At 34.6% G+C, this 72,089-nt stretch overlaps 1 long non-coding RNA gene across 1 annotated transcript; it reads right to left on the bottom strand.

The window, feature by feature from the left end:
* Window positions 45,769-47,108, bottom strand: LOC108663386. Its single transcript, XR_001929365.1, has 3 exons — window positions 46,979-47,108; window positions 46,690-46,764; window positions 45,769-45,805 (listed from the first exon to the last, which is right to left on the bottom strand). It is a non-coding gene; the product is annotated as an uncharacterized LOC108663386 (long non-coding RNA).

Genomic DNA, 72,089 nt, shown 5'->3' with positions numbered 1-72,089 from the left:
GATTATGTAACAATAGTAGGTGAGTATTCAGACGTGTTTCTAGATGAATTACTTAGATTGCCTTGAAAGAGGGAGATTGAATTTTGCATTGATTTAGCTTTAGAGATGAGGCTAATATCTATACCTCCATATCGAATGGCTTCGGCTGAGTTAAGGAAATTAATGAGCAATTAATGGATTTGTTGAACAAAGGCTTCATTCGCCCAAGTGTTTCACCTTGGAGAGTTTTAGTAATGTTTGTGAAAAAGAAAGATGGTACGCTTCAATTATGTATCGACTACCAGTAACTCAATAAAATGGTGATAAAGAATAAATATCCATTCTAGAGAATAGAAAATTTATTTGATCAATTGCAGGGTGTAGTGTGCTTTTCTAAGATAGACTTACGCTCTAGGTATCTTTAATTGAGAATCCGAGAGACTGATATACCTAGGACAACGCTCCACACATGCTATGGGTATTATGAGTATCTAGTGACGTTGTTTAGATTCACTAAAACTTTGCAACCCTCATGGACTTAATTAATAGAGTATTTCAGGCATATTTTGACAGATTTGTAGTCTTGTTTATGGACAACATATTGGTGTACTTAAGAGCCAGAAGAACTTGCATAACACTTAAGAATTGTGCTTCAAATGCTTAGAAAGCATAGATTATATGCAAAGTTTTCAAACTGTGAATTTCAGCAAAAAAACATTAGTTTCTTAGGACATGTTGTGTCTGAGTAAGGGCTGCAAGTTGATCCCAATAAGATAGAAGCTATGGAGAATTGGCCAACGCCAACATCTATGACAAAAGTTAGAAGTTTCTTAGGTTTAACTAGATATTAAAAACAATTTGTACAAGATTTCTCCATGATCGCATCCCCTTCGACAAGATTAACCTTAAAAGGAGTTGAATTTGATTGGTTTGATGCATGTGAGACTAGTTTTCTAAGGCTTAAAGCCTATCTCAATTTTGCACCAATATTATGCATATTGTGTGGATTAAGAGGCTATACCCTGTACTACGATGCGTCACAGGTTGGATTGGGTTATGTATTGATGCAACACAAGAGAGTCAAAGCATATGCCTCCTAACAACATGAGAGACATGAACAAAACTACCCTTCACATGATTTAAAGATGGTAGTAATCATATTTGCATTCAAATTTTAAAGACATTATTTATATAGGGAAACCTATGAAATGTATATTTTAGTAGATAGATTTGAATTTAAGGCAACGTAGGTGGTTAGAGTTATTGAAAGACTATGACTACACCATACTTTACCATCCTAGCAAGGCGAATTTTGTACCAGATGCCTTGAGTTGGAAATCGATGGAAAGTTTGGTACATGTGACAATGTAGAGTTTATATAATCATGGTAATATGGGTGTGCATTTTGAGGTTAATAATTCAGATGCATTAATGGTACACTTTAGAGTACAACCAATGATTATGGATTAGATCAAAGGCGCACAAGATTAGGAGACATGAGTGAAGATAAAGGCCCAAACTTTGTTTACAACACTGACAGTTTATGTCACGACCCAAATTTCGGGCCATGACTGACGCATGGGCCCAATGGATATAGTCCACTAAGCCCAAGCAAGCCTATCAATCTGACATGTTCATCATTCCATTATAAACTACTAAGTCACATTTCATAACTTAGGATCAAAGTAATATTAAACAATGCCAACTTACACTAACATACCAATTAAGTGTACATTGCCTACAACATGTATCTTAATAATTTACATCAAGTTTGTCTATACATCTCAAAAAGAAGACTCTATTTCCAACGGAGGGACTCTAACGAATGTACAGCTACTGAATGCCAAGACACCTACCAAAAGATGGATACAAGTCTACAAGGACACCTCGTCCTAGTTACCGGCTACCTCGTGAACTGAAAACATGAAGTTGAAAATGGTGAGTATAAACCCAGTGAGTGAACAAGGAAGGGAATAAGCAACAACAAGGGAGAATTTAAAATCATGATGCACTTGTTACAAAACAATACAATTTAGTTCCATTCATATTAAAAACCCTTCACCAAGCCCTTAAATGATTAATCATTTGAAAATCATGAACCCGTACATAACAAACCATTTGAAGAATGCCTTTTCGCTGCAGTGACGTTCGAATTAAATTAATAGCCGAACGAGGGTTTCTCAACTGGCCGAGGGTTTCTCACTAAACCTCCTCATTTTAAACTTAACACATCTAGTTCTTAATGTTGAAAGTCCATGCTCAGATATGGTAGCAAAGAAGTGAAAAATAGGGTAGCAATTGAACAAGATAGGAGATAAAACAAAAAGTTTTTCACTACAGTGAGATTCAATCTCGCTGCAGCGAAATTCTAACCCAGAAACAAAAAGTTTCTCGCTGCAATGAGAATGAATTTCACTGCAACGAGAAGCTACAGTGTCATTCTCGTTGCAACGAGTTTTTGGCCAGTCTACCCCTCCAAACTCGAGAGTTTCTTGCTGCAGCGAAAATGATTCTCGTTGCAGCGAGAAACAGGGCACCAATGAAAAATTTACCCTTCTTCCCAAAGAAAAACCACCCTACTGAAATGTCCAAACCAACATGAAACGCATGACAATTTTCCAAGGTTTAACATGTTAAGTTTTGCATGCATTACAACCATATACCATTACTCATTAATTTCCTATAACACACATATTTACATATGTATATATGTATACGTATACCCATCATCATCATGCACACCATCACATCATCATCATCACCAGCTCATGCACACTCCCTACTCGCACATGGCTGGGTCATCACCGGGTTATGCACATTCCCTACTAGCACATAATCGGGTCATCCTTGACTTATGCGAACTCCTTACTCACACATAGCCGAGTCAATATAATTACACGACACTATATTCAAACATATATGTATATCAACATAATGCTGCAGCATAGAGATTCATGATAACCACATGTCATAACATAAAATTGATTTATCAAAGGCTTGTTCCTAAGGCACTTAATTTAACAAAAGTTGTATAGAATCATTCAAATACTTTGTACAAAACGATCATATTCCTAAAACAATATTGATAGGTAGTCCATTCACTGGTATATTGTTGAGCCTTTAGATGACTCCAATTCCTCTAATTGTCCAAATGGGATAATGGGGCTTCCTTGAAACCTACCATCACATTAACATCACCATTATGTTAATTCACATACTATAAACCCTAAAAGCTATCTCTTAGCTAGCCTTCAATTGCCACTTTAAATGGCTATCTATGTTCACTATCTAAATCACTATAAAATGAATGAACATCCTCAACAATAAAACAGCTCATAATCTAAATTACTAGCCATTATCCACAGCTAAAAACCAAGCTTAGTGCATCACTCACCTTAAGGTTCCTTTGTAGTTGAATTCTCTTCCAATAGCTTCCAAACAAATGGTGTAATTCTCTCTTTCTCTCTCTAAAATGCCTAACTAGTGAGAGAAAGTATGGAAATAAGATTTATCAAGGGTTTTGAAGTGAGAGAGTGAAAGAACACAAGGGTTCTAGTCATAAGGGCACAAAGGTATGAAAACTAAAGCTAAAGAGAGAAAATCATGCAAGCTCCATATCAAGCTTCCATGGAAGTTGGAAGCAACTTGAGATGGAAGAAGAAGAAGAAGATAAGCTGCTAGAAGAAAGATATTTATAGCCAATCTTATCCATTCCCTAAAACTTACCAAATTACCCCTCCTCCAACCCTTTATGAAATCTTTTTACTCCTTTGACACTGGGACAACGTCCATAATGGTCTAGACATACTTGGGTTCATGAAAACTTAAGATTTTAACCCGAGGTGAAAATGACCATTTTGCCTTTATCGTGAAAATCATCAAAATTTTTGTTACCTTTTTATTTTACCCCTAATTTCATCATCCATTTATGCCTTAGGCCTACTTAGGCCATAATATTGTTTAAAATCTTACTTTTATGGGCTTACTAAAGAAATGATGAAATAACCCCTAATCAGGGATATCGCGTATACTTCTCTTTATGAGTCTATAAAAGTCAAGGTCTCACAGTTTACTTAGGTATCAATCATGAGTTTCCATGCTGAATTTGGATGGTTTGATAAATGAGATATGGGAAGAGGCTCATGTTGTAGCCTATGCTATACACTTAGGAGCCACTAAAATGTATCATGATTTGAAGTCTGTTTACTGGTGGCCAGGGTTAAAGAGAGACGTAGCGAAATATGTCTCTGAGTATTTGGTTTGTCAACAAGTGAAAGCCAAACATCAAAGACCTTTGGGACTATTACAACCATTATCGATACTCGATTACAAGTGGGAACATGTAGCCATGGACTTTGTGATGGATTTACCTTGAGTTAGGGGTGACTACAATGCCATTTGGGTGACAATTGATCAGTTAACAAAGTCATCTTATTTTTTACCAATTAAGACTAAGTATTGAGCAGCTCAGTATGCCCAAATTTACATTAATGAAATTGTGAGGCTACATGGTGCTTTGATAATGATAGTGTTTGATAGAGGACTGTAGTTCACTCGTCAGTTTTGGAGGTCTTCGCAAGAAGCCCTAGGCATAAGATTGGATTTTAATACAACCTTTCATGCATAAATATATGACCAATCATAGCACACAATTTAGATGCTCGAGGATATATTAAGAGCAATAGTGCTCAACTTTGGAGTCTTATGGAATCATTACTTGCCTTTAGCCGAGTTTGCTTATAACAACAACTATTAAACCACTATTTGTATGGTAGCATGTGAGGCTTTATGTAGGCAAAGATGTAGATCGCCTATTGGAAAGCTTGAAGTTAGGGAATGAAAGGTCTTAGGGTTAAAGATGGTTTAAGAAGCTGAGAGAGGTGTCGATATAATATGGGAAAAGATGTTAACAACTCAAAGTCGGTAGAAATCGTATGCCGATAATAGGTGAAAACCTTTAGAATTTGAGGTTTGAGATTGTATGTTTTTGAAGGTTTTGCCAATTAAGGGGGTTAAGAGATTTGGTAAGGAAGGGAAATTGAGCCTTAAATACATCGAACCCTTTGAGGTGCTAAAGTGCATAAGTGTTGTTGCTTGTCACTTGGCATTACTGCCAGGTTTGTCTAATGTTCATCTAGGCTTCCACATATCCATGCTTAGGAAATATGTTTTCGATCATTCACATGTGATTTAGTATGATCAAGTCTAATTACAAGATGGATTTACCTATGAGAAGCAACCTGGAGCCATATTGGATCGACAAGTAAAATGGTTTTGCTCCAAAGACATTGCTACGAAGCAACATGGGAACTTGAGGAAGAGATGCAAGAAAAATATTCCTATCTTTTTGAGGTTTAAGATATGTTTTAGCTTGTGGTGTTTGATTTGAATTCGTGGATGAATTTCTATAAGAAAGGGAGAATGTAATACCTCGACTTTGATGTTGAGCTGTGTAGTGTTGACTAAGCTATTTGATGAGCTATATCGAAATTTAATATGTATATCTATGATTATGTTATGGTTTATAGAGAATAAGTTTGAATTTTATTATGTTTAAGGATATTTAATGAATGTGATGTATATGTTAAGTCATTAAAAGTATGAACTATGATACTTAACAAAATTCTTAAAGAAATGATTGATAAACCATATAACTTAGAGTTAGATTGATGATTTGGACTAGTATGATTTGGAGTTTTGATAAATATTTGGCTACAACTTGAGCTTGTGAATTAAAATTATGAGTTATACAAGTTATTTTGAAGTGTGAATTAAATAGAAATGATTTGGGAGTTTGAAACTTGGATTTTTGAATGTTGGGAGTGTTGAAATATGCATTCTAGAGAAAATGTATCGATACATTGGTGAATGTATTAATGCATTCTTGGTAACAAGAACAAGAAGAGGCATTTTGTGGATTCTTTATTGATACATTTTTTAATGTATCGATACATTAAAGGTATTCAAGGCATTTGAAGAAGAGGGACATTATGTGGACTTTGTATCGATACATTTCCAAATATATCAATACATTTAAGCCAAAGAGCATTCTACTTGATTTCTAATGACACATGAGGCAATGAATTGATTGTTCGGGTGAGCCCTGCAACAAATTGGGATTGGTTAAGGCTTGATTCCAATCATGCAACAATATCTTTTATGTTGAATAATTAAAGGTTTTCCTTCATCAATAAGACATTAATTATAATGGGTTATAAGTCTAATTGGATGAAGTCCATGAGATTACTATGCCTTACAAAGGAACTGTAATGGGATGTAGTTTTGAGATCCTTGTGCATCAAAGCATAATCTCTAAATGTTCCTGAACCATGTATCATTGAGACTAGACATCAATAATACTTAGAGACCAGTACATTCTATGTTTCTTACTTGGAAAGTAAGCAACTGATCTCATAAGTTGAAGTACAGCATTACTTTAAACTAGAATGTAAGTGTTTGCCTAAAAGAGCAAGTTCACAAAACATGACCCGTCATGAGAAGTGCATTTGGCATTTCACTTAAATGTCTATGCAATACTTCTCATGTGTTAGTTGTGTAAATACTCTCTAGACTTAAGACACTAGGTTGTATTATGTGTGGAATGCTATGCTTTGATTTCATCCCTACGGGGTGCCTAACCAATGATGCCAAAACAGGACGCTTTTGGGTATAGCATGAATCATATGAAGGCAAATGAGTGGTCAAGATAGGAATCATTACCTCAAGTGATTTAAAGGGACATATCTTATTAGTTCTTGGTTAACATTAGCTTATTGAAGACCTTGGATAAGGTGACTCAAAGATTATGAAAAAAGTTTCATAAGTCTCTATAAAGCTAATGATCCAACTATAGGAATGAATATGGAGGTCAATAAAAGTAGACATTGTACCATGCTCTTATCGTCTCTAGGATATATGATGCGGGAATGAATTACACTGATAGATTGTACACTAAAAGGTTGTCAGAGATTCCTTTGACTCTCTTAACAATTGGGTGGCCATGATGCATTGCTAGATGCCAATATTGGTCTATGAAATTGAATTAATTGATTAATATTACAATTTAATTCCCTTGGCAACTTGTTAGGAACAAAATGGGCCACTCACGAAAGTTGTACTATGAATTAAATTTGGAGTGTGATGATTTAAGTTGGACTTAAATCATACTCTAGGTTTTAACTTATGAGGACTTAATTAAAATAGTTTAATTAAATGTATGGTCAATATTATAAATAGTTATAATATTAGAACTTTAATTGCAAACATGACTAAAGGAAACTAATTTGATTTTAATTTCCAGGGGCTAAATTAAAAGGGATTAATTAAGTGTTAGACCAATATTATAATGGATTATAATATTGGGCTCTTTGTTGCTATTATGAGAGTTGTTTAACCTAGGCATAAATATCACCTTTAACTATTTCCCATATATGACCATGAAAACTTAGTTGTCAAAAAGAACCAAAAAAAATTTTTTTTCCAGCCACAATTTGTTTTTAAGAGAAAATTCTTGTAATGAGTTTCTCTAGAGTGGTCTGACCTATAGTGTGTGTGAAGAAAAGGACAACTGTTGTCCACTCTGCTAGCATAGAAAGTAGTTAAAAGGTTTTACCTTACTGAAGGTTCAAGTGCAATTGTGTGGGTACCATCGAAGGCTAAACGTTTAGGTGGCTTGGGTTCTTCCTCCCTTTGTGGTGTACACGGGTTTGAGTAAAAACAAGAGTAGTGTCGTATCTTCTCTCGATCAAGAGGATTTACTGTCATGATTACGACTTCACTTGGCTAGATGATATTTTTGATTACTCTTGTTGAATTTTGTTTGTATTAAGACTACCAAGGTGATCTATGGGTAGTGGCATGGCATGGTACGTTAAAATTTTTTATTTTTTGTAGCATATGATAATTGTTATCTCTAAGTTTCATGCCATTCTAGTAGAGGTATCAGAGCCTCCCTTGGCTTGTTTTATTACAAACGATGTCTCATTGTTGTTGATTCAATGTTCATATTTGATATGAGGTGTTCGGGTAAAAGTAAGTACATATTTAAAATTTTTGAAATCTATTTTTGAGCAGTTTCAATTTTCTAGACAGATTTATAATAATATGTGTTTTAGTGTCATAAGTTGGCTAGATTAAGAAGTGCATAAGATGCACAAATTAAATTCACAAAATCATATTCAAGTTGATGATGTTTTAATGCAGTTTAAAGGGCAGAATTTGATTTTGTCCAACATATGTTGTGGTTCGATTTTTAGTATTAAAAAGGCATTTAATGGCCTTCAAAAGTTTTGAAAAAATCATGGAAGCAATGTACTGTAGAATAGTTCCAAGAGGAATCCCCGGCCAAAGGTGAATAGTGGTGCAATAGCCACAAAATCATGGCTGAAACCGTTATTACCACCAGCCACTTCAGGCCATGATTTTGACAAATTTTGGCAACTTAAAAGGAGCCTAAATTTGTGCAATTAGTTGCACTTATATGCTGAAATTTTAAGTTTTAAAAGAGTTCAATTATTGTCAAATTTAAAGTTAAAAAATCAAGGGATTTGATCCCTAAGATTTTGGAATTGTCAATGCCACCCGAGCAGTTGAAATCGTAACTGTGTCCAACAAACATAAGTCACTCTTTTTGAATTTTTGGGCAGCTTATTTGCATCAAAAACTTATGAAAAAAAATTAAGAATCAAATTCCTTGATTGGGAATGCTTTAAAACATAAAACTATAACTACACCATTGCTACTAGTAGCAACAAAGAGTCATGGTTTTGGGGTGATTTAACTAATCAATTTGCATCCAAAAATAGTGCAAATTTGATATGGAAAAGTTCCATATGTTAGCTAACCAGGAAAAAATTTTGGAATTAAAATTCCTCAATATGAGGCCTCGTAAAAACTGAAATTGTGACTGCACCAATGCTGCCTGCAGCTAACTAATGCCACTATTTTGGCATTGATTGCTTGCCTAAATTGCATCCTTAATTGGTGCAATTTGAATTACAAATTGGCTATTTGAATATTTATGGAAAGGTTTCATAAAGATAATTTTAACATAATAAAATTAAAAAGTTTGATTTCTTAAATAAAGGATGTCAAGATTTAATTTATGACACCCATAAATTATGAAATTTGCTTCCCAAAGTTATGAGAGTTAATAATATTCAAAAACTGATTGGATAATTATGGAAATAGTTCCACAAAGAAAACAAATTCAAATATTTTGAATTAAGGAATCTAGTTCCTTAAATTAAGGAATTTAATTCCTTAAATTAAGGATATCTAAAATTAGTTTAGGGTGAGTCTAAGTTTTAGGTGACTCATTAAAGTCGAAATGCAATAAAGATATAGTATATATATGTTAGAGTTATAAAGAATAATTAAGAAATAAGGATGCCTTTTAAGGATTGTGGTATTACATAAGATGCAATGATCCAATAAAGATAAACCTTTGAAAGATTAATGAGATTATAAAGCATATATGAATACCGGATTGCAATTTAATGCAAATGACATTTAGCAAGTGAGATGTGATTAATGACATTGTGATGCAAGGATATATATAGTACGATGAAACTCAAGCATATAAATGGGAAATGATATAAATGATATGAAGTTATACATAGGCATAACAAGAATGTTGACATGCACTATGAGGATTATTATATTGAATCTTGGATAGGGATGGGGATGAATAAAGGGAGATGTAGTTCAAGGCACGCAAACACATGGATCCCTATGCGTAACGAGGAATGTTGACATTTGGAAACACATGTACATACGTATATGTGAAATTGATGACTTGACCAACTGAGGTGAAGAATTGTTCTAAATAATTTAAGATTTGAACTCAATAAGTGATGAGTTGTATAGATAGTACAATGATAAAATATCCCATAAGAAGTTGAGCTATGTTGAAATAAGAAATTTTGTAGAAATAGTCAAAGAAATGATACGAAGGAAATGTAATCTATAACGTGGTTAAGCCATACAAGATGGACTAATACAATTAAGAAGATTGAAGTTGCAGAAATTGAAGGTAAACATGAGTATGTGGGAATAATTGAAGCCATTAACCTTCCCCAATGTTGAGAATACATACAAGAATGAATATGGCATGTTAATGATGTTGTAAGCTACATAATAGTGTATGAGGATAGGATGAATGAATGAACGTCGAGAAGTTTAACAAGGAAAGAAGTAATAAGATGGTGATTGGTATACATAAGTAAGTATAAAATGTGATTGAAATCGATATGATTAAGATGGAGTTATGGTTCAAATTTAATGATGGGGATAATGGCATACTCAACGTCTTAAAATAAGAGATAATGATCGTGAAGGCTACCATCGATTTGATTCTAAAGGATAATAATAGACAAAAGTGAAGCATTCTAGTCAAACTGGAGGTAAACGAGGTGAATGGATGACTAAAGGTTTGACAAGAATCGAAATAAACATATGTTTGAGGTTAGTGAGAGAATTAAAGGCATACTTGGGATCTTAGTGAAAAGAAAGAACAATTGAGAAGGGTACCGTGGTTTTGATTCAAAGATGATAATAGATATAAGACACGTACCCTGATCTTGTAAAGTGTTCTAGTCAAATTGAAGGTAATGAAGTGCGTAAATCAAAATTCACTATGAAGAAGGAAATGGAATAAGATCATTGAGGGATATTAACAACCCGATGTTGAGCAAAATTCAAGGACGAATTTTATTTAAGTGGGAGAGACTATAATGCCCTGCACTTTGATATGGTGACTAATAAAGCTTATCGGATGCCAATTGAGGTTAATTATAATGTTTAGAAGTGATGAAAGATGAAAGGAATAGTTTAGGATAAAATATTTCGCATGCGAGGAAAAAATAATAAAATAATAATATTTTATCGAGGAAGAATTTAAGAGATAAAAAGTGATACGGTAGTAAATTGAGGCATAATAAGGTATTTTGGGTACCAAGGAGACAAGAGAAAATATTTGTAATAAAATAATATTAAAATATTAATATTTTATTCAGTGTCGAAATTTTTCATGAAGGAGGAGTATATGTCAATCTAAGTGGCGAAGAAGAGGAATGAGAAAATTTTGGAGAAAAATGACGTTAATGGGATCGTGTGTCTTTATTAAGTAAAGATAGCACGGGTAAATAAATATTTTAAATATTATGGGGACACCGTGTTGGAGTACAAACTTTATACTTTATTTGTACATGTGTAAAAGAAGACAATAGAACGAAATTGGAGTTAAATGAGTGTTGGGAGGACTAAATGAAAAAGGAAAAAAAACTTAGACGGCAAAATTATAATTTTACACAAAGTTTGGTTTGGAAGCTTTGACTCTCATTCTTATCGGCCCAAAACCATTCTTATCTCCTCCAGTAAGATGTTTCTTCTTCATTCTTGAAGCTTCCAACGCCATTCTCTCATTCTCCCATGGAAAGTTGATTTTCTTTCATTTTCTTTCCTTGTTTTCTTTTCATTTCCTTTCTCTTATTGCTTATTTCTTCTCCTAACTCCTTGTGCACCAAAGTTACAACTTCTAACCCCAATTTTTAGTGCTTCCAAACCCAAGGAGAGAGAAAGAAAAATCTCTCTTTCTTTCCTTTATTTTTTATTTCCGCTTCACTTTCAACAACACTTGGATTTTGGCTTTAAATCTTCATTTTCAAGATTAAAAGGTATATATTTTCAACTTTTGGAATTTTTGAATTTATGGTTATATTTTTTAAATTGTAACAACCATTCCTCGGTCGTTACCGGCATTCGAGACCTCCAGGAGAAAGATCTGCCAAGTCCCAAACAAGCTTAAACAGAAATACCCTTTAATCATTATACAGGTTTACCAAACCATATACATTTGTGTCATAATTTGAATAATAAGCATAATAAATCAATTTGACCTTTGAGTCATACAATCATGAGTATATACATTGAAGTCCAAATCTCCAAATTTTCATTTATATCAAAACCAATTTCCATTTACATAGTAATAACAAAGGGTTACAACTCGACCTCTAACAATAGAGCAACTTAGAATGGAAGGCTAAGAGGTGCAATTACCTACACTGCAATAAGTGTCGGTGTGCTAAATAGTGTACTTGAGCAATTTACTTATCTGCATAAGGAAATAAGGGGGGTGAGTCTCACAAACTCAATGATCATAGACTCCATGAGTAGGGTGTAGACGGGAAACAAGCATAAAGCAGATAAGTTTGAACATTAAAGATGCGAGATTACATAAACAATTTAATTCAAAGGAAGTTTGTGCCTTATGTGAAAAATTGAGAAATTCTTATGCATTGTAATCATTTAAAGTAGTATACTAAATCCGGGTAAGTAAAAGTTTGCACATCGAAATAGGTAATTACCTTATCCAAATCAAAACATCTCAAGTATCACATTAAACCAATGTACGTAAAAGATTTGTACCACTGAAATCATATGACGTTTTACTTAAATCAAATAAATAGAATCGAGTAAGCTCCCACGAAATCAAATGTTATTAAAGCTTATACACAAATTACAAATTGCTTCATATGCGAAGAGTTAAATTCATACCATCGTATAAATAGGGGAGCTGCAGAAAATCTTATAGTTTTCACCATGCAAAGAAATACGAGTTTGAAAACCCAAAGAGATACCACTTTTGAGTAGGAAATAGAAATAAAAGTCATGGTCTCGCTACCACGTAATAACATCCGGGAGCATTGCTTCAACTGGATTCCCACATGCCATGGTAGTCTCAACGATGTTGGCCGACATCGAAGAAATCAAGCGGTTGCAACCGTGTATATCACTAGTGGCCAAGCCACGTGTAATATCACAAGTCGTGGCCCCCACCACACTTAACCGCCCGTCGATGACCCAAAGGTTCTCTAGTTAGAGCTCACTCGTGCACGAGGGTCACACTTAATAAAAGTGACAGTCGGCCTACTTTCGAATCTCTCAGTTTAGTAAAATCACTTAAAATCGAGTTACGTTCTCAACAACCATTTCAAAACCCTTATAAGCTTTGTAATGTAAAATCATGGCATGAGGTTAATACATAAATCCGCATGGTGAACACATATTTATCTCATGATTATACACTGCACAAACATCAAGGCACAATTGATAGAAAAACATGGCATAAAGGCTTGTTTCCCAATTTAAAAACACTTTACGTATCTAGCTTATATATATGTATATAATCAAAACATTCATAAACATTTAAGCAGTCACAAATTCCTAGGATTCTATCACCTAATGCTTTCCATAATTTTTGCATTTCAAATAAACCACCTATATATATATATATATATATACATAGTATANAAATAAACCACTATATATATATATATATATATACATAGTATAGGAATTTTGAAATGGACACCCCCTACTCACCTTACGATAGTGGGATACTACGTCGCTATTTCTACTTGCTAGTGACTTGTCACTTCCTCCGGCATGCCACCACCATATACAATCTTTACTTTTGCACTTCTTAGCAACAATCCAAACTCAATATAATTAGTGCATCAATTCCACTTCTCTTTCTCATTCAATCATGAATCCACATTCAACTAACTCACATCGTGATACATTTTTACTAAAATTACTTATATTCTTTTACTCGCGTAATTCTTTAGATTATAAACACTGGTAGCTTATTTATGATATTAAGTGCTTATTTCAACCTTTCCAAGCAACTTCCGTCCCAATCCATCTTATATTTTCATAGCATTAACCACATACATGGCAGCAACAATCATTCCAAATCTACTCAATTATTTCCAAGGTTACATGCATCATTATCTATCTAACTTCCAATGCTTCATTTTTCAATCTTCCGTCCACATACTCCTCCTTATTTCTTCCAAATAGCATACCACGCAACTTAACACTTCCAACTAACTTATGCAAATAGATTCTTTCGACAACCATAATTCCTTATAATGAACCATTTCAATATTTCAACCACAAAACAATAACCATTTCTCAAGATTTCTCAACTATACTTAAAACATTATTCATTTTTTTACCTTTATGGTTGCTTGATCCGCACATGCACTCTAAGGTTCCTCCACAACTTCAATCATCAAGCTTCTAAAATAATTCACAATTTATATCTTCAAAGATCTTACCAATCGTGGCTTAAAACACAATATTATGCTTACCACTTCTCTTCCACTTTGAATCCATCATGCATCTACGTTTTTGGTAGCTTTGCATGTCACTAATGTTGGGATGAGCCCTACAGCCAATTGGGATTGGTTGAGGCTTGATTCCAATCATGCAACAGTATCATTCATGTTGAATGATTAGAGGTTTTCCTTCATCAATAAGACATTAATTATAATGAGTTATAAGTCTAATTGGATGAAGTCCACGAGATTAATATGCCTTACAAGGAAACTGTAATGGGTTGCAGTTATGAGATTCCTATGCATCAAAGCATAATCTCAAAATGTTCCTAGTCAATGTATCATTGAGATCGGACATTAATGATGCTTAGAGACTAGTATATTATATGTTCCTTACTTTAGAAGTAAGCAATCGATCTCATAGATTGAAGTATAGAGATACTTGGAACTAAAATATAGGTGCTTACCTAGGAGAGCAAGTTCACTGAACATGATCCGCCATGAGAAGAGCATTTGGTAATACACTCTAGTGTCTATACAACACTTTTCATGTGTCAATTGTGTAAATACTCCCTAGACTTGAGACACCAGGTTATCTTATGTGTGGAGTGCTATGCTTTGATTTCATCCTTACGGGTGCCTAACCAAGGATGCCAAAACAAGATGCTTTTAGGTATAGTATGAAGCATGTGAAGGCAAATGAGTGGTCAAGATAGGAATCATCACCTCAAGTGTTTTAAAGGACATATCCTATCAGTTCTTAGTTAACATTAGCTTATTGAAGTCCTTGGCTAAGGCGACATGGAGATTATCAAAAAGGTTTCATAACTCTCTATAAATCTAATGCTATTGCAGGAACAAATATGGAGGTCAATAAGAGTAGACACTGTACCAAGCTCTTATCATCTCCGAGATATATGATGAGGGAATGAATTACACTGATAGACTGTACACTGAAAGGTTGTCAAATAACCCTTTGACTCTCTCAACAATTGGGTGGCCATGATGCATTGCTAGATGCCAATCTTGGTCTATGGAATTGATTATAAATTAATTGATTAAAATTTATATTGATCAATTAAGTCATTAATCAATTCCATTGCCAACATGTTAGGAACTTAATGGGCCACACACAATAATTGCATTTGAATTAAATTGGGAAAATGACGATTTAAGTTATACTTAAATTACATGTTAGGTAATTAACTTCTATAAACTTAATTAAAAGAGTTTAATTATGTTTTTGACATAATTATAAATAGTTATAATTATAAGGCCTTGATTACAAAATATAAAGGAAATTAATTTTGATTTTAATTTCCCATGACTTAATTAAAAGAGTTTAATTAAGTAATGGGTCCAATATTATAATGTGTTATAATATTTAGGGCTTAATTGCAAAATTGAAGTTATTTTAACCTAACTATATAAGTCACCTTTTAACTATTTTCCATATGAGAGTTTTTCACAATTCAAGAAAACGTAGTTTTTGTCAGAAAAAGAAAAACGTTTTCTTTCATTGCCATCACTCCCTTTGTGTGAAAGAGAAAATTGCTTATGGAACAATTTTCAAGAGAGGTTCGATTACGATTGTGAAAAAGAAGAAAAGTACAATTGTTGTCCTCCTTGCTAGCACAAAGTATAGTTAAAAACTTCCTCATTTGTTGAAGGTTCAAGTGCAATCGTGTGTACTACCATTGGAGGCCAAGCACTTGATTGGCTAGGGTTTTTACTCTTGTGGTGTTCGTGGGATTGCTTCGAAAAGTGCCATTGTGATTACAAAATTACTTGGTAAGGTAACTTTTTATACAATAATTTATTTTGTGCTTTTATGTGTTAAATATCACCAAGGTGATCCATGGGTGGAGGCATGTTTTTGTTGTTTAGTTATAAAGTTTTAATTTTTTTTTCGCTGCATATTTTGAGCATGCCATCAATAGCCAAACGCATCAGTGGTATCAAAGCCTTCTTTGGTTCTATTTTAATACATTTTAATGTCTATTGTTGTTAATGCCTTGTTGAAAAGCAATATGAGATGTTCGGGTTTTGTTCTACACAAATTAGTAAGTTTTAAAATTTTACAATTTGTTCTAATTATTTCGATTTCTAGATAGATTTTAATTGTAAATTTTAAAATTTGTTTGTCATAATATTAATCTCATTTTAATGTCAAAATATTGCATATTAACATGTGCATGAGATGCACAAATTAATTTATCAAATAAAGATTCGATCTTATGACATTATGATGTGATTTAAATGGTAGAATTCGATTTTGTCCAACCATGGTATTGGTCCATTTTCAGCCATAAAAGTGAGGCTTAAATGCTCTATAAAATGCAGGAAAATAAGGGATCAATACACATTGGAAATGTTCTAAGATGGGTGATTATGTGTGGCTAAAGGTGAAGGTAAAGTGACCAAGACGTGGCTAAAACAACTGTTGTTTGCAACAGTGACAATCATGGTTTTGTTTGGCTTGGTAACCAATAAAGGCCTAAATTTGTGCAGTTAGTTGCACCAATTGGCTGAGGATTTTTTTATGGAAAGGTTCCATAAATTATCCAAATTGTTGCTAATGAAGGAGATTTGGCTTGAGAGTAATAATGAAGGAGATTTGAATTGACTAATTGATTCCTTAGTTAAGGGCATAACCGATGTAATTGATTTCTTAAACCATGGCATAACCTATGCCTTTACCTTAGGTAGCCACTTATTGTAGATATTTCTTTCCTTGATATCACCATCACCACTTGTCTTTAAGCACATCGTGCCTTCAGAATAACATCATCAGTAAGAGTTTTCAAACTCTTCATGGTATCAGAGCAAAGGTTGCAGACAACCTAAGCTATATCTAGATGACTAATAGGGGTGAGGAAGAAGCAGACAAAGGTAATGGGAATTTGGTGCCGACTACAGTCACTTCAAACAACACTGTAGTTGACATCAAATCACCTTACTACCTGCATTCCTCTAATCACCCTGGCCTACTTTTTGTTACTCATCCCCTAAGTGAAATCGGGGAAAACTATTTCACTTGGAGATGCAATTTTATGAATGCTCTTCAGTCCAAAAATAAAGCAGGGTTCGTGGATGGGTCAATCCTAAAACCAAAAATCAATTCACCTGAATTTCGAGATTGGGTGCAGTGTAACGCAACGGTATTATCATGGTTAATTAACGCTCTCTCCAAGGAATTGCAGGTGGGAGCTGTACATGCAGAAACTGCTAATGAGGTATGGACTAACCTTAAAGAAAGGTTCACTTAAGGAATTGCTCCCAAAGTTTATGAACTCAAACGAGCAATCACATTTTTACGACAGGAAACAATTCCAATTTCCACTTATTATGAAAAATTAAAATCATTATGGAATGAAATTTAAACTTTTTGAGCCTTACCAGTTTGTAGTTATGGAAAGTGTACTTGTGGTGTAGCAAGACAGATGCAGGAAATACGAGAAGAAGAAAAGCAGTTAGATTTTTTGATGGGCTTGGATGACTACTATAGGGTTGTGTGCTCTCAAATTCTCAATGTCGAACCGTTGCCTAGCGTTGGGCGTGCCTACACAATTGTAGCCCAAGAAGAAAAACAAGGGGCTATTGCAGCAGCTCGGGTTGGAATGACGGAAGCGACAGCCCTATTGACCAAAAATCAAATCGTCAGTGGAAAAAGAAGGCATGGCATTGGCGATCGAACTGAGCGACGTGGTGAACGGCAAGGGCCACGACCCAAGCCCTTTTATTGTGACAAATCGGGCCACACTAGTGAGTCATGCTTTGAAATTATGGGTTACCACCAAACTGGCAAAGAAGATAGAAGGCCAGAAGTGAGTCGCATTGGTGATCGGGCAACCAAAACACCAGTTGGGAACGTTGGGGGACAAGCACGTGCTTTTGTGGCAAGGTCAAATAATGTTCACATTAGGCCGACAGGTTCTTTTTCTATTAGGCCAGCTTTCTCTTCCAAAGGAATAGGAGATTCCTCTTTGATTCCTAGATTAACTCAGGCCCAGATGCATCAAGTAATGGATCTCTTGAACCAACGACCCGCCCAAACCAACTCTATTAATGGGCCAGTTGCAAACATCCCCTATAATGCTAATTTCTCTAGTAATTTTCTTAGAAAAAGGGACGACACATGGGTAATTGATATTGGGGCCAGCGACCATATCAGTCATCAAATTGATGGTCTATCAGATATGGTCAAAAATCCTAAAATTCCACCAGTTCAAATTTTGAATGGTGACACTGTACCAGTACATGCTTTGGGCCAATTAAATATTGGGTAAAGCTTGACTTTAGAACGAGTTCTTGGTGTACCAGAGTTTTGTTTGAACTTATTATCTGTAAGCAAAATAACTCGTGACTTGAACTGTCTCCTGATATTTGGATCTAATTTTTGTGTAATGCAGGACTTACTCTCGAGGAAGCCGATTAGAGTGGGTAGAGTGTGAAACGGATTATATTATTTGGAGCCAACAAGAACAAGCAAAGCATTTCTAACTAAAGGCAAAGACAACGCATCTCTGTTGCATCATCAATTAGGGCACATTCAATTGGAGCGCCTCTCAATGGTTCCAAACTTGGCTATCACTTATAATAAGAAGGACAATTTTCTTTGTGATGCTTTTTGTAAAGCAAAACAAACTAGGTTACCTTTTCTGAGTCGGAAGAATAAAAGTTCACAAGCTTTTGATTTGATTCACTATGATATTTGGGGTCCTTATCACACCGTATCCTTTTCAGGAGTGCACTATTTTCTATCAATTGTTGATGATTATAGCCGAGCAACATGGGTGTTTCTTATGAAACATAAATTAGAAACAAAAAGTTTTCTGCTTTATTTCTTCTAGTGGTTCAAAACATAGTTTAATGCACAAGTCAAGATATTACAAATAGATAATGGATTGGAGTTCGATCATGAGGATTTGGCGAATCACTATTTTGAGTATGGGATGGAGAGACAGACTAGTTGCACGGAAACACCTCAACAAAATGGAGTGTTGGAACAGAAGCATCGCCATCTTTTAGAAGTAGCACGTGCACTACGATTCCAAGCCAACCTTCCCATCACCTTCTAGGGCGAATGTGTACTCACAGCAACTTATCTAATCAATCGTATGCCACTTTTAGTCATAGAGAACCAGACTCCATATGAGAAATTGTTTGAGAAATCTCCATCATATGATCATCTTAGAACATTTGGATGTTTTTGTTACAGCCATATCAACAAACCACGTGACAAGTTTGCTCCTCGTAGCTGATCTGGTGCCTTTGTTGGGTACCCGACAAGACAAAAGGGGTATCGCATATAAGACCTTGAAAGCAAGAAGATATTTGTTTCCCAAGATGTACAGTTTTGGGAAGAAATATTTCCTTTTGCCAAGATAGATAAGGAAACTAATGATTCAATTACCGAAAACACACATCATGTGCAAATTGATCCACCCATTTCATTTGATGAGCCAGATGATCATCTAGGTCCCAAGCAACGGGAGCCACAGGATTATACACAAGAGCTTGAGGTAGTACAAAATCCTGATATCACATCTATACCAGTAAAGTCAACATCATCAGGCCAACAATAAGACAACCAACTTACAGAAATTGAAGAACAGCACAATACACTCCTTGCTAAGTGACAACAACAAGTTTCAAAAATTCTTTATGGTTACGATTATACTTTGCTTGCCTCACTTGCTCCTACTTCACACTCTACACCTCCTTTGGCCAACTCAACGGTATATCCTCTATCACACAATATTTCTTACTCCAAATTTTCTAGAGCTCACAGTGTGTTTCTAGCAACCATCTCTGTTGTCGATCAGCTCAAATCATTTTTTCAAGCAGTCAAATTACAACACTGATGAGATGCTATAGAGAGAGAAATATCGACATTAGAGGCAAACAACACTTGGATTCTCAAATCTTTGCCCTTAGGAAAATGATCCATAGATTCCAAATAGCTGTACAAAATTCAATATAACCCAGATGGATCAGTGGAATGTTATAAAGCACAGTTAGTGACCAAAGGGTATACTCAAATTGAAGGGGTAGACTTTCATAAGACTTTCGCCCCAGTTGCAAAATTAGTCACTGTCTGTTGTCTTCTATCAATTGCTTCGATACATCATTGGGAGTTACATTAGTTAGACATCAACAATACATTCTTACATGGGGATTTGGAAGAAGAAGTTTATATGAAGATACCTCAGGGTTTTGCCAAAAAAGGGGAGCAATGAGTATGTTGCCTTAAGAAATGTCTCTATGGACTTTGTCAAGCGTCACGAAATTGGTATCAAAAGCTTACTAATTCTTTACTGGCTATTGGTTTCACACAATCTCATGTCGATCATTCTTTGTTTACAAGCTCTGCCAAAGAATCATTTGTTGCAGTGTAGTATATGTTGATGACATCACAGTGACAGGGAATGACGCACTCAAAATGTCTCAGCTAAAAACTCATTTGGATCATGAATTTCGCATCAAAGACTTGGGCAAGCTAAAATACTTTCTGGGAATTAAGGTAGCACGATCACCATCTAGAATTGTCTTAAATCAACAGCAATATATGCTTGACATATTATCAAATAGCGGACTCACTGGGTGCAAACCCATGGCATCGCCTATGGACCAACAAATCAAGTTAGATCCTAATGCAAGCCCACTTTGTTCAGACCCAGGACACTATAGGAGATTGATAGGTAAATTGTTATACCTCACCATCACTCGACCAAATATTAGTTTTGCTGTCTATATATTAAGTCAATTTCTACATTGTCCACGTCAAACACATTTTGATGCAGCCTTACGAGTGCTATGCTGTTTAAAAGGGGCACCAAGTCCAGGTTTGTTATTGCCTAGTCATAACCAATTGACACTTCGAGCCTATTGAGATGCAGATTGGGCAGGCTATCTAACAACACGAAAATCAGCATTGGGTACAACATTTTGCTTGGCTCATCACCCACTTCGTAGCGATCCAAGAAACAATCAGTAGTTTCTCGACCATCTGTAGAAGTAGAATATAAAGCCATGGCTACTACAGCAAGTGAGATTGTGTGGCTCCTAAGATTATTGGATGACCTGGGCATTTCTCATCCAACACCAGTCTCATTATTTTGTGATAATCAGGCTGCAATTCATATTGCAGCAAATCCAGTTTTTCATGAACACACCAAACATATCGAAATAGATTGTCACTTTAGCAGACAACATGTTCAGTCAAAGATAGTTGTTCCCAAATCCATCTCAACGCATTCTCAATTAGCAGACATTTTCAGCAAGGCTCTTGGACGAAATCGATTCCATGATCTGTTGGCCAAGTTGGGCATTACCAATTTACATGCTCCAACTTGAGGGGGAGTAATGAAGGAGATTTGGCTTGAGAGTAATAGTGAAGGAGATTTGAATTGACTAATTGATTCCTTAGTCAAGGGCATAACCGATGTAATTGATTTCTTAAACCATGGCATAACCTACGCCTTTACCTTAGGCAGCCACTTATTGTAGATATGTCTTTCCTTGTTATCACCATCACCACTTATATTTAAGCACATCTTGCCTTGAGAATAACATCATCAATCAAAGTTTTCAAACTCTTCAGTTACCAAGAATTTTAAAGATTTAAATCCCTAGAATTAAGCCTTCATAAAACTAAGTTGGTGGAGTCAAAACCGTTGCTGCCTCTGCTGTAGGAAGCCATGGTTTTGATTTATTTTTACAGCCAAAAGCGTTTCCTAAAATCCTGGAAAATTTTTATAATATTGTTCCATAAGTTGTCTATTAGGATAAATTTTATTAGGAATTAAATTCCTAAGTTTTAGTCACAAGGAATTTCAAAAGTACTCAAAAACCAATTCTACCTCCTGTAGATAAAGGTCTCGATTTTAGAATTTTTTGAAAGGGCCAATCACCTTATAAAATCCTGAAAATTTATTTTGGAATAGTTCCATGAGTTATCTATCAGGATAAATTTATTGGAATTAAATTTCTAAAGATACACCACCATAATGCCACATAATTTGGACATGTCTGCTGCTGTCTGTAGTAGGACACTATCTTGGTTAAGACATAGAATTTGTCCAAATTTTACACCAATAAATGATCAATTAAATTAGTTAATTGGCTGAGGATAAGCTATGAAATTGGTTCCATAATTATGTTGATTTTCTGAAACATTTAATTTAAGGAATATGATTCCTAAAAGAAAGGATGTCGAAGATGATGCATTAACATCCACAAATAAAGAAATGTGATTTCTAAAATTATGGAAGTTAAAATATCTTCATTAGCCAATTAAATATTTATGGAATATTTTCTATAAAGATTGATAATTTATTTCATAAATTACAGAATTAGATTCCTAGGAGTAATAGGATTCTAAATATTTATAAGCAAATTTTGTTTTGAATTGACTTCTTACAATAAGATAATTCTAATTTGACATTAAATTTAAAGATTAAATTGTCTAAGTTATTTCCTAATAAGATTAGGCAATAATAGAAATTCAATCTTTAGTTAAATGAGATTAATAATAGGTTGTGTAAAATGCTTAGAAGCACAAATTAAAAAATGTTTTAATTTGTAATTTGTAAGTAAAATGTTTAGGAGCACAAATTAAAAATGTTTTAATTTGTAATTTGTAATAAAAGTTTAATTCTAATCCTAAGAAGATTAGGAATGGATAAATTACTAATTTTGATTAGTAATACTTACCATAGATGAAAGAAGTTTCCATATATATAGAATTAAATGGTTACCTAAAAATTTGAAATTGGCAAAATTCAAATGTTAAAAAATGCTAATCTCAAATACCTCATATGATTAACAATTTGAATGAGACATGTCTTTAAGTTTTATTCATATTGATGAATATATGTGGATGATTATGGACTTAGGCCCAATATGATTATGCTATGGTTGAATGTATATTCTTAGTATTTTGAAATAAGGCTTGCATGTCCTGTATTATCTCTTTATCTCAGTTTGTAAAATTCTTTCCTTATCTTACTCCCCTCGAATGTAACTCGAGGTTTTTACATTCAAATGTAATTAGAATTAGGATAGATTAGGGATTAAATTTTGGAAAAATTGACAATGGAGATCCAATGTGCCAAAAAGGACAAGGAGATTACAAGTAAATTTTGAAGAATCTTATACGTAATCCCCTGGGTTTGACCAAGTTAGTTTCCTTTGATGGCTCAAGGAAATTAGTATAGTTAAAGTCCATAATCATCCAAAGTAGTTTGCATGTGATAGATTTGTGTTTTGCAATTTAATAAATGCTAATGCAAAATAGTATACATGTGACAAATTTATTTTATGCGATTTAATAAATGCTATGCATGCAAGGATGAGACCCTAATAAAGGTGAAAACAAAATCCTTCATTATATATTGAGTCACATGCCACTCATGAGCAAGTTGCCTTCCACCATATAGCAAGATAACTTGGCTGCTCTTTTAATCGAAGACTTGTTGAGCACACTCAAGGTCACACTTTTACACGAGTATGTCTAAGCTATTGGTGGGTCTTACTCAGCTAGTTTCATAAAATCCGGATGCTTGGAAACTTGATTATTATGAAACTAGAGGCAAAGGCTAGGCGAAACATATATGATATGTTTAAGCAATTTGTTGTTACCTGGCTGATATAGGAGTTGTATAGAGATACAATTGGTAAGCTCAATTACCTACCTAATCCACCTATCATGGTTTGTTGAGCACACTCAAGGCCATGACTTGATAGATGGGATCCTAGCCCACTAAAAGAATCCTAGTAAAGATCTCTCGAGGTGATATGGAGGGTTATCATCTTGTAGAAAATAGTGGGAGAATTATTTAAAATTTTAAAACCTTGTTTTAAATAGTTTATGCATGATATTTACGTATTGTTTTATTTTATCTATTTAGACATAATTTATATACATGGCTAATAATATGTCACTATGGTGCATTTTGGATGCAAATCAAACTCACTAGACCAAACCCTTTTTAAAGGTACCAAGACTTGAGAAATGTTTTCAAGCGAAAGGTTGTTCGTTCCACAATCTCTACCAAATACAATTCATAATTAAGAGTGTGCTTCCATGAGATGGAATTTATATTGCCTTAATTATGAATTAGGAAGACAACCATGATAATGGCACTAACTGGGAAATGTTCTTAAACATCTTTATGGTAAAGATGGACAAAGGAAAGACAATAAAAAAAAATATTTCCTTGACAGAGTTAAAGAAGAGGAAGCTTATAGAAGCCTCTACTTTGCCAAAGTTTATGATTGAGTTAAAAGTTACTACTGTTGTATTAACATCATAAGTATTCGATACTAGATATTAAATGCATTTAAGTAATGACATAAAGCGCAAAACAATAGTAGTAAGTCAATGCTCAAAATAAATGTCAAGAAAACTGATTACATATGATCTCAATTATGGCCTTTTTGTCTTGGTCATTGAAGTAAGAATTAGAGTATGAAGATTCTTAGATCCTTTTGATTGGGAATCATAAAGGAGCTAGTAATTCTTATATGGCCAAATCAATTTTCATGCAAAAGTAAATGACTTGGTATGTGCAAAAGGTCTTATACATATAGATGTATACAAACCATTGAACATAAAATGTTATGGAAAATGTTCTTAATTCATTAAGTTTACACAAGACCAAATTGAGATTTTGTCTTGCATACTTAAAGAAATAAAATTTGAAACCTTCAAATGTTTGAGGAACTCAAATATAAGATCATACGAGCTATATAGTATGAAGTACTCTTATTAAGATGTGATCTTAGTGAAGATTACTCTTACTTATTAATTAATCATTCAAAAGATGAATGTAGATACATATGAAATAGAACTTTCTTATGAATAGAACATAGAGATGTTTGTTTAAAGAAGAAAGCAAACTCATATAGTGATATGATTTGGTTCATATCTCTCCAAGTTATATGTAGCCAATTATATTATTCAAAACCAATATGATTCCAAGCATACGTTGAGATGCATGTATGTAACATCACGAAGAATTCAAAAGAGTTTGATTATTACTCTCACAAAGGATCTTGGATTTAATGGGAGTATGACGACACTAAAAAAAGAGTTTTTTAGTTATTACATGGTTATATTGGAATCTAACTCTTAAGATTTTGCATAGAGATGCATAGTCATATGTATGAGAACTCCATGGATTTAGTAAAATACATTGAAGATGTATTATTCATATGAGATGAACTGCTAAATATGTTTTTCGTTGGAGTTATACACTTTGTTCTATTATATGAGATCTAAAGGGTTGGATTTAATAATATGTACAAGTGTATTTATCTCATATATAAAAAGGAGGTTAGTGGGAGTGAATACAATTCTTTGGTGATACAATTACATGGGATGCAATGTGTATAAAAAGAAAGTGCCAAAATTTAAAAGGGGCGGATGGTACAATGAAAATTAACAAATGCATATGATGCATACAACATAGTTTAGTTTGAATGGTTCCAAAGAAAGAAGGAGGACTATGTACATGTATATAATTAAAGCCATATAGATCATATTAAAAGGGCTATAATAGGAAGATACTTAGATCGTTAGTCTATGGAACTAATAAAAGGTTTTGAACATTATTAATGTTAAAATGGAGCCATAAAAACAAAACCTGTGTCTCATTCGATCAAGATATAGTAATATGACATGATGTGATGCATGGACATCACGAAGATAGATAAAAGTAATTAACCACATTGAAGGGCACAAGCGAGTCTACATGCTGACACGATTGCTAGATGGATTGAATCCACATACGATGAGGTAGCAATTGGCTTTGTGTTGGTGGGAGATGTTGGGATGAGCCCTACAGCCAATTGGGATTGGTTGAGGCTTGATTCAAATCATGCAACAATATCTTTCATGTTGAATGATTAGAGGTTTTCCTTCATCAATAAAACATTAATTATAATGAGTTATAAGTCTAATTGGATGAAGTCCATGAGATTAATATGCCTTGCAAGGAAACTATAATGGGTTGTAGTTATGAGACTTCTACGCATTAAAGCACAATCTCAAAATGTTCCTGGTCAATGTATCATTGAGACTGGACATCAATGATGCTTAGAGACTGAAATATTCTATGTTCCTTACTTTAGAAGTAAGCAATCGATCTCATAGATTGAAGTATAGAGATACTTGGAACTAGAATATAGCTGTTTGCCTAGAAGATCAAGGTCACTGAACATGACCCGCCATAAGAAGTGCATTTGGTAATACACTCTAGTGTCTATGCAACACTTCTCATAAGTCAGTTGTGTAAATACTCCCTAGACTTGAGACACTAAGTTGTCTTATGTGTTGAGTGCTATGCTTTGATTTCATCCTTACAGGTGCTTAACCAAGGATGCCAAAACAGGATGCTTTTAGGTATAGTATGAAGCATGTGAAGGCAAATGAGTGGTCAAGATAGGAATCATCACTTCAAGTGTTTTAGAGGACATATCCTATCAGTTCTTGGTTAACATTATCTTATTGAAGTCCTTGGCCAAGGCGACATGGAGATTATGAAAAAGGTTTCGTAATTCTCTATAAAGCTAATGCTATAATTGCACGAATAAATATGGAGGTCAATAAGAGTAGACATTGTACCAAGCTCTTATCATCTCTAAAATATATGATGAGGGAATGAATTACACTGATAGACTGTAAACTGAAAGGTTATCAAAGAACCCTTTGATTCTCCCAACAATGGGGTGGTCAAGATGCATTGCTAGATGCTAATCTCGGTCTATGGAATTTATTATAATTTAATTGATTAAAATTTATATTAATCAATTAAGTCATTAATCAGTTCCATTGCCAACATGTTGGGAACCTAATGGGTCACACAGAATGATCACATGCTAGGTAATTAACTTCTATAAACTTAATTAAAAGGGTTTAATTAAGTTTTTGACATAATTATAAATAGTTATAATTATAAGGCCTTGATTGCAAAATATAAAGAAAATTAATTTTTATTTTAATTTCCAAAGACTTAATTAAAAGAGTTTAATTAAGTAATGGTCCCAATATTATAATGTGTTATAATATTGAGGGCTTAATTGCAAAATTCAAGTTATTTTAACCTAACTATATAAGTCACCTTTTAACTATTTTTCATATGAGTGTTTTTCACAATTGAAGAAAACGTAGTTTTTCTCAGAAAAAGAAAAACATTTTCTTTCATTGCCACCAATCCCTTTGTGTGAAAGAGAAAATTGCTTCTTAAGCAATTTTCAAGAGAGGTTAAGCTAAGATTATGAAAAAAAAGAAAAAGATAATTGTTGTCCGCTTTGCTAGCACAAAGTATAGCTAAAAACTTCCTCCTTTGTTGAAGTTTCAAGTGCAATCGTGTGTACTACCATTGGAGGCCAAACACTTGATTGGCTAGGGTTTTTGCTCCTTGTGGTGTTCGTGGGATTGCTTCGAAAAGTGCCATTGTGATTACGAAATTACTTGGCAAGGTAACTTTCTAAACAATAATTTATTTTGTGCTTTTATGTGTTAAATATCACCAAGGTAATCCATGGGTAGAGGCATGTTTTTGTTGTTGAGTTAGAAAGTTTTAATTTTCTTTCCGCTGCGTATTTTGAGCATGTCATCCATAGCCAAACCCATCAACTAAATCCTCTCCAATCAAGCCAATCTTTGCTGCCACAAAACATATCTCATAATTACCAACCCATTTTCAAAAATTATTCAAACTAAAACCACAATCCATACCTTATTTCTCTTGAATTTTGCAACCCACTTGATATTTCTTCAAATGCCCTTGAATCACTCTTCAAAACATGTGTGAATTATTGGGATGAGCCCTGCAGCCAATTGGGATATGTTAAGGCTTGATTCCAATCATGCAACAACATCATTCATGTTGAATGATTAAAGGTTTTCCTTCATCAATAAGACGTCAATTATAACAAGTTATAAGTCTAATTGGATGAAGTCGATGAGATTAATATGCCTTGCAAGGGAATTGTAATGGGTTGCAGTTATGAGATCCTTATGCATCAAAGTGTAATCTCAAAATGTTCCTAGTCAATGTATCATTGAGACTGGACATCAACGATACTTAGAGACTGATACATTCTATTTTCCTTACTTGAGAAGTAAGCAACCGATCTCATAGGTTGAAGTATAAAGATACTTGGAACTAGAATATAGGTGCTTGCCTAAGAGAGCAAGTTCACTGAACATGACCTGCCATGAGAAGTGCATTTGGTATTTCACTCAAGTGTCTATGCAATACTTCTCATGTGTCAGTTGTGTAAATACTCCCTAGACTTGAGACACCAAGTTGTCTTATGTGTGGAGTGCTATGCTTTAATTTCATCCCTACAGTTGCCTGACCAAGGATGCCTAAACAGGATGCTTTTGGGTATAGCATAAAGCATGTGAAGGCAAATGAGTGGTCAAGATAGGAATCATCACCTCAAGTGATGCAGGGGACATATCCTAACTGTTCTTGGTTGATATCAACTTATTGAAGTCTTTGGCTAAGGCAACTTAAAAATTATGAAAGGAGTTTCATAAGTCTTTATAAAGCTAATGATCAAACTTTAAGAACGAATATGGAGATCAATAAAAGTAGACACTGCACCATGCTCTTATCATCTCCGAGATATATGATGAGGGAATGAATTACATTGAAAGGCTAATCACTGAAAGGTTGTGTGAGACCTCAACCTCTATAGGCTTGTAACTAAGAATGAATGTAATAATACGAGCCAGGGGTAATTTCGTCATTTTCTCTAATAAGCTTCCAAAAGAAAGTTTTATGATATTTTAAGGTCAAAATGGGTATAAGACTGCATAAATGTTGTGTGCTGGTGAAAACACGGAGAAAACTAGAAGTTTCAACAATTTTCATAACAGGGGTAAAATGGTCATTTTTCACCTCGAGTTAAAATTTTATGTTTTTATGAACCCGAGTATGTTTAGACCATTATGGATCTTGTCCCAGTGTTAAAAGAGGAAAAAGATTGCATAAAAGATTGGAGGAGAGTAAGTTAATTGGTGGAAGGGCAATTTGGTAATTTTATGGGAATGGATAAGTTGGCCAATAAATATCTTGAATTTCCAGCAATTGGTCTTCTTTTTCCCTTCTCCTCTCTCACGTTTCTTCAATTCCTCCATGGGAGTTTTCTTCAAGCTTCCATAACTTTCTCTCTCTAGCCCCAATTTTCATGCTTGTGGTGTACTCTTCCATGAACCCTTGTGCTATTTCATCCTCTCACTTTAAAACCCTTAAAAAATCTTGTTTTCATACTTTCTCTCACTAGTTGGGCATTCTAGAGAGAGAAAAAGAGAATTACCCCATTGATTTAGAAGCAATTGGAAGGGAATTTGACTACAAAGAAGCCATAGGGTAAGTGATGAATTAAGCTTGATTTTTAGCTGCAAAAAATGGCTAGTAATTGGGATTTATGAGCTATTTTATTGTTGAGTATGTTCATTACTTTTAGTGATTAAGATAGTGAACATAGATGGCCATTTAATGTGGCAATTGAAAACTAGCTAAGAGATAGCTTTTAGAGTTCATAGTGTGTAAATTGATCTATTGTTTATGTTAATGTGATCCTAGGTTTTAAGGAAGCCCCATCATCCCATTTGGACAATTAGGGGAATTAGAGTCATCTAAAGGCTCTATAATTATTTGGTGAGTGGACTGCCTTCAATACTTATTTTGGGAATATAATGTATTTGACAAACGTTTGAATGATTTTATATGATTTTTCATGAAAATGAATGCCTTGGGAACAAGCTTTTGAGAAATGATTTATGTTATGATATGTGGTTATTATGGATTTCTATGTGGCTGCATTATGTTGATATACATATATGCTTGAATATAATGTTGTGTAATTATATTGACTCGGCTATTGCGAGTAGGGAGTGCGCATAAGCCGAGTATGACTCGGTTATGTGCGAGTAGGGAGTGCGCATAACCCGATGATGACCCAGCCATGTGTGAGTAGGGACTGCGCATGAGCTGGTGATGATGATGATGGGATGGTGTGATGATGATGATGGGTATATGCGTATATATATATATATATATATATATATATATACATATGTAAATATGTGTGTTATAGGAAATTGATGGATAATGGTTTATGGTTGTAATGCATGTGAAACTTGACATGTTAAACCTTGAGAAATTGTTATGTGTTTCATATTGGTTTTGAACATTTCAAGCAGGGTGGTTTTCTTTGGGAGAAAGGGAAATTTTCATTTGATGCCCTGTATTTCGCTGCAGCGAGAATGATTCACGCTGCAGCAAGAAACTCTCGGGTTTTGAAAGGGTAGGCTGGCCGAAAACTCACTGCAGCTAGGATGCATTTTCGCTGCAGCGAGAATGACACTGTAGCTTCTTGCTGTAGCGAAATACATTCTCGCTGCAGCGAGAAACTTTCTATTTTTGGGTAGCAATTTTGTTGCAACGAAAAACTTTCTGTTTTGGTCTCTTATCTTGTTCAATTGCTATCCTATCTTTCACTTTTTTGCTACCATATCAGAGCATGAACTTCCAACATTAAGGATTAAATGAGTTAAGTTTAAAATGAAGAGGTTTAGTGAGAAATCCTCGACCAGTTGAGAAACCCTCGCTCGGTTAATAACTAAATCCCAACGTCGCTGCAGCGAGAATGCCTTTCCGCTGCAGCAAAGATTCGTTGTCGTATTTGACTTACTTGTGTAATATTGAAGCTTTTATTCTTCAAATGGTTCGTTATGTATGGGTTAATGATTTTCAAATGATTAATCATTTAAAGGCTTGATGAGGGGTTTTTAATAAGAATAGAAACAAATTGCATTGTTTTGAAAAAGAATGCATCATGATTTCATTAAAGATTCCTCTGGGTTTATATTCACCATTTTCAAATTCATGTTTTCAGATCACGAGGCAGCCGGTAACTAGGACAAGGTGTCCTTGTAGACTTGTGTCCATCTTTTGGTAGGTATCTCAGCATTCAGTAGCTATACATTCATCTGAGTCTCTCCGTTGGAAGTCAAGTCTTCTTTTTGAGATGTATAGGTGAATCTAATGTACATTATTGGAATACATGTTGTAGACAATGTGTGTATATAATAAATGAGAAATGCCAATATGAGTTGGCAATGTCTATTAATATTTTGATTCTGAGTTTTGAAAAATGACTTAGCAGTTTATGATGGAATGATGAACACGTTGGACTAATAGGTTTGCTTGGGCTTAGTGGACTATGTCCATTGGGCCCATGCGCTGGTCATGGCCCAAAATTTGGGTCGTGACAGGTTGAGTCAAACCATTTTTACTCTTCTAACATTTGGGTGGTCATGATAGATTGCTAGATCCCTATCTTGGTTTATGAACAATAGGTAGTTAACTTGATTAATGATAAATTTAAAGTAGTTTAAATTTATCTAATTCTAAGTTTAACTTAAGAATTATATGTTGAGTTCATTGCCAACATGTTAGAAGCCTAATGGGTCACACACCTAAAATGAATGTTGAAAATAAAATGGGAGAGGTGATTAAGTTGGACTTAATCATATTAGAAGTTATGAGCTTCTCAAGCACTTGATTAAAATTGTTTAATTAAGTTGTGCCTAATTAACTAAATTGTTTAATTAAATCATTGAGCCTAATTAATTAAATTGTTTAATTAAGTCATTCGACCTAATTAATTAAATTAAACAACTAAGTTATTGGGCCTAACTTATTAAATTTGTTTAAGTAAGTCATTGGGCTTAGTTGATTAAAATTGTTTAATTAAATTGTTGGGCTTATTTAATTAAATTGTTTAATTAAGTTATTGGGCCTAATTGATTAAATTAAACAATTAAGTTAATTGGGCTTCTAAAAGACTTAATTAAATTGTTTATTCAAATTATTGGATTAATTGGTAATTACAAAATAGTTTTGTAATTAGGGTTTGAAATTAATCCAAGGTATAAATACCTTGCTATATCCTCCAAACAAAAAGAGTGGAAACAGCTGAAAAAAAAAAGGAGTGAACGGCACATTAGAACTTCTTTTATCTTGACGTTCATTGTGTGAAGAAAAATAATTTTTCATTCACTTAATTTTTTTTTGTTTGTTTAGCCCCACATTTTTGTGTGCATTATGAGTTTATGAAACTCATCTTTGCTAGCACATTGTCAAGGCATAGCACTCCCAATTCTTAAAGAAGGATTTTCTCATTCATTTGACTGGATCACCATTAGAGGCTGCACAAGGATTACTTGGACAGCTTTGGTTTGCAACAACCGGGCTAAGGTGGTTGAGCATTTTGAAGGCTAATTTGGTGGTTTAACAAAGGATTCATCAACCTTTGTTATTTAGGTAAAGTGATATAATCATGTATTTTATTTTTATTTAATTCTTTACTCGATTTGGCATGAAAGAGATCCTAGGAAGGTGAGGTGTAAATTTAATTTTTAAATTTATTTCCACTGCGTTTTATTTGTATATGATGCATGATCAGCCCTCACCCAACATGTATGTGAACCTTGGAGATTCTAAGCATCAAAGTATGGGTGAAATGGAAGAAAAAGGCAAGAGTTTCTTCCTTTCTCCCACGATTTTCTTTTAAACCTCACTACTCGAGCCTTCACCTTTCTTTTCTTTCTTTTCTTTTTCTTCCTTTCTCCTTCTTCCAAGCCGACTCTCCCCCTTTCATTATGTCTCAAATGTGTAGTTTTATTGCAAGAAGAAAAGACAAAAATATCATTTTGATGTTTCTTGATGTGGGGGGCCAACATCACAAGTATGACACTTGTCCATCTTCTTTTCCTATGCCTTCCTCACTTATGGCCGGACCCCTCCTTCAAAACAAGCCTTAACATGACTTTTACTTCCCCTTTATCACACATGGGCAGCTTGTCAAGTCATGCCCCCCCTTTTTTTTTGTTTTTATCCCTTGATATTCTTTTCTTTTCATTTCTTTATTCCATGCTCCATGTACAACTTATAGTTTATTTAATCATTCTTTGACCCATTCAAATCACATGCCGATCTCATATTCCACATAATCCAACCTTCCTTAGTTAATAAATTCTCATTTAACTTTAAATATTAAAATTTGCACATAATTCCTCAAACTTTTCTTTATTTACCATGTGACCCTCTGAACTTTTATCCTTTATAATTTGGTCCTGCCAACATTTATTAAATTTCAATTTCCTTCTATTTTCCTTCCTTTACATGTGTACAAACAAAATATAAAGTTTGCACTTCAACACGGTATCACCATAACATTTAAATATTTACTGACCCGCTCTAAATCTATTTAATAAAGACATGCGCGCACGACTATCATCGTTGTTCTTCGCAATTCTTTCTTATTTCTTCTCCCCTACTTAGATTAGTCATATAATCCTTTTTTATGACTAATTTTGACAATAGATAAAATATTAATATTTTAATATTATTTTATTCATAAAATATTATTTTATTATAAAATTCTCCACTTATCTCCTGGAGAACCAAAATGTCTCACTTTGTCCTGGTTCACTTTCGAATCACCTTTGTAACTTGCTAATCCATATTAGATAAAAATGTTATTATTTAATTACTATTTTCTCGAACGCGGAATATTTTTACTCCACACTATTCCTTTCACGCATCACCGCTCTTTGACACTTGAATTTACATCAATTGCCCCTTCATCTTATCGATACAGTTATATTGATTACTATACAAGGTTACGGGGAGTTATAGAAATCATCTATTTCATTCAAAAATACAATAGTTGCATAAAAGCATGCACGCTCCCAAAATGTGTGGCATGTAAAAATAATCATGTGCATCCACATATATCAACTCTTGATCAACACATAAAGCACTGAAAGCTTTCAATCAAATAGAGAGCTGCGAAAAAACATTATCTCTCCACCATGCCAAAGAGAACGAGTCTAAAAACTCTAAAGGCTATCAAGTAGGTAATCATAGATAATCAACCCATGGACCCTCTTCCACATAATAACAATCCGAGAGGCCCCCCTCCACTAGATTCCCACAACCATGGCAATCTCAACAATGTTGGCCTACATCGGAGAAATCATGTGGTCGCAACCACGTATATCAACTCGTGGCCTTGCCACGTATAACAACCTATGGCCTTGCCACGTATAATCATAGACCATGGCCTAGCCACGTCTAATAGCCTATCGGTGACCTAAAGGTTCTCTAGTTAAAGCTCACTTGTGCAAAAGGGTCACATTATCCCGATGTGACATTTGGCCTACACTCGATGCTCTCAGTTTGTCAAACCGTTTTCAAAACCAAATCAAGGTTTCCAAGAGTTTTCTTTAAATCTGGTCAAAACAAGGTTCGACAACCTTTCAAAATTGCTTTTCACATTAAAATGCATGGTGTAAACATTTACATAAAGTTTGGACTAAAATCGGCTCACAAGAATTCAAATTTAAGCCATTTATCAAGTGCAATCAACTATGCAGATTGGACAAAGATTCAAGGCACAGTTTGATGCAAAACATTGCAAAAGGGCTTGTTTCCCAGTTTCTAAAACACTTTACATATATGTATATATATATATAGTCTACACAAACAACTTCCAAATCACTTTTCATCCATAGTTGCCTATGGTTTCTACCAGCTCATGCTTTCCACAAAGCAGTGTATAAATTGTTCCAAACCATGTATTCAAATCACAAATCACAAATCACTTATCAAATCACTTATCATTTTCTAGCAACTCATGCTTTCCACAAAGGCATTGAATAATCATTGACAAGTTACTATATATATAACATTATATAGTATGGAATCTTTTAAAATAGACACCCCCTACTCACCTTACAATGGTTGGATATTACTTCGTCACTTATCCAGCTATGTTTCAAATTAAATTAGCTTGCTGGTCACCCATTTCCTCCTCTAGTTAATCACGATGATAATCCTTTTTTTCACATGCACACTTCCTAGCAATAAATCAAGCTTACTATACTTAGTATTTATCATTCCAATTCAGCTCACATTTGCTACCCTATGTACCACATGCTTAGTTCCTTTCATTTTCAAGAACTGTTCTTATTTCAAATAATTATTTTTCACTATACCTAACCTCACACATTATTTCCAATTTCATGCATATGCATAATTATATATGGGTAGCATCTTAACCAAGAATCCTTAATCAATATCCTCATTGTTCATCTTTATTCTTATAAATATTCTCACATGCAACCACTAATTTTCAACTAGTCGAACCTATGCCATAACATACCCACATTGCATGTTTACCTTCCAAATCACTTTGAACTCTACATGCAATTCAATATCTCCTCATAACATTGTTCACCATTGCTGCCACAAACATAAATCATCAACAAATGTTCTATCTTTCTTTCCATTCATGAAACTTAAGGTTAAGAACACTTGCGCATCATTTGTTTGTCTCAAATCACCATATACCCATGTACAATCAACACGCATGCATCTAGTTCTTTGATTTGTTGAAGATCTTGCTATCACAAAACATGTCTTATGATTACCATCTGATTGTCAAAACATAATCAAATAAAAACCACAATGCTTACCTTTGTTTCTCTTGAAACATTAGAACCAAGCTTTCCTTTCTCCTCAAGCTCAACAAATTAGTTCCTCTCTTGCATGTGGAAGATTACTTTTTTGGTTGATGAGATGTTAAACTCAACAATGAAGAGCAAGGAACCCATGGTTTCCTTGAATCCTCACAACCTGAGCCTTCCCCACTTTTTTCTTTTTTCTTTCTCTTTTTTCCTCTCGGGTGGAGCTATCAAAAACACTTTCTTTTTTCTTTTCCTCTCTCAATGTCTGGTTCTCTCAAGCTTCACCAAGGCCAATCCGCATTTCTTTTACTCCTTGAAACTTGGTATTTATATGGCCACCCATTTAAACAATCAAATTGCATGCACACATTTGCCTTTTATTTTCATTTGGCCATATTGCTAACCAATAGGTTTCATGCATCCTATCTCCTTTCTTCCACATTGGTTAGAAATCCTCTTTTACTATCCATATCCATTCGTTAATTCATTTCCACTTAATCCAACCTTATTTGTGCCCAATGGTATTTCATGCAACTTTCCCACCTTCATTTCCATTCGGCTTCCTTATTGGACAATGACATTACATGCAACTATATTGTAGTACCCGTACTTTGAGATGGTGGCTAATAAAGCTTCTCGGATGCCAATTGAGATTGATTACTAAGTTAAAAAGGTAATTTAGAAGTGAGCCTATGAAACTTTGACCTCCATAGACACGTAACTAGAAGTAGACGCGATAACACTAACTAGGGGTAATTTCATCATTTCTCTTGGTGAGTTGCAACGAGTGGGTTTTTATGATGCTATTAAGGTCTAAATAGGCTTAAGGAATGAATGAATGATGTTTATGATGGTAAAATAAATGAAGAAGTAAAAATTATGATAATTTCCACAATAGGGGCAAAATGGTCATTTTGCATATTGGGTCTAAATTTTTATGTTTTCGTGAACTTGAGTATTTCTAAACTATTATAGACCTTGCCTCAGTATCAAAAGAGTAAAAGGTTGCACAAACGATGGGAGGAAGACAACGTCACCATTTTAAGGGCATTTTGGTAATTTATGTGAGAAATGGATAAACTTTAGATATAAATATCTAAAGCCCCAGCAAATTTCCAGCAGCTTGCAGCAACTCTTCTTCTTCCTCCCCTCTCTTCTCTCCATTTCATGTTTTCTTCATCTTCCATGGAAGCCTCCCATGGTAACCCTAAACCTTGTGTTTTTCTACACCTTTTCATAGGGTTTTTCATACTCTTTCTCTTCTACACCTCGAAAGCCCTTAAAGGTCTTTCCTTGGTATATTTTTTCACTAGCTAGACAGGTGGAAAGAGAGAGGGAAATTGTCCACAATAGCTTGAAAGCTTTTGAAAAGGAATTCAACTAGAAAAACCACCAAGGTGAGTAATGAATTATGTTTAATTTTCAAGTTGTCGATGATAGTTGATGATTAGAGTCGTGAGTTAATCTATTATTGAGATTCTTAATCATTTTTAGAGTGACTAGAGTAGAGTAAACAAATAGCCACTTAATGGTAATTGGGAGCTAGTTAGGAATAACTAGCTGAACTTGAATTAGGAAATAGCTTTTGAGAGTGTATTAACTCCAATTCGGGTTGATTAAGGTGCTATTGTGTGTATAGGTTCCAACGAGGTCTCACATGTCCATTTGAAGCATTAGTTGAGGCTAGAGTCAAGCAAAAAAATCAACAAGACTAGTGAGTGAACTTGCATCAAAGTATTTTTGGGAAATATATATGTGTTGGGATGAAACATTTAAATGATTTTACTTTGTTTTCATTAAATTATGCATGGGAAAAAGCCCTTGATAAAATGTTTTGATGTTGTGAAAATGTGAAATATGTAAAAAGATAAATCCATGTGCTCCTATATTATGTTGGTATGTATAAATATGAATATGTGTTGTGCATTGATGAATAATGTTGTGTGATAATGATGAGCTAACTATGTGTGATAATGATGAGCTAACTATGTGCGAGTAGGAGTGCGTATAAGCCGATGTTGACCCGACTATGTATGAGTAGAAGTGCGCATAAGTGGATGCTGACCCGGCTATATGCGAGTAGGGAGTGCGCATAAGCTGATGATGATGACCCGGCTATGACAATGAATGAAGTGAGGTGGTGTACGTGTTATGCATGTTTATATATGTATATGTGATAGAAAGTTTATGATTATAATATGTGATTGAAATGAATAATGAGAAACTTGTTATTGTCAATGTGTTCACTTTAATGTGCAATATGATAGGAATGGATTTTGTGGCATGTGAAAATCCTTTAATTTGTCATCTGCCCTGAATCTCACTACAATGAGAAACTCTCGAGTGGTGGGGGCATAAACCAGCCCTGTTTCTCGCTGCAACGAAAAAGAATTCTTGCTACAGCGAGGAATTTCGCTGCAGCGAAAATGGATTATCGCTATAACGAGAAACTCTCGGGTAGACCCAAAATTTTGGTTCAGTGCTTTCAGTTTGATAATGATTTTGACCACCTTTCAATCAGAACTGGGAAAAGTGGTAAACATAAAAGTTGTAGCCCTTCCTATTAGCTTTCTAATGGTCTAAAAATCAGGTCAATTAAACTCATTTGTCGGGAGATATGCTAGAAAAACTAAAACATATGCAAACTGGGACTGTTTCTCACTACAGTGAGAAACTTGTTGCCATGCTTGCTACCTTGCTTGATTTTGACCTATTTATCACCCATTTAACTTCATGGATTGATCATGGGTTTTTACAACACTATGAGGTTATTAATCAAAGTTTGAAATGAGGGGCTTTTAGTAAGAAATTAAATCAATTGCATTGTTTTTGAAACAAGTGCATCATGATTTCCAAATTCTTCTTATCGATTGCTTGTTCCCTTCTTATGTTCACTCACTAAGTTTTATACTCACGTTTTTAAACTTCATGTTTTCAGATTCAAAGACAATTGGGACCTAGATTGACTGTCCACATATGCTCGTCCTCTTGGTAGGTACTATGGCATCTCAGCAGTTGTACCTTCACCCACTGTAATTTTGCTGATGGTTAAAGGTCTGTTACCTGTGAACATGTATATGTAATGTAATCCGTTAGTATCCATGTTATAAGTCAAATATGTATATCTGATTATTGATGACACTAGGAGTTGGTGAATGGGTGACATTATTTTGACATAATAAAATTGCAAGTATTGGGTCACTATAAAATGTTACTGGAATATTTTTAGTAGAGAATTACAATATGTGGTTTTAGAAATGATGGTTGGGAATGATGATCGAGATTGCATAAAAATGCTTGCTTGGGCTTAGGGGGCTATGCTCATTGAGCCCATGCACCGATCATGGCCCGATATTTGGGCTGTGACATATATTTTCTCTTCTTTTAGTTTAATTGTCACCAAGTGTCCATCATGCATAAATTTTCTATGCATTCTTTTAACTCAAAAATACACATGCATGTGTTATCTTGTTCATTTTGTCTGATGCCTTTTTGTTTGTCACATGGTGGGGGTCCCACATGTTCACCACTACAAGTACATCCTTGCATGCATATCTTTGCATGTAATAGTATTTGTTACATGCATATTCCATCCTCCCACATAATCTAATTTTCCTTGGTTAGTTAATTTCCAATTAACTTCAAATGTTGAAAATGCACATAAGTCCTCAAAGTTTTCCTTAATTACCATTTGACCCTCTAAACTTTTCATCCTTTACAATTGGTCCTTTAAAGATTTCGTAAACTATAATTTGATCCTTCAACTTGTTCATAATTATAGCTTCACCTTTTTACTTTTCGTTATTTACAATTCCACCCCTCAACTTCTTATTCTTTTCAATTAGGTCCCCTATCATTCCTTTAATTCCAATTTCCTTATATTTTTCTTCCATTACACTTGTACAAATAAAATATCAAATTGACACTTCACCAAGGTGTCACCATAATATTTAAATATATACTTACCCTCTCTTGCTTTATTTGATGAATGCATGTGAGCCCCACTTACGTCGTTTTTCTTCAAAATTCTTTCTTACTTCTTCTCCCCCACTTACATTAGCCATATAGTCCTCCTTCATGACTAATTTCAACTACAAATAAAATATTAATATTTTAATATTATTTTATTAATAAAATGTTATCTTACTCCAAAATTCTCCACTAGTTTCCTCGAGTCTTAAAGTGTCCCACCTTGATTCACTTCTAAGTCACTATTTTAACACGCTAATTCATCCTCGATATAATATTATTACTATTTAATTATTATTTTGTCAGGTACAGAATATTTTATTTTAAAATATTCCTTTCACCCGTCACCACTCTTTGGCACTTAAATTTACGTCAATTAACTCTTTGTCTTGTCGATAAGGTCTTATTGACTTCTATAGGAGGGTACTGGGTGTTACAAACCTGATGATCACTGAGTTTGTGAGACTCACCCATGTTATTTAATGTGCAGACAAATAGATAGCTAGAGACATCATTAGTGAGGAATCTTTTTGTAGCTGTATAAGTAATGGCATCTCCTAGCTTTTTTCAAGTCACTTCGCTATCTAGTCATCGAGTCGTTTTAAAATTGTAATAAATAATGTGTTTAGAACTATTTTGAGACTAAGATCTTTAAATATTGTAAATTAAAAATGTGAAGTTATATCATCGAAACACTTTGAAGTATTACTTGGTTATTATTATTTTGATGTGAATTATGGATGAGACAATGATATTGATGATTGACAAATTTAATTGGAGTAGTAATGAAAATATAAGGAAAATAAATATAGGTGAAATAAAATGCTTAAAAGGCTAGTCGGGTTTTGTAGGCTTGTTTATATTACCTGTACGCCGGTAACGGCCATGTGAGTGGGTCGTTACACTAGGCTAGTGAATTGATGATATGTGAATTTGTGTGTGTGTATACCTTAGTGTAAGCCACATAATGGCATATGTTTGAGCCTAGATTGGAGGTCTAATGAATATGTTGAATCTCTAGGAATAGTTTACTCAAGACAAATAGCCTCAAATAGCCTCTTTGAAGATTTTGAAAGTTTGATGCCTTGGAGGATTAAGGACACAATATTGAGCTAGTTAGTATTTGAAGCTCATTAAGAATAATCTTTGATTTGAAATGGTATATAAGAGGTATAAAAGGCATGATGGACTTGATTGTGGATTTGCATTCTGTCCAACAAATGAGTGATTTTGAGTGTTGATTTGATTTGAGGTTGAGTGGAGTCCTATTCTTGTGATCTAATTTTGTATTAGATGCTTTGGCTCTGAACATCACTTGATTCTCCACTAGTTGCTTCGGCACTAAGTGGGATTCGTTCTCCACCAAATGCTTTGGCTCCGTGCGTGATCTTACTCTTCATCGATCACTTTGGTGTCATGCGCAATTTGATTCTCCGCTAGTGGCTTTGGCCCTAACTATGGTTTGTACCTTATGTCGGTCACTTCATTGCCACGCGTGATCTGATTTTCTACCGGTTGCTTCGGCACAATGCGTGATTTGACTCTACTAGTTGGCCGCCATACGTGATTTAATTATGTTCAGGGAGGACCACTCAATAATTATAATTTGAATTATGAGTAATATGCCATAGCATTTGAACATGTGGTTATCAAGGAGTATACAAAAATGACATAGTTTTGTACTAAGTAGAAATAAGTTTGAATTCGATGTAATGCTTTGCAACTATGGTGTGCCTATAGAGATTAACTTTGTAATGGCTCATAAGGTAACCTAATTTGATATGCACTATTTATGGAGACATAATGACATGAATGTGATGTGTAAAAATTGGAAAATACCCTTTTAGGGTAATTTGTTATGCCTCGATTGTTGGAGTTATTTGTTTGAATATGTTTGATAGCATTGTGAATGCTTATATGTATTTATTTATCTGTACAATTTTATTTGACTTATATGCACCCCCCTCATTGAGTATTAGATGACTTAACCGTCTATTTGTAACATGTGCAAATAAATAGGCCATGGAGCTATGTGGTTAAAGTCATCCTTTAACAGACCAATTTTGGCATCTGGTAAGCCTCTTATCTGATGGATCCACTTCGCTGAGTCTGAACTTGTGTATCATTCCTCTTCCGATTTAGTTTTGAAACATGTTCTAGTTCAAAGTATGTAGACACGATGGTGCCATTTAATTTGTCTAAGGGCTATATGGGATGAACCCTGTTATGTTAGCCAACATATGGCTTTTGTATATTATGTTTAGTATTGTGTATGAACTACGTGGCAATGGACAATTTGTGTGTGTTTGAATTTAAGTTATATGATGAATATGTTTGATGTGAAAACCCTTAGCTATTTGTTGTGTGATTTGATTTGATTTGAATTTCTGAGGGTTGCTTTGATCTCACAGGCCTTGCTTGCTAGACTTGTGTACCATACACAGCTCCTCAGTTTGGGTCGTGACGTGTATATGAGTAGCTTAAAAAATGTATGGAAAAGTTGCAACAGGCTACGCTCAGTGTGGTTTAAACAATTAAGTATTGCTAACTCTTAGGGAGGATTTGATGCTACAAGTACAATATAACTCTCATATTTTTCCTAAAGGATTTATAGAAATGGTCATCTTTCATTTAAAGGACTGTATATTTATGAAACAGTGGTTTCATTAAGAAAATTATGTGAAATCCCACCTTGATGTATGATGCTAAGTTGAGAAATCCTTAGGTGAGCAAGTAAATGACATGTTTTGTGATAACTCTATTATGTAGAGTTATCTTGCACAATTTTGGAACCTAAATGGAGCTAAGTCCTTTAGTTTTCAAGTAATTTATAGATATTTTTTATGCTTTCTTAGTAATAGTTTAAGTTATGTTATAGCATTTTCATTTAAGAAATTTTAGTTTAATTTCTTGTTAAAAAGTCCTAATTTAAGCCTTTACTTATTTAGTCTTTTATTGTTGAAGGTGTGCAAGGACATGGAGCTTAAATGGCAATGGATGATGCAAGCCAGCTTAAAGTGGGTTTTGAACATGGTATGGTGCTTTGAGCGCAACTTGGGCTACAAAAGTCCAATCGATGTGATTCTTGGACTATTGGAAAGCTAAGAGGAAGAGCTACAACTATTATGCAATCACTCCACCCAATTTTGACCACATCATGGTTGAAATCATATTAGAAGAAGTAGAACTATAGTGAACGTAATACAGCAAGTTTAGCTACGCAACCTCGAATCCTTCCTCACCAATTCTAGCTAGCATCTTAAGTCTTCAAGCCAGAGAGTTTGGCATCGCAGTGCCAACACAAGAATTAATGAATCCTTCAAATCTAATTTTTAATCATGTGGTTATGATTAGGGGTATAAAAAGGTGGCTATTTACCTCATAAAAGGGGGCTGAAGAGTAGACCTCATCTTACATAAAAGGTGGTTGAAAATAAAGAAGGAAAAAGGAGAGGAAATCTTAAAGATTAAGCTTGGGAAAACTGCAATCAAAGACTTTCTCATTCAAGATTTGATTTTCTCCCTCTATCTTGCTTTGTAGAAATGTTTTATTTTGCTAAAATGTGATAACTCTATTATATAAAGTTATTTTGACACATTTTGGGAGATTAAGTAGCTAGACTTTTGAGATTGTAGATTCAAATTGTAGCATTTTAGGTGTTTTTCTAGTTTAAATTTGATTACATGTTGAGTAGTTAGTTTAAGTTATTTTAATAAAATTTATGTTATTTTGTTTTAAATTACTTTAAGAGTAGTTATTGCGAGTTTTTTTTATTGCTTTTTGCAAGAAATTTGATGAGAAATGCTCTTTTGATAAAAATTCGTGCAAGTAGAGTGATGGCTTTATTCATATATGTTGTGAAATTTTGTCCATATCTCTCTATAAAAAACTCCAAATGATTTGATTCTTAGACCACTAGAATGTTAAGAGGAAGGGCTACAATGTTTATGTTTACTATTTTGCCCAGTTCTAATCAGATCATGGTCAAAATATTTGCCTAATTTGGAGCACTGCAGTAGTAGGCGTGGACTGAATATGATGCGGTATTTGGAGCATATTTTTCACTCCAGAAGTCCAAATGACGTAATTCTTAAGCCCTTACAAAGTTAAGAGATAGGTCTTAAACTTTTGTGCTTACCACTTTTCCCAGTTTTGACCATATCTAGGTGAAATTCATGTTGAACAATGCTTAATAGATGTAGTTCTACACAAGGCAGTAGGGCGACTGAGGTCGAAACGTTGAGCTACTCATGGCTGCGACACTAAAGGAACCACTGCCGCAACACTGGAAATTTGTGGCTGCAGCACTAGACTAGATTGGCACATCATACAAAAACTTGAGAGCTTGGTGTCGCGGCATTGAAGAACTTGCGCGGTGAAATCATGGCCTCGACGCTACCCCAAGCTTCCAAAATTATAAATTTGATGGAATTTTGGAAATTAGGTTACTTGAAGCCTATTTGAGGGACCTTTTCAGAGGTTTAAAGGGGGAGGCAGCAAGTAACTATTTTGAAGAAAAGAAGCCAAGAACAAAGCAAGAAAATAAGATAATTGAGATCATAAAGCTTCAATAATTAGTTGCTTTCTCCACTTTTGTGGTTTTTTTAATTTTTTTTACTTGGATTCATGGCTGAATTTCTTTGGATTTGTTTTTATTAGATATTATGAGCTAAACTATTTTTCTAGGATTGTGGTGGATTTTAACATATAGTTTGAATATTAGTTTTTCTTTTGTTTATCATGAATGGGTGTAGTTTTGTTTATTTAAATCTATTCTTAATGCTTTTGATTGTCTAGCCAACAATTAACTGATTTATGAATGTAATTGAGACTCGACAGAGAGATTTTAGATTGAACTAAGATTTGAATAGTGTATGTTCACATCACTTAGGTGATCTAATTTGCAATTTGAGTAGACATATGCCAATTGTCATACATAGCCACATTAGGACACTTGGTTAATGAACTTAATTTAATTGATTCCTATGGACATGTAGTCAACTCGTTAAGTTAGGCATTTGTTTAAGCAACTCGATGGAGACTTGTCCATAGCTTGGATTCTAAGTTAGTAAAACGACTCTAGAAAGATAAATAACAAGAAAAGCTTGTATCAGATGAAATGTTTGAATGAACCTATAATCCTAGGTCTTTAATATATTACTTTTCTAAACTTATTTAGTTTGTTAGTTTATTTAATGTTGATTTTTAATTGTTTTTAATTACTTTTTCTTCAATTTTTGGATTATTTAAATAAGATTAATTTGTTTTATAATTTTAGTACTTAATGAAACTTTAGAAACAAATCCTTGTGGGAACAATAATCTAGACTTGCTATCTATATTACTTGTTCGATACATATACTTGTGTGTGCAAAATCGATAACAGGTTTTGGTGCCATTGTCGAGGCCATCTTGTGTTGGTCATGGAACCAGCACTAGAACATGCCTCTAATTCACTCGATCATGATAGTTATTGGCACTTTTCTTGCTTGCCTTAAACACAAGTTAATACATTTTGCAATGTTAGATGCCATGATTTTGTGTTGGTCCCATTACTATGTGCTAGAGGGGAGTGAATAGCACAATTTGGCTCTTGACAAGATGTGGAACTAATTTCCAGAACCTAAGAATATAAAAACAGAGTAAGGTGCATAACAATTTAGAGTGGTTTGGTCCAAGACCTACATCCACTACCTTGATTATCCAACAAAGGATTTTCCCAATGATTCACTAAGAATCCGGTGAAATTCACAAGCTTTCACCAAGCTTTTACAATGGCTTTTCGCAGGCTCAACCAAAATTGTCACGACCCAAATTTCGGGCCATGACCGGCGCATGGGCCCAATGGATGTAGTCCACTAAGCCCAAGCAAGCCTATTAATCTGACATGTTCATCATTCCATCATAAACTGCTAAGTCATATATCATAACTTAGAATCAAAATAATATTGAGCATTGCCACTTCATACTAGCATACCAACAGGTGTATATACACTGTCTACACATGTATCTTAATAATTCACATTAGGTTCGTCTATACACAACAAAAGGAGACTCGATGTCCAACGGAGAGACTCAGATGAATGTACAGCTACTGAATGTCGAGACACCTACCAAAAGATGGATACAAGTCCACGAGGACACCACGTCCTAGTTACCGGTTGTCTCTTAATCTGAAAACATGAAGTTGAAAGCGGTGAGCATAAACTCAGTGAGTGAACAAGAAGAGAACAAACATACCATAAGGAATGTTTATCGAAATCATGATGCACTCATTTTCTCAAAACAATACAATTTGTACTAGTTCTTAGTAGAACCCCTCATGGAAACCCCTCATGAGTAAATCACTTAAAAGATCAATACTCAACTATGGTACCAAAGAATCAGAAAATATAGCAAAACCCACAAGTTAGCCAAAATGGACATAAAGTTTATCGCTGCAGCGAACTTCATTCTCGTTGCAGTGAGAACCAGGTCTGGTGAAGGCCCTCAAACTCGACAGTTTTTTACTACAGCGAGAGTCAGAACATCAAGGAAAAAGTCTCATTTTCCTTTAAAACAAGCCATCTTGCTAAAATAACAATAGCAACATGTAACACATGTAAACTCCCAAATTTCAACAGATCAAATGCTCACATATTTGCATTTACAACCATATACCATATATGTATATATATATATATATATATATATCAATCATCATGTACACCCTCCCATCATCATCATCTCATATGCAACGACTTATGCGTACTCTCACTCGCATATAACTGGGTTAGCAACGGCTTATGTGCACTCCTACTCGTACATAGTCGGGTCAGCAACGGCTTTTGTGCACTCCTACTCGCACATAGCCGGGTCCACATCAACATGCAAAGAAGCATCCAATGCATATCATGCATTTTATCATATTGTGATAACACATAAACCATTGTATAGCACATTTTCACAATATAAAATCATTTTACTAAAAGCTTGTTCCCAAGGTACATTTTCTAAGACAAGTTGGATAGAATCTTTCATATTCCCCAAAACAAGTTTGAAATGCAAGTCCACTCACCAGTATTCATTGAGCCTTTAGCCGACTCTTAATTCCCCTAATGATCCAATTAGGGTGATGGGGCTTCGTTAGCACCTACCATCAAATTAACATTTCCATAATGTCAATTTACATACTATAAACCCTAAAAGCTATCTTTTAGCTAGCTTTCAATTGCCATTTAAATGGCCATCCATTTTCACTTTCCTATCACTCCAAAGTGAATTAACAATCTCAACTACAAAATATTCACAAATCAAATCTCTAGTCATTCTCAACACTTAAAACCCAATACTAGTTTACTACTCACCTTGATAGCTTTGTAACTTTGAACTTCTTTCCAAAAGCTCTCAAGCTATTAATAAAGCTTCCTCTTTCTCTCTCTAAAACACCTAACTAGTGAGAGAGTATGGAAACAAGATTTTCATCATTTTCAAGGGTTTTAAAGTGAGAGAGTGGAAGAATACAAGGGTTCTAGTCAAAAGGGCACCAGGGTATGAAAATTAGAGCTAGAGAGAGAAAGTTATGAAAGCTTCACATCAAGCTTCCATGGAGAAATTGAAGAAACGTGAGAGGGAAGAAAACAAGAAGAGGAAGTTGCTGGAAATCCCAAGAAGCTGCTGGAAGGAGAAGATATTTATGGCCCAAGCTTATCCATTCCCTTAGAAATTACTAAAATGCCCCTCCACAAATTAGCTTAATCCCTTGAAATCCCACACTTTTTCTTCAATTTTCCCACCTAGGGTTTGTGTTCTTTCCTTTCCTCTTCACTTCATGCTTTGGCCGGCCATATGGGTGAGACTAAGAGAGTTTTAAATAGATTTTACAAGGAAATTCTAGAATAATCCAAGCTTGACACATGGCATGTTTCCATTGGTCCATGTGTAAACTTATCCATTAAGCAATCTCTCTCCACCACATAAAATATTTCAATTATCCACAATGTAAAATGTTAATGGCTGAAATCCATGGGCATGACAAGTGTTAGGTGGTGTAGAATTCCAAAATTCCAACTTTGCCCTCGTAAACTCGTAAAATTATCATTTTACCCCTAAAACTCCAAAAAATGTCAGAATTTAAATTTTTCACCTCTCAAACTCAAATCATACTCCAATGAGTCAAATGTGATCAAAATCTTATTCTAAAAATTCCCAGTTTGTCCTCAAGTGACAAAATTACCATTTTGCCCCTAAAACATGAAAATCATCAAAATTTTTATGTCCTTGTCATTTCACCCATATTTTCATCATTCATTTATGCTTTAGGCCTACTTAAGCCATAATATTGTTTAAAACTTACTTTTATGGGCTTATTGAGAAAATGACGAAATTACCCCTGATTAAGGATATCGCGTATATTTCTATCTACGAGTCTATAAAGATCAAGGTCTCACAAAACCTTTATACTAGTTTTTCATTGGCGTAATTAAAACCCAAATTGGTTTTCCAAGGCTTAACCACAACCTATAACATTCAAGCTTTCCCAAGCTTGAACAACCCCTTAGAGTGACTTCCTCACTCTAAGTATACAAGAAGAGAGGTTAAAGAAAGTACCTATGATCACAAGTTGATCTGAATGTTACAAGATTGAGTACTAAATACAATGGTAAAGAGTAGGCGTTTAAGTGCAGACAAGTGCAGTGAAGCTTTTCTGGTTTTTCAACTTTCTACAACTCAAATCTCATTCAAAGCTTTTAAAAAACTTGTTTCTCATTGTTGGAAGACCTTTTTATACTTGGAGATCTTTGATGGCAGTTTGATAGTTTATGGCTATTGGAAACAGTTGAGGATGAGTTTTAGCTGTTAATTTGTCTTGTAGTGCTCTAGTTCAAATTGCAAACAGCGAGCTCTTAGTTGACTAAGTTGATTCTATTTCTGGTTTGCAGATTATGGCAGAGGGCACTTAGTCGACTAACTTGGCTGACTAAGTTGGTTTTGTTTCTCAAACTCTTCAGCCCGTCATTTCTCCAATTTGAAATTTGGTCAACCAATGTTCTTTCTTATTTCACCAATAAGCTTCCTCCTTGTTATTCAGTTACATCTTGTTGATTTTATCCCTCTTTTTCTTTCAAAAATACTCTTTGAAGAGTTAATAAATTAATTTCATATATTAATTTCCTACACACTCAAGTAAAGGTATTAGACACACATAAATGGAAATGTTTTATTGTCATCAAAAACTAATGGAGCCAATAATCTCCCCCTTTTTATGATGACAAAACATTCATTGATTAACAGCATAGTATCTTTTTAATTCTTTTTAGTTTTCTGCAGAAAATGAGGATTGCTCCCCCTAAGTATAAGCTCCCCCTTAGTGTGTGCATATTTTGCTTATTTTGTTTTAGCCAATTTTATTCTTGTCACATAAAAAATGACATTGTACATTTAGAGTATACATATATGCAACAATTTAGAGTGATTTGCATCCAGAATTTTTCAGCTACAAGTTTTGACAAATTTTTATCACTGTTCCAATAACTGTCAATAGTATATTGATTTCGAATTTAGCCTGCATCATTCAGGTTTCAAATGATATACTATACACACCTTCTATATCTACTTTCAAATAGAAATTATCCAAAATGGCATAACAAAAAATCATTTATTAGTATGTAAATCAATATTAGCATAGCACCAGCAGATTTTATTCATGACAATCAAAATACCAAAATATCAGCAGACTTCAATTTGTAGCAGTTAAGTATCGTAGTCATATCAGCATTCATATTTCACATACAACCACATAAATAACAAGATTAAAACCAAGTGTTCAAGTGCCACCATGGCACAAATAACAGTTAACCAACAAGTATTTCGAAACTGCCCCTGGACTATTTTGCTTCCTATCTCCTATTTTTCTAAGTTAATTCATCTTTGATTCTGTCTTCTTTCCTTTCCTAGGTTCCTTCTTGGTTCCTCTATCCTAGCATTTTTTTTTAATTTTATTCTTCTGGTTCCTAGTTCTTACACCCATTCTATTCTACTCCCCCTTTTGTCAACAAGGGAGGGGCTTATATTCATCTGATGTGTCAGAGGGTGGGGATTCAATACCATAGAAAAGGTTGAGAGGAAAAGGAGAGGGTTCTCGGAGAGGAGATGACTTTCTAAGAGAGGATTCTAGAGAAGATTTGTCTTAAACATGAACTAGACTGTGAGGAGAAGAGGCTGAAACTGGTTTGGACTTCTCTGCCAATCTAAAAGAGTTTCTTCTTTTGAGAAAAGCTGTCTTGGTTGCCATAATCTTCCTTCCTTTAGTTGGTTGTTTTGCCTCAACTGGTGGTGTTGTGGTAGCTTCTGGTTTCCCTATTTTTGCCTTTAGTTTGGGAGTTGAAGCAAGTTTCTTTCTTTTTCTTACATTTGCACCATCCTTTTGAATTGTTGTCTTGATAGTGACTTTTTCAGCTTATTCCTTTCTGACCATTTGGTGAAAAATGTCCATAACGAAAACTTTCTCTGAATTGGGATAAGAGACTTGATGTTTCTCAGTTTTTACATCAACTACTTCAGTCCTTTGTTTTGAGTCATTTTTGCGTTGAGATTTAAAGGAGAGTTTTTTGGCTAGCTGATCAACTCCTTTTGGGGAGTTCTCAGTTTGCAAAATAGGATTGGCAGACTTGTAGTTAGAGCCTTCAATTTGAGTGCTAGAACTTCCAATATGAGGGGCAAACTTCTCTGCTGGCTTTGTTGAACCTTCAGTACCTTACTGTGCAGGTGCAGTGCTAGATGTAGTAGAATTGTCTGCAGCCACAAGTTCAGATGCCATGTTTTCCTTCTCCTTTAGCTCGTTTTCCAACTCAGTGATTTTATCTTCCATTTTCTGGAGCTTCACTCCTTGGTCAGTCAACTTACCATCAATCCTCATAAGCAAATTAAAAATCATCTCATTCAAAAATCTGGAAGGAGCTTTTTCATGTTGAGCAAGTAGACTGTGATATTTTCTTGGGCCAGCTTTGGAAGTTTTAATAAACTTCTCTCCATCAAGCACATACCTCATCTTAACTAAGCTGCCATAATAAATGGCTTGGTCTTTGGTTTTTCCACGTCCATATCATACCTCTTAGCCTATATTCCTTTCTTTTGCACAAGGGATGTAATCACATTCTCATATGGCAGATTGACCTTATCAAGTCCACAAGCACTTCTCATTTTCTCAATCATAAATCTCCCCAAATTTAGAGACACTCCATTAAAAGCATGCTCCATCAGCCAAAGATCCTGAAGGCTGATGTAGCTAAGACTTCCACTTTTCCCTTGAATATTTGCTGCTATAAAGTAATGCAGTATCTTAATCTGTGGATTGATTATCAAACCTAAATTACTTTTAAAGGAGTACTTTTCTTTCTTTTCAGTGATGATCTCCCACAGTGAGGACGGATCATATTTTTCTGGAAATTCAAATTCACCTATTTCACCCTCTATTTTCAGCAGGTTCCCTAAATCTCCAGTAGTCACAACAATCTATTTTCCATTCAAATAGACATTTAAGCTATCTTCTACATAGTCATCAGAGCAATGCCAGAGTAAAATTCTTTAACAGGACTTGGACTATATGACCTATTCTTAAAGGTGCTGTAACCTTTAAGTTTCAGTTCATCAAAGTACTCAGATAGATTGGTCTAGATTTTTTCATTTTCCTTAAAACTCTTCCAATCAATAAACTTTTCGTAGGAGATTGGTGCATTTTCTATATTCTTGAATCTATACTCATGCAGCTTATTTCTAAATTTTGAAGAAGAAAAAGAACTGATACCTTTCTAGAGTGAGAGTTCTGTATCTTTCTTCTTGTCAGTTTTCTGTTTCTTTTCCCTTAGTTTTTTGGCTATTTCCTTCACTGATGCAGGCGTGATTTTCTGTTTCTTCTTTTAACTTTCTGTTCCAGTTTCTTCCTCTATTGGCCTTTTTCCTTTCTTCTTATCTGATACTTCTTTACTCTGAGATGTTCTAGCCATTTTGGTTCTAGAAATTTTGAAGGTCTGAGTTGGTTTTAGAGGTAACTAGGAAGTTTAGGTTTTTATTTTTAGAGTAATGAGTTACAGAGGAGAGGGAAGAAGAGGTTGGCAGCAGTTGTTGCTCAGAAAACTTTTCATCTTCCTTGAAGAACTGTCCTACTTTTATTTCTTCGTATTTTCAAATCTCCCTCTAAAATTTTGATTATTTACCTTTGGCACCTCTACTCTATTCCTCTTTACACCCGGTAAATCAAATTTTTACCATAATTTACTCCTACTTCTTTAAACTCTCTGAGTCTTATTATTTAAGGATTCAAGCTACTCTTAGTTGACTAAGAATTCCTTAGTCGACTGAATGCATTCTGTTTTCAATGTGAGAGCCAAAGATTTTCTCATAATTCCTTCACATTAACCATCCCCAAATTTCTTCTAATCTCACAAAATCTATCTTCAGTCAACGGTTTGGTAAAAATGTCTGCTAATTGATGTAGAGTATTCACAAAATCTATTTTAATGTCATTTTTCACTACATGGTCTCTAATAAAATGGTGTCTAATTTCAATGTGCTTTGTCCTAGAATGTTGCACAGGATTTTTTGATATATTGATTGCACTTGTGTTATCACAGTATATCGGTACATTATGCATTGTTATTCCATAGTCTTTTAATTGTTGCTTGATCCAAAGGATTTGTGCATAGCAGCTACCTAATGATACATATTCAGCCTTTGCTGTAGACAATGCTACTGAGTTTTGCTTCTTGCTGGACCAAGACACAAGCATCTTTCCTAAAAATTGACATGTTCCACTAGTGCTTTTCCTATCAGTTCTACTGCCAATAAAGTCAGCATCTGAATATCCAACTAAGCTAAAAGTTGAGTCTCTAGAGTACCATATTCCTAGTTCTTGAGTGTCTATGAGGTATCTAAAAATTCTCTTAACAGCTTTTAGGTGTGATTCTTTAGGCTGTGATTGAAATTTAGCACACAAGCACACACTAAACTGAATATCTAGTCTACTTGCTATTAAGTATAGAAGAGAGCCGATCATACCTCTATAGAGCTTTTGATCCATATCTTTTCCTTTTTCATCTATGTCAAGTTTGGTTGATGTACTCATTGGTGTGGAAATTGATTTCAGCTTCAGCATATCAAATTTCTTAAGCATATCATAAGTATATCTTTCTTGGTTGATGAAGATTCCTTCCTCACTTTGTTTGATTTGAAGACCAAGGAAGTACTTCAACTCTCCCATCATGCTCATCTCAAATTCACCTTGCATTTCCTTTGCAAAGTTCTTGCATAAAGCTTCATTAGTTGCACCAAATACAATATCATCCACATATATTTGCACAACAATTAAATCATTTAGATATCTTTTTATGAACAATGTAGTATCAATGCTACCTCTATCATATCATTTTTCAACTAGAAATTTTGAAAGCCTCTCATACCAAGATCTAGGAGCTTGCTTCAATCCATGTAATGCTCTGTGAAGCTTAAAAACATGATCAGATTTTTCAAAATCTTCAAAACCAGGTGGTTGTTCTACAAAAACTTCCTCTTGAATTAATCCATTTAAGAATGCCCTTTTTACATCCATTTGGTACAACTTAAAATTCATGAAGCATGCAAAAGCTAGCAACAACCTTATGGCTTCAATCCTAGCTACGAGAGCAAAGGTTTCATCATAATCTATTCCTTCTTCTTGGTTGTATCTTTTTGCTACCAACCTAGCTTTGTTTCTAACTACATTTCTTTGCTCAACTACCTTATTTCTAAATAACCATTTAGTACCAACAATAGGATGATTTGAAGGTCTAGGTACCAATGACCATACATGATTCCTAGTGAATTGATCAAGTTCTTCTTGCATGGCTATTATCCAACTTTCCTCCTTTTCAGCTTCTTCAAAGTTTTTAGGTTCAATTTGAGATATAAAAGCTAAAAACTCACAAGTTTCTCTAGTTGTTTTTCTAGTTCTAACTCCTTGTGAAATGTCACTTATTATTTGGTCTTGTGGGTGATCTCTTACAAATCTCCAACTCCTTGGTAGATCATCATGCTGATTTTTTACTTTTTGCAGATTTTCTAGAAATGGAGTTTCATTTTCTCTTCTAGATGAGCTTTCTTCATTATTTTTATTGTTCTCTATGCTAATTTCCTCTTTTTGTTTTTCTAGGATTTCTATATCATCATCATCATCATGAACTTCTTTTTGTAAAGCATTTGACTTATCAAAAACAACATGGACTGATTCTTCAATGGTTAGGGTCATTTTGTTAAAAACTCTATAGGCCTTTGAGTTTAATGCATATCCTAAAAATATTGCTTCATCACTCTTTGCATCAAACTTCCCTAGAGGTTGTTTTCCATTGTTCAATACAAAGCATTTACAGCCAAAACTCCTAAGGTGAGAAATATTTGGTTTCCTACCTTTCTAAAGGTCATATGGAGTCTTTGAAATCAAGGGTCTTATTGAGACTTTATTAAGAATATAAGCTATTGTATTTACTACCTCAGCTCAAAGATATTTAGGTAGGTTGTTCCCATATAACATGGTCCTAGCCATTTCTTTTAATGTTCTGTTTTTCCTCTTTGCAACTCCATTTTGTTGAGGTGTTCTAGGTGCAGAAAAATTCTGATCCAACCTTTTTTCATTGCAAAATTTTTCAAACTCATCATTCTCAAATTCTCCTCCATGATCATTCCTTTTGCTAACTATGGCTAGTCCTTTTTCATTTTCTATTTTTTTACAATAATTTAAGAATGTTTGTAGAGTATCATTCTTATGAGCAAGGAAGTATACCCAACTATATTTAGAATAGTCATCAACTATTACAAAGCCATAAGATTTACCTCCTAAGCTAGTTGTGCTTATTGAACCAAATAGATCAATGTGCGACAATTCAAGAGGTCTAGATGTTGACACTATTTTCTTCGTCTTAAAGGATGTTATAACTTGTTTTCCTAGTTGGTGAGCAATACATATCCTATCATTTTCAAATTTCAATTCTGACAGTCCAATAACAAGATTTTTCTTTATTAATTTAGACATAGTATGCATGCTCACATGTCCTAATCTCCTATTCCATAACCAACTATCATTCTCAGCATTTGCAACAAGACATACTTCACTATTCACATCAAGGTCTTCAAGAAAAACTACATACATGTTCTTCAACCTTTTTCCTATAAATGAGATTTTATTTGTACTCATATCAATCACTTCACACTTAGTTGAATCAAAGCATACTTTGAATCCTTTATCACATAATTGACTAATACTTAGTAGATTATGCTTTAAGCCTTTAACCAGCAACACATGACTAATTTGAGATTGGGAACTCTTACCAATCGTACCTATACCATAGATTCTGCCTTTTAAATCATCTCCAAAGGATACGGTTCCTCTCTTTCTCTTGTCCAACTGAGCAAACAGTATTTCATGTCCTGTCATGTGCCGTGAACAGCCACTATCCAAGTACCAAGGCTGTTTCTTCTTGAGTTGAGCTCTTGAACATGTCTCTTTTAATTCTAGCTCAACCTACAAAATAGAATTTCAGTTTTTCTTTATAGGTATCCATACTTTGATGAGTCCTTGAGTGTTAGTTGCAGCAAAGGATCCTTTAGGAACCCAAATTTTCTTAACTTTCTGCACTTTTCTTTTCTTAAAACAGTAATATGACAAATGACCATTTTTACCACAATTATAACATCTAGGTAATGCTTTAGCTGAATATTTATTATGGTATGCATCTCTTTTTGAAGATTCATTTTTCAAACATTTAAGAGCTGTGTTTTCATCAAGAGTTATTTGTAAGGCTTCAGACTTGTTTTCTAGCTCTTGTTTTAAAAACTCAAAGTCTGTTTTTGAGTGTTCTAACTCAACTTGCAAAATATTTCTTTGCTCAAAAATAGAGGTGAACTCTTATTTGATTTATTCCAAATCATTTTCAAGTAATGCAGCCTTTTTCTTCAATGATTTGTATTTTGAAAAATGTTTTTCAAATTCATCATAAAGGCATTCATATTCATCTTGTAAATCATCATAAGAATTAATGCAGGGAGATGAGGATACCTCTGATTCATCCTCTTGTGCCATTAAATAGATGTTTGCTCTTCCTCAAATTTTTCATCATCAGTTTTAGAGCTTGAAGTGTCACTATCCGACCATGCAGCAGCCACCATTGTTTTCTTGGATTTCATAATTTTCTTTGGGGTTTCATCTTTCAGCAATGGACACTCGGACTTCAAGTGACCAGGTTTCTTGCATTCGTAGCAGCTCATTTTCTCCTTTTTATTGGAGTCATTTTTGTTTCTTATTTTCCATGAAGCACCTTGCTCTTTCTTGAAACCTCTTTTCGCTATCCTTCGATTTCTTCTGCCCATTAGCTTTCTGAATTTTCTTACAACCAGAGCTAATTCATCATCATCATCACAGGAAAGCTCTTCCAGCTCTTCTTCAAGGATGTTGGCTTTAAGTTCAATGTTCTTTTTCTTTTTCTTTACTTCCTTTCGGTCTTTTTCTTTTTCTTCCTTAAGCTCCAGCTCATGAGTGAGAAAAGAACCACAAATCTCATTGAGAGTGATGATGTTCAGATCTTTAGCCTCTCTAACGGTAGTCACTTTTGGTTTTCACGATTTTGGTAGGCATCTAAGCAGTCTCTTAACTAATTCATGTTCAGGGATAGGCTTGCCTAGCTGACTCAATTTATTTGTGATGTTTGTAAATCTATCAAACATGCTGGTGATGTCTTCACCAGGCTCCATTTTGAACATTACATAACTATGTATTAAGAGAGCAATTTTGGACTCCTTTACTTGAGAAGTCCCTTCATGGATTATTCTAAGTATTTCCCACACTTGTTTAGCTTTTGTACAGCTTGAGACTTTGTTTAACTTAGTGGGGGTTAATGCACAATGCAATGTGTTGATGACTTTAAAATTTATTTGAACTTTCTTAGTTTCAGCCTCAGTCCATTTAGACCTTGGGTTGGGCATCAACTCATTTGTCACCACATTCATGGTTGAGGGCATGAAAGGTCCATCAGTTATGACGTCTCACATTTCATAGTCTATAGCTCTAATGTAAATTGACATCCTAGTGCTCCAATAAGGATAATTAGAGCTATCAAACAGAGGTGGTCTGTTTGTTGATTGTCCCTCAGCTACTACTGATTTTGGTTGAGCCATTTGGATCATCCTAAAGGATGTTAAGCCTTAATAACAGGAAACTAGCTTTGATACCATTTGTTGGTCCCGTTAATATGTGCTAAAGGGGGGGTGAATAGCACAATTTAGTTCTTGACAAGATGTGGAACTAATTTCCAAAACTTAAGAATATAAAAATAGAGTATAAGGTGCACAAAAATTTAGAGTGGTTGGGTCCAAGACCTACATCCACTACCTTGATTATCCAACCAAGGATTTTCTCAACGATTCTCTAAGAATCTGATGAAATTCACAAGCTTTCACCAAGCTTTTACAATGGCTTTTCCCAAGCTCAGCCAAAACCTTTACATTAGTTTTTCACGAGCTCAACTAAAACCCAAAGTGGTTTCCCAAGGCTCAACCACAACCTATAACATTCAAGCTTTCCCAAGCTTGAACAACCCCTTAGAGTGACTTCCTCAGTCTAAGTATACAAGAAGAGAGGTTAAAGAAAGTACCTATGATCACAAGTTGATCTGAATGGTACAAGATTGAGTGCTAAATACAATGGCAAAGAGTAAGTGTTTAAGTGCAAACAAGTGCAGTGAAGCTTTTCTGGTTTTTCAACTTTCTACAGCTCAAATCTCATTCAAAGCTTCTAAAAAACTTGTTTCTCATTGTTGGAAGACCCTTTTATACTTGGAGATGCAACTCTGATGGAAGTTTGACAATTTATGGCCGTTGAAAACAGTTGAGGATGAGTTCTAGCCGTTACTTTGTCTTGTAGTGCTCTAGTTCAAATTGTAAATAGAGAGCTCTTAGTCGACTAACTTGGTTGACTAAGTTGAATCTGTTTCTAGTTTGCAGATTATGGCTGAGCGCACTTAGTCGACTGACTTGGTTGACTAAGTTGGCTCTGTTTCTCAAACTCTTTAGCCCGTCATTTCTCCAATTTGAAATTTGGTCAACCAATGTTCTTCCTTATTTAACCAATAAGCTTCCTCCTTGTTATTCAATTACATCTTGTTGATTTTATCCCTCTTTTTCTTTCAAAAATACTCTTTGAAGAGTTAACAAATTAATTTCATATATTAATTTCCTAGACACTCAAATAAAGGTATTAGACACACATAAATGAGAATGTTTTATTGTCATCAAAAACTAATGGAGCCAACAGTTTGTAGTGCTTTACCAATGACCATGCACATGCCCATCTCTCAAGGAATAATATCATAAAATAGTCGTAAGCATCCTTGCAAAGCTGTTTCAACTGATTCGTATGTCTGTTCAAATAGACTATAGTGTAGCAGTTGGCTATGAGGGTGAAAATCACTGCAATGTCTTTGCGCTTGAACCTATTTTTTACATGTTTTCTCAAGTGGTAATTGTATAAACCGTGGTGCACGTTGTGGTACACTTTCTCAACTGCATTCTTCATGCCAATATGCTAATAAAAAATGAACATTGCATTTTTAGGACAACCAATTACACGATGCAATTAGTAAGAAACTACAACCACGACTCTTCATCCTCCACACGGCCAATGCAAAATGCAATTGGATATATCTGCTCATTCACATCTTTGCAGACAACAACAAACAAAATACCCTAAATCTACCTTTAAGATGTGTGGCATTGATAGTAGCTACAAGCCACATTATAACCCTGAAACCCCCAGATACATGCCTCATGTGCCTAGAAACAACATTTGAATCGTTAGTATTGATCCGTAGCCACAACTATGACTATACCAAGATTTTCATGTTTCAACATATGGAAATACATGGGTAAGAGTTCGAATGACTCCTCCCAGGGACCAAAAACAAGACTCTCTGCATACCTCTTCACTTGTTAGGCCTTGCTATACTAGCATTGCAATCTCTACTTGTGATTTATCTCTTCCATTATTTCCTTAGGTCTTAATGGTGTTACATTATTTCCTTGCAGCTTGGGGGACATAAGCTAAACCATTTAACCTTGTGCTCATTGTTCGTTACCCACCTTGTAAACCATCAGCAATATACTTGTATACCTTGTGAAAAATGCGAACTTGCCAATAATCTCCGTCATACAATATTGTTGCATGCACAGCGAACTTGCATGCCTTGTCCTTACAAGCAACCTCAAAACGAGTATGACATGAGTTTTTAACTCTAGTTTTGAAATGTTCTTCTAGTGGTAATGTAACACCTCGTACTCTCGTTTAGAAGCCCATACGACCATATCGATCGGACGAAGGGGCATTTAACATAAATTTAAGTTCCATAGAGCGAGAATGGGCGAAAAGAACATATATTGGAATAAAATATTATTTATGAACAAAATATTATTAAAATATTAATTTATTTCTTCTATTTAATTTATATTTAAATCCTTAAACTTTCCTCTTTGACAATTTGACCCTTTTACACATTTTAAATTTCAATTTTTGTGTATCTATCTTCCTTTACATGTGTACAACCAAAATGTCAAAGTTGCTTATCGCACTAGCTTGATTTAAAAAAAAATCACATGGCCTCAATTATCATCATTTTCTCTCTAAAATTTATTTTTTCTTTTTCTCTTAACCGACCATTGGAAGAAGGGAAAAAGAGAGAAAACACAAGAAAAAAGGAGAAGAAAAAGGGGGGGACAGTCAAGAGGAAAAGAAGAAAAAAAAGGGGGGGTCGACCAAAATTGAAGGACAAGATAGAAAAAAAAAAGAGAAGAAAGATAGTGACCTGAAGAATGGGTACCCGAGTGAGGAAATAAGAAAAAGAAGAAGGAAGAGAGAGGGAGAGTAGCGACATACCGGAGAAGAAAGAGGAGAGAGAGGAAAAAAGAAAAAGAAGAAAAAAGATAGAGGGAGAGTAACGGCATGTCGGAGAAGAAACAAGAGAGAGAAGAAAGAAGAAAGAAGAAAAAGAAGAAGGGAGAAAGAGGGAGAGCAGCGATGCCAGAGGAGAAAAGGGGGAAAGGAAAAAAGAAAAAAAATAGAAACGTCGACTAGAAGGAACACTAGTAGCAAGGAGAGAAAGGAGAGAAACAGAAAAGAAAAGAAAAAAAAAAGAGCAGGAAAGAGAAAGAAAGAAACAGGAAAAGAAAAAAGAATAGCTAGATGCATGCACGAATCAATAGCGAAGTAGCTCCCCGCTATTGTGAGGCGAGTGGGTACTAAATTTCAAAAACTATATCCCAGTTCATATTGGGTGGAGTGGGCAATTCCCACGAGTAGGTAAAGAGGGACCTGAAGCCCCGATTTACATATGGCGGCATGGGCAGTTCCCACGAGTAAGTGATGATGTGTGAGAGAGTAAGTCTAAAGGCTATACTAAACCTACCCGAGGATGATGCTCACTTGTCGATTTTTATTACACAAAGCATGGCATTAACACTTGATATTTACCATTGAATGGCAAGTGAAATTCGCATATTTATGGGTGATAAGTTATTTCGCATTTTTTTTTATTTGAGACTCTTCATTCTACACTTGCCACTGGATTTACTATTGATTGAATATCAAAATTGAAATATTTTTTTAGTACCTTAAATATAACTGTTTTCATATATGTTTACTTGTGATTTATTATTCTTAACACTTGCAAGGTATAAAAACAAAATCTCTCAGTTTAATGAAGTGTGCTTTCTACGCCTACTCTTGGATTTATAAATACTCCATCTTTATGTTTGTTTCCTCTCCTCGCCTGCTCACAAGGTTGATGATCACTGAGTCTGTGAGACTTACACCCCTTTTATTTCCCCTTTTTGTAGATAGCGATCAGCCTAACGTGTAATCATTGGGGCATACGGTCCACCGTAAATTAGGTAAAAACATCTCCTAACCCACTCCGAGTCGCTCCGCTGCCTAGGGTTGTGTGATAAAGAATTTGCTAAATGTTGAAAAATGTTGTTAACTTATGACATGAATTGTTAAAGACTTTGCAATTGATATTTAATTGTTATTATTTTGAATGGAGTAAATAGTAGTACAATTATTAATGTTCACTTACACACATGGATGCGTATTTAATGAATCTAATGAAAATCTCAAATAAGGCTTGTTCGAGACTTGGCAGAATTCCTCGAAAGTCTCGTACACCGGTAATGATTTAGGAGGGGTCGTTACAGGCAACATGCTCAACGCTCATTTAAATTTCACCTTGGATGGAAACACTTTTCTGCGATATAAGTGGTCATCACTTGATCTAGACTCCTTGGTCATAACTATTTGAAAGGATATCATATCTACTCTAGAAATAATCCATGAATGATATACTCCTACATTTACCCTTTCTTGATCAATGTCGTCAGGAGGATGAATCCTAATCTCACCAACTATAAGGTTGTCATCCATGGTCATTGCACTGAACATCTTGTAACACTACAGTTGTCACATGTTATGTACTGCCATCTCTATGATTGCAATCCGGAATGTCATCGCCTCACCACTATCCTCCTCTCAACAGTCATCATGCTCACCAACGTAATCATTTTCACAGTCATCATCCATCTCATCATTTGATTCAGTAATGTCATCATTTTCACAATCATCATCCATCTAATCAGATGCATAGTCATCACTTGCGATATCACAGTGTTGTTTATGAATGGCAATGGAACCAATGCGTTCCAGAGCATAGGTTACATTCGTTGGTTAAGAACTAAGTATTTCATTCGATGCACATTCTAATTAGAATTGTGTAGATTTCATTTGCAGACACTTCATGTTTGTACAGGGCTGCTCAAACTCATGTACATATGTCAATGGTGATTGCCATTGTTGTTCGTTAGGGAATGCATGGTGTGGTATGTTAGAAGCAATGTAATTTTGATTCAGGTGATTATTATGTTGGACACATTGTTCATGTAGCATAACATTTTCATTTCATTCCTTAACTTTTACAAACATTACAACTACCCTCTCATCTCTAGAATACTTACTACATCTTTATCATCCCCGATAACTACGCGTGAAACCCTTACGACCTAATTGAGCAATACAAGTAGCTCAATTTTGTGATTTTATAAGTTTACCCCAACAACATCTTCAATCAGTTTCATTAGGCTTGATAATGACAAATCACTTCCAACGCTCCTCACTCGTGTCTCACCACCCTTATAAGTGTCATCGACTCGATGACCACCGTATGTAATCATAAGCTTCACATTTAGCAAGCCGTTGAAATTTAATAGAACATAAGTGTCACAATCAATTAATTTATCAAAAAGTGTCACACAATGCATAAAAACCAATCACGCAATGCCTAAGTCATGCAATACCTTAAAGTCAATCTCACAAGGCCTAATATCAAATCACATAATGCCTAAAAACTAGTCAAGCAATACCTAAAAACAAGAGATGCATTGCACAAGTAACATAATGCCTAAAAGCCAGTCTCACAATACCTAATATTAAGTCACACAATGCACATTATCCACTCATGTATGCTAAATAAACTAGTCACACAATGCCTAAATCCAGTCACACAAAGCTTAACTAACGCAATACATAACAACCAGTCATGGAATACATCACAACTTGTCACGCAATGCCTAATATCCATTCACACAATGCCTAAAATCTAATCACGTAATGCCTACCAAATTATATAATATTCCAACTATTGTCACCATACCTTTGATTCTCTTATATAAATAGAAAATTAAGAAATTATGGTAAGCAAACAAATTATTGAGCATAAAAAAAATTAATGGTAGTTACTATTTATGTAAAATATGCAGTAAAACAAAATTTTTATTCGTAAAGCTGAAACTAAGCAGATGATACAGCATCAGAACCATGTATTATAAGCCTTCTATGCTTCATTTCTTCTTAATCTCATCAACTATTTCATAAAATTCAACCAAAATTTTGTTATTGTTTAAAATTTTTGTCTGTAGAACTTCTGTCCTAACAAACACCTTGTTAATCAAAACACGTAAGTGTTTCTCCATGTTCTCAATCACATCCATCAATTTTCTGATATATGTTGCAACATATTTAAGGATATCTTCCTTTTAAGAAGTAACACGCTTCCCAGTTTCCCCTCTAGAATGTTTAAAAGCCATGAGAAGTTTGAGATTTTGTGACTTTCATTTAGACGATTTTGAATGAAATGGACAAAGGTTTCCTCTATTTATAGGCATGAATGGTGACTCTTGGAAAGGTGTTTAATGGTTTTGGGCTTGCTTTCTAATAAATATGGTTAGCCTGTAAATCGATGCAATAAGTGATTTAAAGAGAATTTCAGAATGCTATGTCAATTGAGTTTGTATGGTTTTCTACACTGACACAAGTGGAATTAAGGGGACTATATTGGTTATTAAGCATTTCTAATTCTCTGCTAATTTAATAGAATAAAGGGGCTCAATTGGTAGATATTCAACTTCAACAATAAGTAGATAAAGTAACACAATAACTAAAAACCAGTCATGCAATGCTTACAAACTAGTCAAGCAATGCACAAGTCATACAATTCCTAAAAGCTAGTCTCACAATACCTAATATCTAGTCACACATTGCCTAATATTCAATCATGTAATGCCAAATAAACCAGTCACGCAATTTGTAACAATAGCTCCTCGATCGCTACCGATGTCCGAGTCTTGCGAGAGAACCCACCAAGTCCTGAACAAGCCTTAATTTAAACTTTAGTTATTACTTCATATTCATGCCATCAATCTATGAAATTACTTTGAACTGTATTACACTTTGTAATAGAATTTGAACAAAAGTCGTAATAAGTTATCCTAACCTTTATTCACCATAATTGTAAAAGTACATTATAGTCTAAAATCTCCAATTGTAATTTTATATTGAGTCTAGTATCAATTTACAAAAATAAAATACATTACAAATGACGCGACCTCTAACAGTGGAGCGACTCGAGATAAAATGCTATGAGATGCCCTTACCTATCCGCGGTAGACAATAGATGCCGATGAATGCACGCTAGGCTGATCACTTATATGCAAATAGGGTGATAAGGGGGTAAGTCTCACAAACTCAGTGATCATCGACTCTGTAAACAGGGCGTAAATGGGAAACAAGCTTAGAGCAAATCATTTGAGTAATAAAACCAGAATAGAAAATGATAGCCTTATAAAACCAAATAAAAAGTAAGGTATATCTGCCTAGTAAAATAATGCCGTAAAATTGTAGCGCAATACTTTCCTTGGTAAACAATGCCAAACAAAGCGTAGTAAAATAAATTTCAATCCTCGAAATCATCTATTTCTTTTAAAAACACAATAGTCGTATAAAATCACGCACACTCTCAAAATGTGTGGCATGTAAAAATAATCGTGTACATCTACATATATCAACTCATAATCAACATATAAAGCAATGAAAGTTTTCAATCAAATAGGGGAACTGCAAAAAAATAGTAACTCTCCACCATGTAAAAGAGTACAAATCTAAAAACTGTCAAGGCTCTCGAATAGGTAATCATAGATAATCAATCTGTGGACCTTCTTCCATGTAATAACAATTCGAGAGGCCCCGCTCTACCAGATTCCCACAACCATGGCAATCTTGATGATGTTGGCCGACATTGGAGAAATCATATGGTCGCAACCACGTATATCAACTTGTGACCTTGCCACATATAACAACCCATGGCCTTGCCACGTATAATCATAGACCGTGGCCTAGCCAAGTCTAACAACCCGTCGACTACCCAAAGGTTCTCTAGCTCGAGCTCACTTGTGCACAAGGGTCACACTATCCCGATGTGACATTAAACCTACTCTCAATGCTCTTAGTTTGTCAAAACCATTTTCAAAACCAAATCAAGCTTTCCAAGACTTTTGCTTTGAATCATTTGAAAATAAGGCTCAATAACCTTTCAAATTGCTTTTCACATAAAAAAGCATGGTGTAAACATTTATATAAAGATCGAACTAAAATTTGCTCTCAAAAATTTGCATTTAAACCATTTAACAAGTACATTAACTATGCACGTCTAACAAAGATATAACTCGCAGATTTAATGCAAAACATTACAAAAGGGCTTGTTTCCTGGTTTCTAAAACACTTTACATATATGTATATATATATATAGAATACACAAACAACTTCCAAGTCAATTTGCATTCACAATTACCTATCGTTTCCACCAATTCATGCTTTCCACAATAGCAGTGTATAAATCATTGCAAACTATGTATTCAAATCACTTATCATTTTCTTGCAACTCATGCTTTCCACAAAAATAGTATAATTGATTACAAATCCATTTAAAAATTGCCTACCGAGGCTAACAACTCATGTTATCCACAATTGCATTTAAAGAAAACCAGCTATGTTTATTAAATGTATATCAGTATATAATTTATGAAACTTTTGAAATAGACACCCCCTACTCACATTACAATGGTCGGATACTATTTCACCACTTATCCGGTTACGTTTTGTATTAAATTAGCATGCTAGTCACCCGTTTCCTCCTTTAGTTAATCACCATGGTAATCCTTTTCCACTTACACATTTCTTAGCAATAAACCAAGCTTAATATACTTGGTATTTATTATTCCCATTTCAACCCACATTTGCTGCAATATGTACCACATTCTTAGTTTTATGCTTTTATATCTCATTCCATTTTTTTTCTCATTCAAACATTAATCATCATTTTAATAACTCACATTATGCTAGAATCACCATTCTTTCTCAATTAACCACATATATGGCAGAAACAATCATTCCAATGTCACTCAATTATTTCCAAGTGTTGGCTTCATTAGTTTTTGATGACAATAAAACATTCTCATTTATTTGTGTCTAATTCCTTTACTTAAGTGTGCAGGAAATTAATACATGAAATTAATTTCTTAAATCTTTAAAGAGTATTTTTGAAATAAAAAGAGGGATAAAATCAACAAGATGTAACTGAATAACAAGGAGAAAGCTTGTTGGTTAAACAAAGAAGAACATTGGTTGACCAAATTTCAAATTGAAGAAATGACGAGATAAAGAGTTTGAGAAACAGAACCAACTTAGTCAACCAAGTCAGTCGACTAAGTGCCCTTTGCCAAAATCTGCAAACTAGAAACAAAATCAACTTAGTCAACCAAGTTAGTTGACTAAGAGTGTTTTGTTTGCAACTTGAACCAAAGCACTACAAGATAGATTAACAGCTAGAACTCATCTTCAACTGTTTCCAACGAGCATAAACTGCTTAACTGCCATCAGAGTTGCATCTCCAAGTATAAAAGGATATTCCAACAATGAGAAAGAATTTTTTTTGAAGCTTTAAATGAGATTTATGCTATAGAAAGTTAAAAAACCAAAAAAGCTTCACTACACTTGTCTGCACCTCAACGCATACTCTTTACATTTGTGATTAGCACTCAATCCTGTACCAATCAGATCATCTAGTGATCATAGGTACTTTCTTTTACCACTTCTTCTTGTATACTTAGAGTGAGGGAGTCACTCTAAGGGGTTGTTCAAGCTTGGGAAAGCTTGAATGATATAGGTTGTGGTTAAGCCTTGAAAAACCACCTTGGGTTTTAGTTTAGCCCAGAAAAAACTAGTGTAAAGGTTGTGGCTGGGCCTGCAAAAAGCCATTGTAAAAGCTTGGTGGAAGCTTGTGAATTTCACCGAATTCTTAGTGAATTGTTGGGAAAATCCTTGGTTGGATAATCAAGTTGGTGGATGTAGGTCTTGGACCGAACCACTATAAATTGTTGTCCATTGTCTACTCTGTTTTTATTTTCCTTGTTTTAGAAATTAGTTTCGTATCTTGTCAAGAGCCAAATTGTGCTATTCAACCCCCCTCTAGCACATATTAACAGGACCAACAATTGGTATCAAAGCTAGTTCCCTGTTTTTAAGGCTTAACATCCTTTGGGAGGATTCAAATGGCTCAATAAAAAGCCATAGTTGCTAAGGGACAATCAACAAACAGACCACCTCTGTTTGATGGCTCTAATTATCCCTATTGGAGCATTAGAATGTCAATCTATATTAGGGCTATAGATTATGAAATGTGGGATGCCATAACTGATGGACCCTTTATGCCCTCAACCATAAATGTAGTTACAAATGAGTTGATGCCTAAGCCAAGGTCAAAATGGATTGAGCTGAAACTAAGAAGGTTCAAGTAAACTTTAAGCCCATCAACACATTACATGGTGCCTTGACCGCCACTGAATTTAACAAAGTCTCAAGCTGTACAACAGCTAAACAAGTGTGAAAAAAACTTAGAATAATCCATGAAGTGACTTCTCAAGTAAATGAGTCCAAAATTACTCTCTTAACACATAGCTATGAAATGTTCAAAATGGAGCCTGGTGAAGACATCACCAGCATGTTTGATAGGTTTACAAATATTACAAATAAGTTAAGTCAGCTAGGCAAGCCTATCCCTGAACATGAATTAGTTAAGAGACTGCTTAGATGCCTACCAAAATCGTGAAAACCAAAAGTCACTACCATTAGAGAAGCTAAAGACTTGAACATCATCACTCTCGATGAGATATGTGGTTCTCTTCTCACTCATGAACTAGAGCTCAAGGAAGAAGAAGAAGAAGACCGAAGGGAAGCAAAGAAAAAGAGAAAGAACATTGCACTTAAAGCTAGCATTCTTGAAGAAGAGCTAGAAGAGCTTTCCTATGATGATGATGAAGATTTAGCTCTAGTTGCAAGAAAATTCAGAAAACTAATGAGCAGAAGAAATCGAAGGCTAACTAGAAGAGGTTTCAGGAAAGACCAGGGTGCTTCATGGAAAATTAGGAACAAAAATGACTCCAACAAAAATGAGGAGATAATCTACTATGAATGCAAGAAACCTACTCACTTCAAGTTCGAGTGTCCATTGCTGAAAGATGAAACCCCCAAGAAAAATAAGAGATCCAAGATAGCAATGGTGGCTGCTGCATGGTCAGACAGTGACACCTCAAGCTCTGAAACTGATGATGAAAAATCTGAGGAAAGAGCAAACATCTGTCTAATGGCACAAGAGGATGAAACAGAGGTACCCTCATCCCCCTGCATTAATTCTTATGATGATTTATAAGATGAATATGAATGCCTTTATGATGAATTTGAAAAACTTTTTTCAAAATACAAGTCATTGAAGAAAGGGGTTGCATTACTTGAAAATGATTTGGAACAAATCAAACAAGAGTTCACCTCTGTTTTTTAGCAAAGAAATATTTTACAAGCTGAGTTAGAACACTCAAAAACAGACTTTGAGTGTTTAAAACAAGAGCTGAAAAATAAGTCTGAAGTCTAGCAAATAACTCTTGATGAAAACACAGCTCTTAAATGCTTGAAAAATAAATCTTCAAAAAGATATGCATACCACAATAAATATTCAACTAAAGCATTATCTACATGTTATAATTGTGGTAAACATGGTCATTTGTCATATGACTATTTTAAGAAAAAGAAAGTTCAGAAAGTTCAGAAAATTTGGGTTGCTAAGGGATCCTTTGCTGCAACTAACACTCAAGGACCTATCAAAGTATGGGTACTTATAAAGATAAACTGAAATTCTGCTTTGTAGGTTGAGCTGAACTTAAAAAAGACATGTTCAAGAGCTCAACTTGGGAAGAAACAGCCTTGGCACTTGGATAGTGGCTATTCACGGCACATGATAGGACATGAAGAGTTGTTTGCTCAGTTGAAAAAGAGAAAGGGAGGAACCGTATCCTTTGGAGATGATTCAAAAGGCAAAATCCATGGTATAGGTACAGTTGGTAAGAGTCCTCAAACTCAAATTAGTCATGTGTTGCTAGTTAAAGGCTTAAAGCATAATCTTCTAAGTATTAGTCAATTATGTGATAAAGGATTTAAAGTATGCTTTGATTCAACTAAATGTGAAGTGATTGATATGAGTACAAATAAAATCTTATTTGTAGGAAAAAGGTTGAAGAATATGTATGTAATTTTTCTTGAAGACCTTGATGTGAATAGTGAAGTTTATTTTGTTGTAAATGTTGAAAATGAGAGCTGGTTATGGCATAGGAGATTAGGACATGTGAGCATGCATACAAAGTCTAAATTAATAAAGAAAAATCTTGTTGCTAGACTGGCGAAATTGAAATTTGAAAAAGATAGGATATGTGATACTTGCCAACTAAGAAAACAAGTTAGAACATCCTTTAAGACGAAGAAAATAGTGTCAACATCAAGACCTCTTGAATTGTTGCACATTTATCTATTTGGTCAAATAAGCACAACTAGCTTAGAAGGCAAATCTTATGGCTTTGTAATAGTTGATGACTATTCTAGATATACTTGGGTATACTTCCTTGCTCATAAGAATGATGCTCTACAAGTATTCTTAAGTTATTGTAAGGAAGTAGAAAATGAAAAAGGATTAGCCATAGTCAACATAAGGAGTGACCATGGAGGAGAATTTGAGAATGATGAGTTTGAAAAAATTTGCAATGAAAAGGGGTTGGATCACAATTTTTCTGCACCTAGAACACCCTAGCAAAATGGAGTTGTAGACAGGAAAAATAGAACATTAAAAGAAATGGCTAGGATCATGTTATGTGAGAACAACCTACTTGAATATCTTTGGGCTGAGGCATAAATACAGCAGCCTATATTCTTAATAGAGTCTCAATAAGACCCTTGATTTCAAAGACTCCATATGAACTTTACAAAGGCAGGAAACCAAATATTTCTAACCTTAGGAGTTTTGGCTGTAAATGCTTTGTATTGAACAATGGAAAACAGCCCCTAGGGAAGTTTGATGCAAAGAGTGATGAAGCAATATTTTTAGGATATGCATTAAACTCAAAGGCCTATAGAGTTTTTAACAAAAAGACTCTAACTGTTGAAGAGTCAGTCCATGTAGTTTGTGATGAGTCAAACACTTTACAAAAAAAAGTTCATGATGATGATGATGATATAGAAATTCTAGAAAAACAAATGGAGGAAATGAGCTTAGAGAACAATAAAAATAATAAAGAAAGCTTATCTAGAAGAGAAAATGAAACTCCAATTCTAGAAAATCTGCAAAGAGCAGAAAATTAGCATGGTGATCTACCAAAGAGTTGGAGATTTGTAAGAGATCACCCACAAGACCAAATAATAGGTGACATTTCACAAGGAGTTAGAACTAGGAAAGCAACTAGAGAAACTTGTGAGTTTTCAGCATTTATATCTCAAATTGAACCTAAAAACTTTGAAGAAGCTGAAAAGGAGGAAAGTTGGATAATGGCCATGCAAAAAGAACTTGATCAATTCACTAGGAATCAAGTATGGTCATTAGTGCCTAGACCTTCAAATCATCCTATTGTTGGTACCAAATGGGTATTTAAAATAAAGTAGATGAGCAAGGAAATGTAGTTAGAAACAAAGCTAGGCTAGTAGCAAAAGGATACAACCAAGAAAAAGGAATAGATTATGATTAAACCTTTACTCCCGTAGCTAGGATTGAAGCCATAAGGTTGTTGCTAGCTTTTGCATGCTTCATGAATTTTACGTTGTACCAAATGGATGTAAAAAGTGCATTCTCAAATGGACTAATTCAAGAAGAAGTTTTTATAGAACAACCACCTGGTTTGAAGATTTTAAAAAGTCTGATCATGTTTTTAAACTTTACAAAGCATTGTATGGATTGAAACAAGCTCTTAGAGCTTGGTATGAGAGGCTTTCAAAATTTCTCGTTGAAAATGGATATGATAGAGGCAGCATTGATACTACATTGTTCATTAAGAGATATCTAAATGATTTAATTGTTGTACAAATATATATGGATGACATTATATTCGGTGCAACTAATGAAGCTTTATGCAAGAACTTTGCAAAGGAAACGCAAGGTGAATTTGAGATGAGCATGATGGGAGAGTTAAAGTACTTCCTTGGTTTTCAAATTAAGCAAAGTGAGGAAGGGATCTTCATCAATCAAGAAAGATATACTTATGATATGCTAAAGAAATTTGATGTGCTGAAACTAAAATCAACTTCCACACCAATGAGTCCATCCACCAAACTCGATTTAGATGAAAAAGGTAAAGATGTAGATCAAAAGCTCTATAGAGGTATAATCGGCTCTCTTCTTTACTTAACAGCAAGTAGACCAGACATTCAGTTTTGTGTGTGCTTATGTGCTATATTTCAGTCACAACCTAAGGAATCACACCTAACAGCTGTTAAGAGAATTTTTAGATATTTCATAGGCATTCAAGAACTAAGAATATGGTACTCTAGAAACTCAACTCTTAACTTAGTTGGATATTTAGATGCTGACTTTGTTGGCAGCAGAACTGATAAGAAAAGTACTAGTGGAACATGCCAATTTTTAGGAAAGATGTTTGTGTCTTGGTCCAGCAAGAAGCAAAACTCAGTAGCACTATCTACAACAGAGGCTGAATATGTTTCATTAAGTAGTTGCTGTGCACAAATCCTTTAGATCAAGCAACAATTAAAAGACTATGGAATAATTATGCATAATGTACCAATATACTATGATAACACAAGTGCAATCAATATATCAAAAAATCCTATGCAACATTCTAGGACTAAGCACATTGAAGTTAGACACCATTTCATTAGAGACCATGTAATGAAAATTGACATTAAAATAGACTTTGTGAATACTCTACACCAATTAGAGGACATTTTTACCAAACCACTGAGTGAAGATAGATTTTGTGAGATTAGAAGAAATTTGGGGATGGTTAATGTGAAGGAATTATAAGAAAATCTTTGACTCTCACATTGAAAACAGAATGCATTTAGTCAACTAAGAGTGGCCTGACATTCTTAAATAATAAGACTCAGTGTGTTCAATGAAAAAAGAGTAAATTGTGGTAAAAATTTGATTTATCGGGTGTAAAGAGGAAAAGAGCAAAGTTGCCAAAGGTAAATAATCAAAATTTTAGGGGAGATTTGAAAATATAAAGAAATACAAGTAGGGCAGTTCTTAAAGGAAGATGAGAAGTTTTCTGAGCAATAACTGCTGCCAACCTCTTATTCCCTCTCATTTGCAACCCGCTGTTCTAAAAACAAAAACCTAAATCTTCCTAGTTGCCTCTAAAACCGACTCAGACCTTCAGAAATTTCCAAAACTAAAATGGCCAGAACTTCTCAAAGTAAAGAAGTATTAGAGAAGAAGAAAGGAAAAAGGCCAATGGAAGAAGAAACTGGAACAGAAAGTCAAAAGAAGAAACAGAAAATTGTGTTTGCCTCAATGAAGGAAATAGTCGAGAAGTTAAGGGAAAACAAGCAGAAAAGGCACAAGAAGAAAGATACAGAACCTTCACTCTAGAAAGGTATCAATTCCTCTTCTTCTTCGAAATTTAGAAATAAGCTGCATGAGTATCGATTCAAGAATATAGAAAATGCACCAATCTCCTACGAAAAGTTCATTGATT

Source organism: Theobroma cacao, chromosome 9, assembly GCF_000208745.1.
Source record: "Theobroma cacao cultivar B97-61/B2 chromosome 9, Criollo_cocoa_genome_V2, whole genome shotgun sequence".
NCBI lineage: Eukaryota > Viridiplantae > Streptophyta > Magnoliopsida > Malvales > Malvaceae > Theobroma > Theobroma cacao.
This window is presented reverse-complemented; position numbering and strand designations above follow the sequence as displayed.